This window comes from Poecile atricapillus, chromosome Z, assembly GCF_030490865.1.
Source record: "Poecile atricapillus isolate bPoeAtr1 chromosome Z, bPoeAtr1.hap1, whole genome shotgun sequence".
In the NCBI taxonomy this organism is placed as follows: domain Eukaryota; kingdom Metazoa; phylum Chordata; class Aves; order Passeriformes; family Paridae; genus Poecile; species Poecile atricapillus.
In genome coordinates, this window is record NC_081289.1 from 17,414,765 (window position 1) to 17,486,853 (window position 72,089).

At 43.3% G+C, this 72,089-nt stretch overlaps 1 protein-coding gene and 1 long non-coding RNA gene across 2 annotated transcripts; one reads left to right on the forward strand and one right to left on the reverse strand.

The window, feature by feature from the left end:
* Window positions 1-14,412: 14,412 nt before the first annotated feature.
* On the reverse strand, window positions 14,413-17,535 carry LOC131592615 (uncharacterized). The gene is made up of 3 exons (XR_009280684.1): window positions 17,303-17,535; window positions 16,108-16,243; window positions 14,413-14,897 (listed from the first exon to the last, which is right to left on the reverse strand). It is a non-coding gene; the product is annotated as an uncharacterized LOC131592615 (long non-coding RNA).
* Window positions 17,536-17,728: 193 nt separating this feature from the next.
* On the forward strand, window positions 17,729-52,443 carry LOC131592613 (aldo-keto reductase family 1 member D1-like). The gene is made up of 9 exons (XM_058864229.1): window positions 17,729-17,981; window positions 34,124-34,291; window positions 38,663-38,779; window positions 43,165-43,242; window positions 45,552-45,674; window positions 47,388-47,497; window positions 47,977-48,142; window positions 48,902-48,984; window positions 52,282-52,443. The coding sequence occupies exons 1-9, from the start codon at window positions 17,889-17,891 to the stop codon at window positions 52,322-52,324; spliced, it is 981 nt and encodes a 326-aa protein (XP_058720212.1). The 5' UTR covers window positions 17,729-17,888; the 3' UTR covers window positions 52,325-52,443.
* Window positions 52,444-72,089: the final 19,646 nt, after the last annotated feature.

A 72,089-nucleotide genomic window follows, 5' to 3' on the forward strand; every position in this document is an offset into this window, starting at 1 on the left:
GCACAGAGACTAAGAGATGAGCTTTGCCTATATCCAGAAATTAAATTGGGCAGTTTCTTTCACAAGGGAAAAATTACACAAGACACCTTTAATCTTGTTTCTGACTCTGCTCATCACATTCAAGGAAGCTGCAGCAGTCTTCCTAGTGAAAAAACTAGATGACTCTAGTTAAAGGGAAATCTGAATTTTAAAATACCACCACTAGATATAGTCTTAGCTTCAGCCAACCAAGCAGAGGTGCTCCTGTAGCCCTGATGGCTTCTTCCAGTCACCCTATGCAACACCAGAAGCCAGGGAAGGAGCAAGGACTGTTGAGGGACTCTACAGTCTCATGGTTTCTGGACTACATTAGCTGCACCCATTACTTATGTGCTACAATCACACCCTGTGCTTAGGTGTGACATACCTCAAGTGTTCACAGCTGGCTGAGGAGAGTGGGTCCATTCAGGCTTGATTGCCACCTGTCTTTGCCTTTTTGACTGCCTGGGGAAAGCCACCAAGGTAGATTTGTCCCAGTCCTGATCTCAGCAGAAATTTCCTCTGGTACCCTGATGAAGAAGTAGAGGTTCAATGGGTGTAAGGCAAAGCATCTGTCAAGGGAGCAATGCCTGTGTATGCTCTCTGTAACTGGTCCTTACCTTCCAGAAGAGAAAATCTTACATTCCCCACATCCTGCCTGTGACATGAGGTTAGATATAATATGTTTAGGAGGCTTGGTCTGGCCTGTAGCCCAGCTGTCTGACCACAGTAACCACACTCTTTCCTTATAAACAGGACACTGTTTCTTCTGGGTATCTGGGATTTGCCAGTTCAGCTTTATTCAGCTCACTAGAATGATTTTTGTTGTTGTTGTCATTGTTGTTCTTAATGAATTTTCAAAAATCAAAGCAATGGCTGTGGAACACTGTTCAAAACCACTGATTTTTCTGCAGCTTTGGTGAAACATGGAAAAATCAGCTTGAAGTGGGTTGTTTAGTTATCAGAAAAGGTTCTCAAGGAAACTTCTCTGAGAAATGCTGTCATCTTCTGAGACTGACACTCACTTGCAGCTTATGTCATAGCTTACACAACAAAATCATCACCATCACTTCAGGCACTTCAAGCTGGGACAGAAGGACCAGTTGAGACCAGAGGTAAGTTCTGCTCTAGCAGAGCGTCAGGAGAATATAGTTAATGACCCCAGGGAGGATTTTCTTTCTGGTCCCCACTTAAAGCAACAACCACTAACCTCCTGCCTAATAGTTTTCACTCCTCATTCAATAACCTCTCTGTTTACATTACTCATCATGTAAATTGCCTGGACACAGTTACAAATAATCCCTTAATAATCACCACAAGATCTCCTGCTGTCTTGCTGTTCTCAGGTATTCTATGGTTGACTCTGGTCCTCACTCATAATTGCTCACTCTGACCTGAGTGAGGCGGCAGGATCACTGCTGCTCCCGCTCTGGATGGATGGCAGATCACAAGCACCTACTAAGAAAACACAGTTTGTTTGTAATAAACCTTCTCAGATTCCTTCCAGTCTCACATAGTATCCAAGCCTTGCCACCTGTTAAATCCTATCGGTCAGGACACTCTTAGGTGCTTTTAATCTGCCCTGGTATGGTAAGAGTGAAGTTTTCTGTCTTTGGCCAGAAAAGCCTCTGAGTCACCTTCTGAGGCGTGAGTTGGCTTTCTTCTGTGTTCTCTCAGGAATTCAAACATTCTACATTAGAGCGTATATAAAGTATACAAAATGGAGTTTTGGGAGGTTTAGAGCAAAAAGTAATAATCTTTAAACCATGGGAAGGGAGGTTCAGAATATGTGTAAGGGCCTGTTTTCCAGCAGTAGGGATGATGAAGCAGAGCACCTGGGGGTGGTGTGGGACCTTGAACCCTGGACATCCTTGAGGACAGGTCATGAAAACAGTCATGAGAGACATTTGCCTACAGTTGATTCTCCTTCTGAAGATGTGGCTTCCCAGCCCCATCACCTATCTGTGGTACCAAAGTGTCACAGAGGGAACAGTCATGCTGTTTGCTTGAATTTAAAATGAGATATGCTCCTTTGGGTACTGTGACAGTAGCACTTAGGGAAGATGCAGAAACTCTCTCTCTTTCAGATCCCGGCTGGGGTTATTTTATGAGGACAACTTTCCTATCAAAAAGGGGGCAGAGCTAAACCATTTCTCTGCCAACTCCACCCTCCATAAGCATATGCCAACCTCTCTTTGGACTTTGTCCTTGAATTGGAAAGGTAACCAGAAAGCATCAGATAAGAAACTGGACACATCAAAATAGTCAAACAAAGCCTGAAGGACTTTGACAATAAACACACATGGAGTGAAGACACTTTCACACAGATTCCTTATTTCAGCGTGTAGGAGGATCTACAGCAGGAATTTCATTCAGGAGAACAAAATACAACTTTGAGATCTTTATAGCAATCTCTAACCACTCTCTCTGGTACTTTTTGTACCACACACAGACTACAAGCTTACAGAAGTGTCAACTTTTGGGCACCATACCAACATGGGACCAGTGAATGGTAATGTAAGACAAACAGAGATAAGGAAAGAGGAAAAACAGTGAACAAATGCAAATGCACTTTTGTTGACCAGAAAAATCCTGACTTGCTTCTTAGAGAAGCTGTGGAGGTATCTCAACCAAAGAGGCCCCCTGAAGCAGAGTTCAACATAGTTTTAGCCAAGAAATGTTAGCTAAATAAATTGAGAACGTCATCAACATGACAAAGCAAAAGATATCCAGAGAGGGACAACTAAAATGTTCAGTGTACTCATGCCACTGCCAAAGGCCACTTAAACAAACTAAACGTAAAAGAGTTCAGCTGTTTTAGCTTATCAGAGAATTCATAGAGCAGCATTGTGCCAGTACAGCAAGGCCTGCCCAGGGCCTGGGAATCTTCCCAGCTCCATCCCTTCAACAAAATACCTCCCCCGGCAGAAGCTGGGTTGGAGATGCAGTGATGCTGGTGGAAATGGGCTCAGCTGTCTTAGCCTGTGTCTCTTGGAGGTGATACAGCTTTGCTGAGTTAATGTGCCCACAGCACAGCAGCAAGATTGCTGCCACGTGAAAAACATCAACCCACAGCCACTTACACCAGGTTCCTTCAAGGGACTCAATGCACTCCTAAATCAGTCTGTAACCACAGTCTCTTCTCCATTCCCTCCTAAACTGAATATGGTTTGTGTCAGGTCCATCCTTCCTCTTCCTTCTCCTCTCTCAATCATGTCAATGAAAGCAGACACACTAGAAATACATGCAATTCATTGTTCAGTGTAATTGCTTGAATTCCATTCCTAGTGGCATACTTCAAGGCTGCTAGTTCTTCTTAAAGTTAAAATACAGACTTCCACACTGGTCAGTTCAGAATGGGTAGAGTTACTGCTTTTCTTCCAGCTAAGCAAATTAACTGAATTTGCACACTGCAAAGCCCAGGTAGGTTTGCAGCTGTAGCACTAACATATGGAAAATGGTGGCTCAGCTGGGAAGTCTTTCAGCTCTTGGTGTCAGTAACTCTTGGACTCATGAAAGGAATTCTTTTCTTCTTCAACCAGATCTTCTCCTACCACTTGGATACCAGGCTGCTGTCTCTGCCCAAGTATGCAAATCTAAGCAAGCCACCAAAACAAGCATTAAAAATCTCCTTGGGAATAAAAGTACTGTTTGTACAAACTCTCACATCCTTCTCCCACCTTCCAAGCAAAGGCTGCTCCCGCAGCTGGTAAAATGAAGCTCTCCTGGTGAGGTGGGAGCGGAAGCATGATGGTTTATCCTTATGCACTGTCTTCAGTGTTTTGGTGAGTTAGGAAAGGACAGGACACCAAGCACATTCCATGGCACTCTGCCAAGCAGGGGCCCAAAGGGTAAACAGAAAGTAATGTACAGGATGCAAGAGCTTCTTTTAAAAAAAGAGGGGCACCAGATGGTCACTGAAATGATCCACAGCAGGGGAACATGAATGAACATTTCAGGTTCTGTTCTAACACCTTATTAAACATACACGCATATGTGTCTTAGGAGCAGGCTGAATTCTGGGAGAGCCATGTCAGGCTGAGATTTTGCAAATAATCCATCTCCTCCACAGTCCCCGGTGAAGTCACCACCTCAGCGCCTGGCTGTCCTGCTCCTTCCAGCATTACAGTTGAGCATAATCACCCCAATCATTTTTTTCCCCTGATTAAACTGACTTCCAGTGCCATTACAGTAAATTACCACAAGCAGGTTTTGTTCATTTGCTTTTTAACTGTGGACTCATATAACACAGCGTGCAAACCCTAACGAAGGGCATTTGTACGCCAGCGAGGGTCGATACCGCAGTTTAACAGAGAGCAGCTTTGTAAAGGGAGAACAAGGCTACTGCAGTGTGCTCTAGGGCTTTTACTTCCTATGGCCAGCGCCGGATCTCTGTTCCCTGTTAATGAACAGCTGCTGTTCATTCAGCCATTGAGGTGGTCCGGTGGGACAGGCTGCTGTGGGACAATTCAGAGGGGATGCACTGCATGCAAAGTCTCCCCTCTTATCTGAACGCTCGGCGCGAACAATGCCCAGCCGTCCATGCATAACACAAAACTCAGGAAGTCATACAGCATCCCTTAGGTTTCGTGCTTCTTAGTTCGAAGGCAGAGTGGGCAAGAAAAGGGCTCTGCCTTTCAGAGAAATGAGCTCTCTTAGAGCCAAGAGGTGGCCATCACAAAAGCTGTGTACCTTCAGCTGGGGATTCCAGAAGAGCTTTGGGCTATTAGGAGGTCTCCTCATCTGGTAGGACACACAAGTCACTCTCCCATATAGCCTAATGTTCCTGTGATTTTCATTCAGTGTCAGCAGACTCCTAATTACTTAATAGAAATACATTTCTAAAATTTGAACAGTGAAATGAAATTTCAAATGCCAGAAATATTTGTGCTCCCATCATTGAGTTTCTCTACAGAGAAGCATGCATTTGTTCTTTAAGAGGTCACAGGCTAAAGTCTTGGGAGCTGTTATAAGGCATCACACACTGATATAATAGGAAGGAACCTGGGTTCAGTGAGGCACAGCAGAGATTGACTGGAATTTGCTTTCAAAAGCCAGGTCCAGGAAAAATCTTTTCCTCTTCACCTTTCTGGAAAGGAACCAAAGTTTATCAAGCTTTGTCTACCATGATTTTTGACAAGTTTAAACACTATATCATGCATTTTTTGGAGGAGGTATGAAAATGGTATATTAATTGCAGTCTGCTCTTCATTGTTTTTCTTAAGCTAAAATAACACAAAGGTCAAACGAAACAAAGCAAAACCAAAACAAAACATACAAAAAACCCCTCACTTCATGCTGAAATAAGAGTCCAGGCACATGCACTAGTTTCCAATAAACCTGTTTAAACACACAGCTTCAATTAAAAGGGTGTAGCTCTTTTTTTTTACACAAGCCTTGAGACACAGCCTTGCCTAGGAATGGTGATGGGGACAGGGGGTTGAAGGCCAGCCCAAGGAAAACCTAGCCATGTGACTACATAGCCTTTTGGGCTGTCCTTTTCCTCCCAGCTAGCTGTCCATCCTGTCTGGGAACCTGGCTGCCTCCCCAAGCACACGTGAAGAGTGAGCCATGCTCCCAGCTGGTGTGCTGCAGCTTCACTGGCCTCACAACAGCCTCAGTCAAACCCCCCTCATCTTTTTTCTCTCTTCCTTGTAAAAGCAAATAAAACCTCCCAAGCCTCTCCAAAGGTGTTTGCCAAACAGAAATGAGGCAGAAACTCCAAACAGAAACATTGCCACAAACTAGATTATTTACAGGATCAGGAGAGAGAAATGCAAATACAAACATGGTAATTGCTCTATCCCTTTAGTTTCTATTTTCTCACCTTTTTGTTTTGGCACAAGAAATAGCCAGCATGTGACAGTAAGGTCAGGGTATCTCTGGTTACAGCAGTGCCTAAGAAACTTTGTTCTAGTAAAATGACACCATGCACAAGCCACATTATATAAAAAGCTAAGGGGGCACAGGCATAGGATATGAAGCACTTCAGACACTAAACTTCAGTGATGTGACCACTGCTACAGGTCCTGACCAAAAAGAAGAATCTGAGCCATGCTGAACTTGGCACTGCCATGGCAAAACAATTAGGGATAGCTGGAGAGGCAGTCCCACTTTTGCAGCTGCTGAGTTCATGCAGCCTGGGTCCCTACACAGAAATGATCTCCCTGATGTATTGCAGGGTGCTCACACGCCTCACAGACCTCTAGTTTGGGCAGGTAATGTGAACAGAACTAGGTAGCACTGTCAACATCAGCCACAGGGTAGGGGGAGAGTGAGTAGGATGTCCTTACCCAAAGGTTTGTGAGGCAACCACTCCTCCTGCTCTGCACAGCACAGTGCACCACAGCAAACAGCTGCTTTGTTTTTTGCATGTGTCTGTACAAGATTTCACATCCTCAGAGTGTCCTTCTCTCCTCTTTTCTGTTTGGGTTGAATCCCCAAACTACTGATTTTCACCTGGTTCCAAAGAATCAGTGAAAAAAATCAGTGTAGCTTGGGAAAATGTAGCGGAGACTCCCCAGAAGGTTCATAAACTTTTCACTAAGCTGGCCAGAGCTTCAGTTTTCTACCACAGTGTCTGAAAACAATTTGTCTGCTTTCCCATTTCATCAGGAGGCTATTGCACAGCTCTTACACTGATATTGCAGTAAGGACCTTTTGAAGCTACTGATTGGAGTGTCTTTTCTGTTTATTTTCTAATAAAAAAGAATCATATGCACTAAGCTTTCTAAAAAGCAACTGTGCCGGCACTCAGCCACAGAGGAAAGTACTGCAAAACCCCCTGATGCTTTTACTTAACAATAAATTCAGACAGTTTTGTTTACAAATGGGACTGACCTTTCATTTAACTAACTTTTTAAAGAAAATCTGGGAAAATTTATTAGTTCAGAGTCAAATACATTCTCTGAGCAACAAACAGGCCTCTGATCCCTTTTATTTACATCCAGACATTTCAAAAGCTGTTCAGTAGACATTTTCCAGTTTTCATTTAGTGAAGGCTTATCATGGTTTATACACTGATCCTGTTCCCATCAAAATTAACCACATCCCCACCAATATTATTAAGAGGAAAAGTCAAAAGGAGTGCTCAAAACTATGTGTTCCTACCAAAAATCTCAGCTTTTTTCCTTCACAGCTTAGATTCTCTCTGGACCTGCAAATCAAGTTTCCATAGTATCGCCAGTATCAACATGCAAGACTTTACCAAAACCCCTCCAAAAATTGCCAATTTGCTTTCCCCCCCCCCCCCCCCCCCCTTTTTAAATACAAACTTTACAAACAGTTTCTACATCCTTAAACATTGCTCAGGAGGGGAGCAGCCCCAGCCAGCAAGCTCACAGAGGCAGGGGCTTCAGGTCTACATCCAGGTCCAGCTGAGCTGAGGCTTGAAGTCAGTTGCTCCCTCACCTCCCTCCCCAGCAGACAGGCTTTTATCTCCTGAAATCTCCCCTCCTCAGGTTTCTTCCCACCATCATGTACAAAACTCTCCTTTTGCTTTGATGAAAAATGAAAACCAGACTTTCCAATCTTCACTTTTCATGAGGAAATCTTCCATCACCATGTCCTGCCAATCCCAATTGCTGCCTTATTAACACACAAGTATTTCAAAGGTACAGGACTGGAAATTTAGGCAGGAATTTTGGTGCAAGGACACAACATGTAACACAATGAGGATCTAGATGAGGAGAAAATTTGGGCGATCAAGGTTTATACAAATGTGTTTCTATAGTAGAGATGATGATTTCTGCAGAACAGAGAATATTTCCAAAAATGAAATTGTCCTGAAAAGAACAAGAAATGGAAAAGGTACAAATAGGAGAAGGAGACAAAATGAACAGATTTGTAATAGAAAGGGACCTTTAAAATACAATGATAGGGAAGGCTATAGTGAATTTAAATACCAGCCTGCAATAAACTCCGTGTAACATGATCCCTGAACACAGCCCTTAGGGAGGCTTCAGCTACACTTTCCAGGCATATCTCTTCAACCTTGTCTCTGTCACATAAACGAACTGAAATGAACATATGTTTTTAAGTTTGTTTCTAAAATAACCAGACTGGAGCAGAAATACTGCACTGCCCACACTAATTCTCCCCCCACCTTCCTCAGGGGAGAGAGCAGAGAAAAACCATGCGTGTTAGTCACATCAGATGAAGTGCTACAGTGACGAAGATTTATACAAAACAGAGACAAAAAAAGCCTGTCAGGTCCCAGCTGCGGGTGAGCAATGAGCTGTGAGACCAGGAGGGTGACATTGTGCCAAGGCCCACTCACCTCCAGCCTTGATGGGCTCCCCAAAATACACACATCAGCCCTGCAAGTGTGCAGGGAATCACCAGACATGTTGAGGGGATGTGCCAGCCTTCTGCAACGCACAGAGCTGAGGATGTGCACCAAGAGCACCCTGGAAATGGATTGGGCAGGGGGGGAAGGTATTTCTGCCCCAGCCTCTTCTGCCCCTTCACAGACAGAGGTAGACCACATCCAAGGCACTCTAGGTAACTCTTTCACCTCTCAGAGGATGCTACAACAGGCCAAGATATGCCCTGAGAGGCTCATATCTAAAGATCAAGGTTCCTGGTGTTTTAATCACAGTAACAACTGGAAAGGAATTACTCCTGGTATGACAAAAGGCTGGTGGATGAAGGGATGGGGAGCAGCCCTGAGGAGCACTTCCGAGTACTGGAGGCTGAAAGGTTGGACATGACCCAGCAGCATGAGCTTGCAGCCCAGAAAGCCAAGTGCATCCTGAGCTCCATCAAAACATTTATATTTCTCACACGACTGCAAGTACAACGCTACCTAGGGAAGCAAGCTGTGACTGCATCTACATTCCTTCATCTCCTGTCTACCCTAGACACTGAGCCCTGCAGATCCTTTTCCTGTCATAGGCTGCTTGCTCCTTGAAATGTAGGCTGAATGACCTCCATGGGAAAAAAAGGACATTTTATGCCTTACAATAAGGGGAACTATATACCTGAAATGGAAGCTTGGTTTGTAATGAAATTCAAGAATTCAGACATATGGATTTTCTAATAATCAGTATTACGCTCACAAAAAGTCTCCTTTCTCCATTTGGAGACTTGAGGATTTTAAGAAAGGCTTATCTGAAAGACACATCATCAAACTGGTAGGAGAACCTAAACCCTCCTGTCTAAAATGTCACTTAATTAAGATTTAAAATACCTCTGTAAATGAAGCAAATAGGAAGAATGAATTTCTGCTTTGGAGCATTTTATTCATTGTCTGCCCACAACAGTATTGTGCATAAGTAGTTTAATTTCTGTCACAGTATTGGCTCAGCATCAGCAGAGAATATATAGCAATTTACTTCTTAAATGGTTAAAAATTTCAGGATCTAGCACTTCAAAGGCATTTTGACTACAATGGAAAAAATTTACTTTGTAAAATCTTAGAAAGCTCAAATTGGCAATGTCTCTTTAATTGGCTTTAAAACATTTAATAAAAGTTTTATGATACAATCCTACCCTACAGCCACCATTAATCCGATGTGGCTGTGAGAGATACCACGCAGTCTACGAAAGCTGGAAGAGAACATTTTGTTTTGTTTCCCACCTATTAGTGTTTACTAAACCAATTACAGGAGATTTAACAAATAATCTCAGAAAAAGAAGCTGCTGCTGCAAAAAAAAAAGAAGCTCCCCTTTCTTGTTATGACAGGCAGTCCCATGACTTATTCTGGGTTCTAGCCCCAGCTCTGCCCCAACAGTTCTCCAGTCTTATGCAAACAAGGAATTGTTCATGTCTTTCTATTTCTTAATCCCCAACTGGATCACCACCATTTGATTTGCAGAGATGCTACACAACGCCTTGGAGAGGAGGTTAACATCATGTTGCCTCATTGCACAAGATGACAAAAGGCATGGAAAAGTGGCAGGGGCAGAAGGATGAGACTTACATAAAATGTAGATATTTGGGCACAGGCTTGAGTAAACCTGACAATGACATTTCAAAGGCAAGGTGGCATGGAAGGTGGTATGGAAGTGTCAGGTTGGTAGAGCTTGGCAGAATATGATAAGCACGTCTCACAATGCATCAGGAGATTTCTTAATCTGCCAATGTACATGCGAATGTCAAAAATTCAGTGGCAATTTGGGAAAAGAAAAGCAGAAAACAGAAAAAAGATTTCCATCTGTAAAGCAGACAAAAGAAATGGCCACTGCAAATTGAGTGCCTACCTAGAGGAAAACCCCCCGCTGTGGTCTGCGTGCAGCACCTTGGTACAAAACATGGAATGAAGAGCTGAACATAGCTGTAAATCCCACCAGCCCTGATAGAACATCTACTCATAAAACACGGATGCTCAAGTGGGGCTTCACATTTTTTGGCAGCATCACTCAGCTCCCACCAGCACTGCCCGCCTCCTGGGCTGCCAGCTCCAGGACAAGGACTAACCCACACAAAGATGAGTTTATCGGGCCTTTTAAAGCATTCTGGCACGCTTTAAAAAGCATACAGGCAGGCTAAAATGCATCAATGTGATGTTTTAAAGCCTACTCTTCTAAATTTCCTGTTTCTTTTGACACAGAGCATTGCCCACCAGCAGGTAGCACCAGCAAAACCCACAATACCATTTGTTTTTAACGTGTCCATGGAAAATATCTGCAAGCAAAGAAAACAGCAGGAGGTCAGACTTTACCTGTGGGGTTCTCTTTACAAGCTAATAGTTTCCTCCTCATGACCTTAGTTCCTGCCCAAGTGAGATTTACTTCAAAGGGAGAGCTTCCCCAGGCTTGAATCTGGAAGTGCTGTGACCAAAGGGGACTGGCCACTTTGGGACCCTCATCTCCAAGCCTGTGCTGCCTTCATTCTTTTAAATAGTAAAAGATATGGAAGAGAAACTGCAAGAGCCTGCTCCCTGTTATTTTCTCTTGCAGCCATTTGACATGTGGTGTGCTGTATGAAAATGATGTGCATTTTTCACACTGTCCTGACTGCAAGAAGGTGCTGGTGCAGCCCTGCTGCAATTAGTCATTTGTGTCTGCTTGTTGCTGGAGGCAAGGAAAGAAACAACATGCCAGTGAGGCTCCTAAAGCAGGTAACATGGAAAACAGCTGTTTACCCAGTGCAAGGAAGTAAAATGATCATTCATCAGAGCTGAACTAAGAAAGCCTGTACAGCCCTGAGATGGACCCAAGGGAGCTGCGAGAGATTACGTGTCAAGTAAACATGGGAGTTGGCAAGAATAGTGGTCGTGCACTGAGGTGAACCCCTGACCAAGCTCTACATTAAAAAAAGAGGCAAGAGAAATCTCACATTTTTGGAACATGCTAAGATCTGGTGATGAGTCTAACTCTGTCCCAAGAACCTGTTTTGAAGTAAGGGACTCTCAATGACTCCCTCCCCATGAATCAGGAGTTAAAAAAATCCCAAACCGCAAACTCTCGAAACACCTTGGTTGCATCATACAGGCAGCATCCTCCCACAGAAGCTGTCTCTATTTTGGGTGAGGAACAGAGGTTACACAGCGGGAGCCACCACCACCACTGCTCCCTCGGGAGGCAGGAGGGACTGTGAACAGACAATCAGCTCTTCCCAAGCTTCTGCCACAGCTTACTCAGCCCTGGGTGCAACACACAGGGTATCTCCCATCAGCATCAGGTGGATGGCGTACTGGAAATCATCAAGACGGGGCTTAGATTTGCGGGATGCCAAAGGGAAGGGGTTTATACAGGGCAGGATCAAATAGCAGGCCAGACTAACTGAGGTGAGATATGAGGACACTTACTCAGGGCCAAAGGTTAATGCCTCCCCACATGACAGGGGTCGGTATCTGAGGAATCCAGAGGCCACCACATAGCTACTGACCTTTGGCTGGGGATCTGAGAGGCAGCGCTCACCAGCTCTCAGGTCACTCATGTGCCAGAGCAGACAGTCAGGAGAAAAAACTAAGGCACTGTTCTAGAAGAAAGTGATATATCAGTAGAGTGTCAGGGGTAGGAAATAAACTGGCTCAGTTTGCTGCAAGCCCTGCTAACACCAAACTTGAGCATGAAGACAGTGCCCAAAAGAGGGCAGGCTCATGAGACAATGCCTGTATAAGTGACACTGGTACAGGACTAGAGCATTACCTTTCCAAAGAATTAGGAGGATTATTTTTTCAAACTGAGCAACTCTTTCCCTTTCCCAGCAGTTTCTGATCTTCCAAAGGAGCTCCTCACCCTCCACAGGAATTTTTCACCCCGTAAGTAACACTCCCTGGATTCTAATGGAGCAACTCAAGCTCCTGAAGCGGACACCAAAGGGAAAAGGGCACATTTTAGGGGGTTGTACTGGTAATGCCAGACACTCTCCTGTTGTGCCAAGGGGAACACGGTGGTGGATAAACAGCCTGGCTAATTTGGCTCTTGTGTTGTGAGGTTTTGCTTCCCCTAGTCTCTGTGTGGCTGCTGCTTCTGGTACAGCATCCACCACAGCTTCCCTCAGTGACTACAACCCAAACCAGAGCGGGGTTAAACTGCTGAGCAGGCCCTGGCTATTTGCACAGCCACTTCCCCCCGAGGACCATCCCACAGCATGCAGCACAAGGGCTGTGGCAGTGGCATTCCAGGGGATGCCACAGCCCGGGGCTCTGCACCTGTCCCAAGGTGGCATGGAGACAGGGAAGGACTGGGATGGTCACTGGTCCCTGGGGAAGCCCCTGTGCCTTGGTGCAGCATGAGCACATCCCCACAGGCACAGGAGTGGTGGGAGCATAATCTGGAGCAGCTGCTGGCATTCTTCCTGTACCCCAGGAGTGATCAAAGGCTTGCAGTGGCTTCACTTTCCCAATGTTACTAGAAGCAATGGAACAGCATCAAGGATACATCGGAATTTCCCTTTTATCACAGCTGTAGCCACAGAGCATTTATAGGAAGCAGAAGGGATAAGTGACCCAGCCATCAAGTATTTTCCTAAATCTCTCCATAGGCACAAGTGGTAGGCACATTTTCTCCCTGTCTTCATGCTCTCCTTGGGGATCCAGAAGTGCTGGAAAAGTCAGGCCAGAGGAGGTCTTTGGAGAACAGATACTTCTTTGCAGGATTTGCAGAGAAGAGTTTTCCTAAAACTGTACATACATCATAATTCCCATCACTGCCAAGCAGTAAGTCTTGAAAGTTTGAAGGCAATCATTGGTCTTTCAAAGAAGAATTTACCAAGAACTAGTCCTTAGCAGAGATAAAAGTTATTGCAATAAAAAAAGAGCACGTCACTTAAGTGTTTCATTGTTTGCCAAGTAGTTTACATGCACCAGTGGGAGACAGGGAAAAAAAGGTGTTTGCATAAAAACTGCAAGGAATGCCCATTACATCACACTTCCCAACAAAGCCCAGGCTGTTATCCTGGCAGTGATCAGCCTCATTGTGCAACAAACATCACCAAAGGGAAAAGATCACAAATGCTTCCATATGAGGAATCCCTTGGTCACTAAATGAAGGAATCATGAAGGCAGTGTAAGGGACCATTCTTCTCATCAGGTGCCCTCGAGAAGTATATTGGGATATATGGGTGATTATTGTGATAATCTGTGAAAATAGAATAAAAGATGCTACAATTTTTTTTTTTTTTTTTAAACAGAGAAGTGTTCTTCAGTTCAGCTTATATCGTTTGTGGCAGAAGTAGCAAGAACTAAAAAAGCAATCACACTTCATGTATAGGCCCTCTACTAAGCACACACACCTTATTTCTTGGAGTTTAAAAATGAAGCTAGAAGTTTTCCTTTATATGTGTTGCTTTATTATCGGTAATGGCAAAATAGAAAATAAATATTAGTCTTGCACATGCTACCAAAATCTCTAAGCTAAATAGTTGAAAATACATATGTAAATATCCCACATGCAGGACAGACACATGCTATTTTATGTGAGTTATTAAAGGACTAGGCTGAAAATATGCAGACTTTAAGACCGTGTTTTAAGAAATTTTAACTAAAAACACATGCAGAGTATACATTCTAGCAGATAATTACACAGAGTGGAGCACGACTCATAGAGAAAATAGAAACTGTAGCAACATGCATTTTTTATCTAACAAATACAAGTATTATAAAAGTACTTTCAATTTTCCTTTTTAAAAAAAGCTCATTTTTAGGCACTACAGGTCACCCACCTCTAGAATCTTACCGATCTAATCTGCAATGTGTAAACACACCTAGATCAAGAAGATTCAGGTGAACACTATTTTTGACACGTTCTCTTGTCCAAAACAAGTTAAAAAAAAAAAGGGGGGGGGGGGGGGAAGCAACCCATGAATGTCCAAGAAAACGTGAAATCTAAATTATGACAAGGCCAGTCCTTCTAAATCAATGACTCTTTCTCCTTCCTTCCAAGAACTGGGGATTCTATATTTAAAGGCCTCACACGTTTTCTCCCGTTCCCAGGGTACTTGGCAATTTGAGATAAAATGAGTAAAAAGGTGACCTCTTTACTTTAAAAGATCCCTGGCCAGTTTTGCCCAGGTAAAGAGGCCGTTGAGTACTTTCTTTACCTGAGATTTCAGCAAGTTTTTAAGAGCAAGAATCCTCAAATGTCTGACCCAGTTTTCCTGAAAAAAAACTTAGATCTAATTTTACTTTTTATTTTTTTAATCTACTTTATTTGTGTGGAGATTCAGGGGGTGGGGAACAGAACACATATAAGATGCTGCTTTTGAAATCTCTGCTCTTTACTTAGGTCTGAGATGACTAATGCAATTCTAAAACCCTGCACCATCAAGACATGAATCACAAACCTACCTTACTTGCTTCTGAAGGTGTTTTGTGTGATTTAAGAGCTTCACTAGAGAAGGCAAACTTGTGTTGATAGGATGGCAGCACTCATTACTTGCTAGTCAGGCCAGGCTGAAATGTCACTGGTTTTGTTTCCTAGAGAAAGAACTGAGATCACATCTGCATTTTATAAAAGCTCCTGAATTGTTACTGATCGACAACTACCAGCAGCCAACGCTTTGCCTCTAGAAACTTGCATTGTTTTGCAGTCAGAGTTGTTAGATACCGTGTCCTCATAAAAAGTCTGGTTAAGTCATTTAAGCTCTGAAATTGAGAACCGCGCTTCTCTGAACAGCTAACAGAAATTATTGCTAACAAGAATTACATGTGACAGGCTTCAGGCTCCATTATTTGGCTTTCTTTGTTCTTTAAAGGATATTAATTATCAACTGAAAACCTGCTAGTATTTCTAGCTTCCATAAATAAGGTTCTTTTTGGTTAGTAACTTGGGTGTAAGGGGGGGGGGGGGGGGAAGTCAATTCCCTATCTATTTTCTGGGGTTTAATTTAAAATCTGGAAAGGCAGTGGAGCAGTAGGGTAGGGAGCTAGAGTTATGGGACTTTAAAACTCTCATGTGTAAGAGGTGTTCATATTATTTGCTGTCACTTAAGCTGCAAGAGTGGAGGGAAGGACTTATAAAATCCTCTTCCTCTCTCCAACTTCTGGGGCAAGCACATTGACTAGTTTTGTAAGGACCAGCCCAGCAGTGAAGCTGGAAGTGAGGTGACTTTTGCCTGTTAACGTGATGAGTGCCCGGAGCTTGTGCCCGTGGCAGGAGTGCCTGTTGTGGCTGGCTTGCCTTGTGGGTGATGGACCACTTTGCCTTCCTGTTCCTAGAAGCACAAGTCCTTCTCCTGCCCAAGCTACCTGTTCGTGAATTATGGCAAGTCCATCAATCCTTCTTTCACAGTTGTCATTGAAGGCTATCACATGTCAGGCTCGTGTACTCCTGCCAGAGAGGCTCCTTGCACTTGCTCTTCTCCCCAGGACAGGCAGCGCAGACACAGCTGTGCTTTGCTTAGCTCGGGATCACGCGCAGCTCCGGGCACGCGTTGCTGTCTTGCCAGAGCACATGAGTGAACTGGATGTGCTCTGAGCCCAAAGCAAATGAGCCAAACTGCACCCCAAAACTCCCCAAAAGATGCTGGATTGAGAGGAATTATGGAAAAGCAGGTTGTGGAGTGGACTTGGAGCACAGAAGTGAAGAGATAGGAATCAGCTGCTGGGCAGCAGAGCCTCTTCATGAAATGCTAGAATGGGACTGGAAATAAGGAAGTCCCTGAATGTCCTCTGCCACATCAGACTCTCCTCTACTCACCCCATTTCCATCTCTCCATGTGTTTGCTCCTCTACTGGAAATACAATAGAATAATAGCTATAGCTTAGACACGCAGCTGGCATTGACTTGTCCTCCTACAGAGTGTGCTTGGCACAGAGAGACGTCGGAGCTGCTCCTGTAGCAAGAAAGCGGTAATCAGTACATGGGAACAGGGGGCATGGAGATGGCCACTGGTTTTCCTTCCTCCTGCAGGTACCCACAGCTTGCAGCAACACGCAGACAGGGTCCAGCAGGATGAGCCTGCCCACAGTAACTACAGCCAGGTTGCAGTTTGCCTCAGCTTCCCCACCTTGAGATGGAACCCAGCCTCCTTACAGGCAGCTCTTTGCACTGTGTTGCCCAGATAAAGCACAGTCTCTCACTATACCTCAGTCACACTCAGTCCACTTTCCAAGGAGCGTTTTACATTCAACCACAGCACCCTGCCTTTGTCCTGCAGGACATCCCAAGTGTCTAGAAATTTTTGGGTTGGGATTAGTTGACTTGCACTTACTCCTGAACTTCTTGGAACATTCCTCAATGTGGAAGTGGCAGTTTTTCCATCTCAGGAGACCCTCGCAGATATCTAATGAGGAACACTAAAAGGGTCTCATGGTAGGCTATTCTCCGGGCAGGTTCTCAGCCCTAGGAGCAACCAGCCCTTTCCCCGAATGCAAACTAGTGCACACCTGTTGATTTCAAGAGCTGAAGAGATAAATTATCATGATGGATCCATTAACCCCTCTTGGAATTGCATAATCTGATGAACTATTACCATGCATGGAAAGCTAAGTAGGGTATTAGAGGAGATAAAATAATCTGCCAGGCAAAGACCATTGTTATGGTTAAGGAATAACGTTCTGTGAAGGCTTAATTTCAGGATGGTCTAGGAAGACCTAAAAGACCATACACTTACAGATCAAATGTGGAGAACATAGATGTCACAAAGCAGGTGGTTCAGGACAGGGTACATATGCAGAGTCGTGTAGAAGCATGGCCCTGAGTATTCTATGAGGACTAGAAAAGACGGTAAGAGATGTGTGATGAATTTCATAAAGGATATTGTCTCCTTCTGGGCTATCAGCATTAGGAAATACATACATTTTTTTCCACTGTGGAGCAGAACCAGACCACGAGGAACTTGAGCCCATTCACTGTAATTTGGGACTCATGCTGAGGCAGAGAAACTACTCACCCGTCTGGGATTTCCTTCCTTCCTTGCCTCTACAGTAGTGGGTTTCAACCCCCGGAAAGGAGAGGTGGAAACTGTTCTACACCTCTGTGGCAACATTTCCAAGACCTGCCACCCCAAACCCCGGGAAGCCGGTGCCCCGCTGCCGGCAGCTCCCGGTCGGGCAGCCCGAGGGTTCCCCGGCCAGTGGGCAGCAACGCCCCGAGCCGCTCAAGGTGCCGGTGGCCCACGGCCCTTGAGGCTTGCACGGAGCAGCCTTTGCCGGGCCCGCGGGGGTCGCGGCGGGGCCGTCCCAGCGCGGGGCGGTGCGCGGGGAGCCGGTGGCCGCGGGCCCGGGGCGGGGCCGGGGCGGTGCGCGGCGGGGCGCGGTGCAGGGCAGCCGCGGGCACACGTGGCTCAGCCCCCCAAAAAGGCGCTCCCCGGCGGCGGGAGAGAGCAGTTCGTCCCTCGGTCCCCTCAGAGCCACCGCCGGTCCGCTCCGTCCAGCCGTCGGTGCCGGTGCCAGGGGCTGAGGTTGGGCTGCGAAGCGGCGGCTCCCGCCCCCTGCGGAGTCAGCCCCGGGTCCGGGGCGGCCCTACCTGCGGGCACGATGAACCTCACCGCCGAGAGCCACCGCATTCCGCTAAGCGACGGCAACAGCATCCCGCTCTTGGGGCTGGGCACCTACGCCGACCCCCAGAAAGTAAGTCCGGGGGCGCCGCCGCAGTCCGGGGGCAGGTGCCGGCCGCCCTCGCTGCAGCCCCCCGAGCCGCGGCTACCCTCCTCCTTTCCTCCCGTCCCGGCCGCTTCTCTCTTTGCTCCTTTCCCCGTGCGAAGTTAAAGACCTGGCTCTACTATGAGCGATGCGGGCAGTGCGCGGCTCGTAGAGGAGGAAAAGGTGGGAAGAAATAATAAAAAAATAATCCCGCCCAGTTTGCGGTGTGCTGCAGCTGTCACTGTCGCCCACCGCCCCGCGCCGCTGGGCGCACGGGCAGGGGTGCGGGGGACTTGGAGTCGGGATGGTGCCGTGCAGTGCCCGGGTCGGGAAGGGATGGGACCCCCGGCAAGACGTCAGGGAGCCCTCGGTCCCCCGGAGCCAGGAGGGACGGTGCCGTCGGTTCCCCTCCCTTGCCCCCTGCGCCGAGATAGATAAATAAGATAAGGGATTTCGGACCGTCTTGCGGCTGCCCCCGATACTTTCCAAGTAATGTTCCTGACACAAGGACCCAAATTCCTGCATCCTGACTCCTGAGGCTCCCACAGCTGACTGCCAGCGGCCAAACCACTCTCAAATATTCTGCATCCTTGGGTTTAGCGCCGGGCAGGCATCCCGTCTGACCGTGCCGGTCGGCTGCACCCGTGGAGGCTGGGGAAGCACACCTGATGCTTCTTCCCTCTGCGGACCTGGGAGCGCAAAGGCAATTCAGAAGCCACTGCCTTTTAAAGCTCTCCTAAACTACCTGATCTTTCATCAGTTCTCTTTTTTGTTTGTTTGAAGAGTTGGAAAAGAGGCACCGTGGCCAGAACCCTTCTTGTGTAATAGCTGCGACGCAATGTGTGTATGTGCATGTGTGTATGACTCCACATATCACATGGTATTTAAAAGTACATTTTTAAAGAAAACTCTTGATTAAAGCCATTTACCAACCACAAATGCATCAATAACGGTGTCGAATTTTTAACAAACACAACTTCAGGTAATGCATGAGTGATGCAGAAAGGATGTAGAGACATCCTCAGGACTGCAGATCTCACTGGTTAACTGTGCTGGTATTCATGACTTCAGAGCCTGGGCATCATCCCCCACACATCACTAAACTTTCGGGAGATATTTTCAGCTAGTGCATTCTTTGAATAATGGTTAGTGAAACAAAATTGAGGTCTCTATCAGGAGTTTTGATATAGCAAAGCAGAATGTTGCATAATTCAGTGTCAAAATAGCTCTGAGTGAACTTGAGGCATCTTTTTCCAGACGTGTACAACATGCCCCCAACCCTCAAGTTGCAATTTTTTGCCCTAGTTAAGAAAAATGCAGCTGCCAGCACAAGAGCTCCTACCTTGCTACACTCCCAGCCTGCAGCCCGGACAAGCTGTGGCCCAACAGTGTGGCATCAGGCAGGGAGCCCAGAGTGGCAAGTAACCTGCCGGAGCTGAGAGGGGAGCTGGATGGGATTCCTCTTACGGAGGCAGCTTCTCGGCACTGTTGTTTCCCTGCTAAGAATTCATTCTGCAGGAATTCAGCTGTCCCAAAATCAACAGAGCAACAGATCTGCTTCTTCTCTCCTCGTCCTGCAGAAACCTGGTGCTTCCTTCCTTTGCCCTCCTGTGGTTCGAGGTGTACAGCGAGCCTTTGCATGGAGCTCAATGAGCCAAAACGAATCATTTTTAGGTAGGGCTGGTTTTCAGCCCCAGGTAGGGCTTTTTGCTTTTCGCATACACGTCCTTTGTTTTCTGCTAACAGAAGGTGGGGAGGACAGGATAATGCAGGCAGGGCAGGCATTGCTACGGCAACTCCAATTTAGAGCAATTGAAGGCGCTGTGTAACTGTACCCTCAGCGGGGACGGGTGCACATATCCAACCACCCTTTCTCCTTCCCTCTGCCTTTGTAGTTTGATTTTCTGAGCTTTCTCTTTCTACACGATAAACACGTTAGAAAGTTATGGGTGGGAGGAGGAGCTGAGAAGAGGTAGAGAAAATAGCAGTGATAAGGCACTTGCCACAGTCTTATTTTCGCAGAAGACCAGGTGAAACAATGTGTTTATCTGCGGAGCCGGGCTGGAGCTTTACGCTAGGATTAGAACTGCTATTTGAGTCTAGGAACTTGTCACAGAGAGCAGCTGGAGAAACGCAGCGGCAGCAGCGTGCCGTGGGATTTGTAGCAGAGTTGTGCTGCTGGTCGGTGATGGGGCAGGACGTTTAAATAGGTCACGGCTTAAAATTTGCCCGTTTCCAAAAGGCTGCTTTGCTGATAAGGGGGGTGGGGGCTTCTGTCAACTCCTTGCTGTGGCAGCGGAATGCTACTTGGCTGGGACATGCTGCTTTGCCGAGCGCTGACTTGCGCCTGGTGCAACTTCCAGCGAGATGCCTGGCGAGGTGTCTGTCCCGTTCCTCCTGCCTCAACAGCTGAAAGGTTTTGTGGCAACCCACGACCAGGCAACCCAGGAGTTTCAAGGTTTATCTTAAGCAGTGAGGCTATAAACTAGCGCTGACACGTTTCTCTTAAAATGCTTAGCTGTAGCCTTTTGTGGCTGAATTGCTTAAGAAGCAGCATCTGAGCCACCCATTCTCCAGTGGTGGGGGCAGGCAGCTGGTGGTAGCAGCAGCTCAAGCCAGCCCCAGCACCCTATTTCTGCTCATGAGTCAGATCCCTGCAACTTCCAGTTATTTTGTGCTTTGATATAAAATACAGAGCCATTCATTTGTCAGATTATTCATCTTGCTCTTGATGACAGGTTTTTGATTTTATACTAGTTTGTTGATTTTTTTTTTCCCCCCAAAGGTTATTCACCCTGGCACCTCCGTGTCAGAGCAGCTTGTCCAAAACAAATCTGTTTTCTCAGCGTCAGGCTGTAGCCCAGTAGCTCATAATGAGCCCGGAGTGTTCTTCCTGAAGTGCAGGAATGTGCTCGCTGGTTAAGCCAACCAGGCAGATTTAGTTAGCCATGGAACAGGGAAATCTGCTTCTCCGGCAGCAGCCGGTTAGAAGAAAACAAAGGCAGGAGGCCAGCTTTCACGTTTCAGGCTTTGTCTGCATAAACTGAACAGCAGTGCCTTCTGAAATGTGTCAGCAGCTTGCCTTGCTCATCTTAAATAACTTAATTGTTCTCCCAAAGACAACTTTGGGTGATAAGTCATGCTTCTCTGGTTGTGAAATACTCAACAAAAAATACATCTATTGACAGAAAGGTTCCTGTACAAGTTTACTGACTGAAAGTAGTACATCACTCAACAGGAGCGGAGCTGGACCACTGTGGAAAAGCTCTGTTTGATAATCAGACCCATTTTAATCGAATGCTCTTTCCCCCTAGATGTAAGAGCTTTTCTTCTGACTGGGTAGAGGCTGGGATGACAATTCAGCTAATTCTTTGAGGCTAAAAAGTGCAACGTTGGGGGTTTCTTTTTGCTTTACTCTCCTACCACAGCAAGAAAGTACAAAGAATCCATTGGCTATCAATTCATCTGCTAACAGGAAGAAAGGAGTCTTCTCTGGGTCACAGAATAGAATTAGTCATAAACTTGGGTTATTTATCAAGAGAAGCACAAAAAATATTTTTTGCAGGTTTAATTGGTGTTTCCTGTCCTTATTTTAAAATAAAGGAATGCAATAATTGCATAACTATTAAGCTTAATTTTCTTTTACAGGCATATTTCAGTGTGTTGAAGTCGATTTTGCATTCTCCTTCATGTAAGGAAGGAAATGTATGATTTGTATTAATTCTTGCCTACATAAAAAATTTGGCTGTTTATCCTACCAAGGATGGACTCAAGTGAAAAAGTGGAAATCTCAGTCACTGACTCCTTCCTCTGTTCTCTCCCCTCTTCCCCAAATGTTCCTTCTCCTCATGGGTTTGGGTGGGAACTGTGAATCAGGCCTACCAATGCACTCCAGACAACTTTAAAATTTGAGGCCAATTCTACCTCTGTTTGGCTCTGTGGATCCTTCTGGCAAAGCCCTGCGAGTGCAGGAGCGGCTCTGCCAAGGCTCCAGCAGATGCATCATGTCCAGCTCCCCCTCCCTGAGGGCCCCCAAGCCGTTGACCCAATTCTCCAGGGTATTAAATAGATGGGGGGGAGGAGGGAGAGGGCAGCCCCATAGGGGAGGGTGGTAGAGGAGGACAGGCCCCTGGATGAGCCCCTGGAATTGCCCTGTGCTACATCAGAACCAGACCAGTCCATGGCAGGCTCCCACCACCTCCCAGCACTGATTCTTAGTTCCCAGCACAAACCATCGAGTGGTACTGGTACCCATCTGGAAGCAGATGAAGTGTGGGGATGAGCAGTCTTAAGAGGGGAAAGGTGCTAAAAACACTCCTAAATCCTGGAAATCCTATGCCTCGTTAAAACTGAACTTATGCCTGCTTCACTTTATAACTCATCCCTGTCAACACAGCTAAGATCATCAGTCCAGTGTCTCCACATAAATACTCCCTGTTTCCCTGGAAGGTCAAGGGGCCTTGGCCACAGCTCCTCTCCTGCCTTCCTGTTTTGACTGAGGGAGGACAGGGCTTGGAGAGAAGGTTGTAGCAGCCACATTGTACACAGGCGCTGCTTCTGAAACATAAGACTGGGCAAAGCACTCAAGAATAGCACTGGGTGAGGGCTGTTGGCAAGTTGCGACTTAGCTAAAAATGAGGTTCTGAGGTAGCCAAATCCATTCATAAACTGGAAGCAGTTTTGTGGAATAGTTTCAGGCAAAACAAATGGCAAAGCATTTCATTTTGGGCACTGGCAGTACAAGCTGAGGAATCAAAGAATTATTAAAGCACTTGGAGGTAGCAGTTGCCTTTCCCTGAATAGCCCACTGGTAAGGGAATCCACATGGGTGGTGAGAAACCAGATTAAGTCCTCCTCAGCCTCTGGGGATTAAATTCATATCAGATAGCTCAGGGAAATAACATGATTGTGGGGTAGGTGATAGCTAGAGAGAGGCAAGAGGAAACATGCACAGGCTGGAGCAGGAGGAGCACCCTCCCCATGGGAAAGTGCACTGCCCACCAGCCCCAGAGTGTTGGATGCTGAAGAGCTTGGTATGGCATCCAGCCAGGAGGAAGAGAGACCCATTTCCCCAAATCTTTAACTACCACAAAGTAACCCTTGTGAGTGCCCAGACAGTCTGTGTTTTGTTTAAGAAGAAATTGCTGGTTTGAATCAGGGGGAGGAAAAGTTCATCCAGGGCTCTCAGATCCAGTCTGAGTGACCAAGTTAAAGAAATCTGGTTTGGATAAGTAAAAACACTATTCTGGCACCCTGAATTACTTTTTACACCCAAGCTAGAAGCTGAACAGAGTAATTTTTCATTGTACAGATCTAACAGGCTCTAATGCTCTCATAGGATTATTTATGTCGAAAAGTTCCTCACATGAAGATGTGCATGCACAAACTTTTTCAATCACTCTTAACTGTGCTGGCACCCCTGCTGCAAGCTGCCTGCCTTTGGAGCTGCCATAGGCTGCTGTTAAGTCAAAAGATGTAATAAGTGATTTGTCCCTATGATGGGATCTGGACCTCTGAGCTGCAGTGAGGGACAAATTACACACAGCTTAATACCCTCCCGTTTTCCTCCTGGAAAGCCAGCACTGGCTTCTGAAACAGGGTTGTCTGCAGACAGCAATGATTTCAGGTAACTTGTAAAGAAAGTCACCTGGGCTGACCCAAAGTTACAAAATGAGTCATGTATTGAGCGTTCCTGGGAGAAGTGACACCTGAGATCTCTGCAGACACTGTTGAGCTTCCACTTGTTGATTTCTTGCCTATAAATTTATCCTACTCTGACTCAGACAACTGTCTTCCTCCTGAGGTAAACTTGGCTTCTGGATTTTTTCTTGAAAGAGATGAGAAATGCAGTGACAAGAGCAGGACCTGTTCTAACGTCCAAGTATTCTTACAGCCTTATCTTATTTCCCATGACATGCTATTAAAATAAATATGTAAAGAAAATACCTCAGTCCTTTTAATGTAAATGATTACACATGAATATGTGTTTAAACTCAGCAAATATTGACTATGAAGTTAGCTCTCTAATGAAGTGATCTTTATGAACCTACATGAAATTACCACAGATGTAGGCCAGAGATTTTTTTTTTTCCAAAGGTAAAACACTGGGAACATGATTTGAACAGAGCTGGGGAAGTCAGCTGGGATATTTGGTTACAAAGCCTTATTTATGCCTCGAACATAAGAAGTAAATAAAATTCCTGAAAGAAAATTAATTTATTTTAAAGCTACTGGGTTATATCACCTAACATTTCCTAGCATTTCCAAAAGACATTGTGTCCCTTCACGGTCCCTTTTGGTAACCACCACTGGCTTTCTCAAGCTCTTTGGTTTTTAAGCAGCAGTATTACCTCATGTAGTTCTTGTCTTCACGGAGCCCTTTGGAGCAGCGGAGCCACGGCTGGCCGACATGTGGCAGCATCAGATCTCTCAGGGTTGGGATTTCTGAGATGTTTCAGAGGGTAGCCTCATGCTCCCTCTGTCTCTGAGGATATCCTAAAACCATACGTCCAAGTGGAGATTGAGTCAGGGGTGAAGGGAAGGAGATACATTCCTGCAGCCCAGAAAGACAACTGTGCCTGATCTGCTAGATGTCCTGGAGGGCTCCTTGCCTGCCTGTTAGTAAACTCTTAGCTTAGCCTTCACACTGAACAATATTTACCCTGAAACCCAATATCTGCCACCGGATCGCTCGTGGAGTCGTGACTCAGTTAGTTTCATGCTTGAGGGACTAAACCATACTGAGGCAATTTTGCTTGCACAGACTGCAGATGGCATACCTTTAGTGGCTGGTATCCTGGTGTTGAGTGATGCTCTCATTGATTAATTGCTCAGATTTTATTCCTTAGCTAAGTCAGTTACTGGCAAGACCCAGTTGCCAAGAGCAGATAAAGGAAGGATTTCTTGATATTTGGTGCCCAGATGCCTTGAAGATGTACAGCAGCGGGCATCAGCTTTTAGCAGGCAACAGACCAGCTTGGCTCTTGGGCAAGAGCTTGTCTGAGGAGTCAAGAAATTGAAGTGATTGGGCTCTAGTATTGCCTTAATTCATCCCTGCTGTTGGCTACAGAGGTGGTCAGCATTCCAAGGGAATAAGTGGTTTCACATATGAAAAAGTGCTTTCTCAGGTCAAACTCCTTATAACAAAGAGGTGAGGGTACACACTAGAAGGTTAAACTAAATCAAAAGGGTCTCAGAACAAGTTCTGATTTCATCAATGACTTTTGCTAAAAGCTTACTGGTGTGTGACATTTTAAAACTCCCTTTCTTATATGCTTAAGTGGCATGCTTACTACCTCAGATTTGTCTTGCATTCTCCTTTTTTCCTCAACCATACAACTTTTCTGTTCTGCCACTGGAGCAGTCTTTCTCCATTTATTTGTCTTCAACACTTCCTTCTTCATGTTTAGCCTTGACCTCTCCTCTTCTGCCTGCAACCGCCTCTTGATGCCTTAGTTCCTGCTGGCTCCCTGTAGTCTTGTGTTATACAATGGAACATTTTTGGCTTGCATAAATCCAAGATTGCATCTTTATCTCATTAAGAAAGGAACCCTAAGTCATATAATTAGAAAAATCAGGTAATTAGAAGAGGTAGATGGTTTTTTTTCCTGAAATGTGGCAGACTCAGAAACTCCTAGCTTTTGTGTAAGAATGGTATTTTAACCAGATTTGAACTTGATAAAATGCTTACCACATTGTCAACCTGGAGGAAAGATTCTTGCATGCAACTTTCTTGAAGACACAAACTCTGTTCCTAACACTTTGATTTGCACAAAACCCATGGTTCTAAGAAATCATTGAATTTGCAAAATGCTCTTTTACTGCCATGTATCTTCTCTGATGAAATCTCTGTGGTTCTTCATTTCCATGAAACTGGAAGCTTAATAGAAAACATAGTGATAGTATTACTAATCTCTGCTCTGTGCTAATGGCTCCTGTTTCCACTTGTGAATACAATTAGTGACTAATCATGTGTAGCAGATTAAAAAATGTGTTTACTGAAGTGGCCAACATGTAAAATTCATAATGAAGAAGAACCCAGCCTTGTAGATGAGTGTGAATGAAAGACTAACTTTATAGCTACAAGGTTCATTAACCAGGGGAGGACTTCTAAGCAAAATGGACACAAAATTGCTGGTCCTGGAAAATGGTGAATTTTTTAGTTTGCTATAAGGAGCAGATTGTGCTCAGAACAACTTCTTCCTCTCATCCCAGCCACTCCAGCATGCCTAAAACAAAACCCCTTTTTCTTTAAATGATAGTACCTCTAACTTTTGATGACATCTCAGCTGCTACATGAAAACATTTTCAGACTGCTCCAGGACCAAGAGAGCTATCCCCACGCAGAGCCGAGGACTTGCACTAATGAATCTATTAACAACCAGATAATTGCCTGGCCTTGTGCAGTGATGCCTAATCCAAGCAGAGGGGCTGGCTCTTGCACCATGCCATTTGGCTTCCAAGCATGGTACCAACACGTGCAGACTTGGACACAGCAAGAGCGCTCCATAGGAAAATGGTCCCAGAGCAAGGGCGCCGTTAGGAGGTGACAACTTTGTCTGGGAGTCAGGACAACTTTTGGATGGTGGATATCAGGTGCCAACACGACCCACCAAACTACGTGTCTGTCTGTGACACAGTGTAGAATTGTGTTTAATCAGTCCAGATCCAAAACTAATAGAGAGTTAATCCAGATAAGCTTTTAGGACAGTAGCACTACTCTAAACCAGTCACAGGGATTCTTATTTGAAAAGTAACCAAACAGAGAACAGACCTTTTCCATTCCATAGCTGCATGCTGCAGTGACAAGCACTAGCTGTTTCAATATACCCCTCTTCCAAAAACTACAAAGTTAGCTGTTACCAGTGCAATAATACTAATCCAAATATTGACACCCAAAAAATAGTACTTTTATTCTTCTCTTTTCCTATGGCTTTCTAAATGTGCTGGGGGTTTTTAAGCCTGCTCAAAAGCCACAGGGAAAACCATTCTATCTAAATAAAAGTTAAGAAGATTGTTTTACAGAAGATGAGACAGGGAATCACTGGCATTGTTGAAGAGGGGAAAAACTGAACCCCTATGAGTGAGTAATTGGGATTACCACAACTGAAAGATACGCTTTTTGGCAAGAACATTTAGAGCCCAATTTTCCAGGCAAAGCTCCATTTATAAAATGTCCCTGACCGACTCCATACAATAAATATGGCTGTGCACTCCTATGTGTCCCTGATTCCCCACAGTTCTCCAAAAAACAGTGTAAGCATGTTCTTGCAGCTCATGTGGGAAGCAAACATCTGGATTGTCTCTTTGGTTGACCTAGGAGGCCAGATTTGTCAAAACTTGAAAGCACAGTGCAGAAAATGCCTCTCTAGGCTTCAAAGCCAACTCTTGTTGGTTCAGCTAACTAGGTGGTGGAATTCCCCAAGTTTTACATGTGCCTTTGCAAACACTTCTTCGTACTGGCGCCAGAAACCTCTCCCCTTTAACTGTAGGGAATGAAGCAGAAGAGCTACTGGCAACCTTTTCTTCTCTTTTATTGCACAAGCTGGTGCTTTATCTTCCGCTTGTACCTCACACATCCCTGTGATTGCATTGCTTGTCTGAAGGGTATTTTGATAGCACCCACCCTCCCGGATAGATCCTTCTTTCCAGGGCCAGCCAGCTGGCTGTTGTGTCCTCCAGCTCTTCAGGAAACTTTCCCAGTCCACCCCACTAGCGCTCTGAGCACAGAGACCCAGGTGTGCACACCATGTGCTTGGTTTGCTTTAATCTTCTAGCTGCCAGCAGAAAGGTATGGCAGCTCTTTAGCTTCACCTTGCATTAACTGATTTTGTATCAAGTGAAAAGTTGCAGCATTCCTAAAACTGAGGATTCTGCAAACAAGTGTTAAAAATAACTCCAGCACCCTCTGCCAGCTACAATAATAAGGCTTTCCTGAAGACAGCTTTGGCTAAATCCTAGAATAACAATGTCACAGGAATTCTAGAAATGCTAAATCTGCAGTTATGCAATCTAATTTCTGTTGTATTGACAAACCCCATGCTTCAGGTCACTGATAGAGCATCAAGTTAGAGGAGAAAGGCACCCCTTTTCCACCTTCATTCATGGTGTGACACAAGACCACAAGTGACACCATTCCTCGCATCTTCTCTGTGCATATTTGATGTCCTCCACCTTCCAAGTCAACACAGTGCATGACAAAGTGAAGTTCTGGGCCAGCAGAGCAGCCTGGTGCTCTTAGCTGTGTTCTCTGCCCCCATTCCCAGCTCTACCTGCTTTTGCAGAGAACCCTTTGCTGGGTTTTGCTTCCTGGATGGTGGCTGCCAATGCTTCCGGGGGATGAAAGCCAGATTTTCCTGTGTGCGAGAGAGAGGGATGTGCTGGCGGTTGCATTTTCCAAGAAAGAGGTGTACAGTACAGCTTCTCTTTTACAAGATTAAACAATTCTAAGAATGTACCCTTGTGTGGCTCAATATCCTCTGGCTTTGTAAACTCAACCTGTGCTTTCCTGCAGGGCCTTCAGTACACATGCTTTCTATGCTGTGTTCTTAACATCTTAAGCCAATCCTTTTTGCCAGTTTGTCCAGAAAACAGGCAAATGGAAATAAGCATTTGGGCTTCTAGAAACTTGCATAAGAATCTGTGTGTCAGTGCCGAGCTCTGATGAAGGAGGCTCTGAGCCCAGGAATGTACCTACTTTCTCCTTCCTGTATTTAGCTGACTAAGATTCCTAAACAGCGGCACCACATCCTAAATTATAGGTTTGGACTGGAGCACTTGGCCCATGGCTTGGATGTCTTGTGTAATTCTGCTGCAGCTAAACTCAGATTTTTCCAGAAGATTGCCCTGTGTCTCCTAACACATCAGGAAGGCTTTTTCTCCCAGGGTCCTTATTCCCAGCTGAGAGACTGCAAAGCATTGCACTAAACAGGTGAGATGCTCAGGACTAAGGTAAAGGGCTTCTTCCCTCAAGTGCTGCTTCCTCTGCACTCATGTGCTGCTGACACTGGTGCAACTCTGTGAAGTTGCTCCTATAAAACAGGGCAGAGCAGAATCTGGGAGCCTGAGTCAAACTGTTTTCATTTACCATACACACTAATAAAGAGCAAATGACGATACTGATGTCAAGACATAAGAACAGTGACTGCAGTAGCAGTTCACATTGTTTTGCAAGATTATAATCTACTGCCAGTGTGTCCTGTTAGCTTTGTCTTTGGAAATAACCCTCTTAACCAGCTGGGAAGCCAATGGAAATTGCTGACCAGAAAAAGATGCTATAGAAAAAGCAAAAGAATTGGAGGGTAGCTGAACTGTGACATTAAATAACAGTAATAAGTCAGACAACCACTAACACTGCTGAGCAAATACTGTTCTACTTGAGTGGGAAGAGAAAAATTCATGGGTATGCCTGCACAAAAATATTCTCCTGTGGCTTGGTCATGTGCACTCACAAACAAAACTGAAGCTGAACCATTTGCTATGGTAGGGAGAATAGTTTTTGACAAAATGGGATGTGACGGAAGGTGTCTGGAATAAACATTAAAAATTAGGAGAGTTTATGGTCTCAGAGGAAAAAGAGCGCAGACCCTTTCAGATAGACAGAATTGATGAAGAACATTGCTTTTTCAGACTCACAGAAAGTGGTAAATGGCCAGTTGGCTACTTCATCTGTGGAGAAGGAGCCAAATTGTTGCTTCCTTTCTTTCAGAGAAGGTGCATATCTGAGTCTGCTCCCCCAGCCCTTCTGTTGGATTTATTTATCATGGAGCCTGAAGGAAACAGATACCAGTTAAATCTGTCATGCATGATGGTAAATCAGACGGTTTACAAGCTATTGATTGATAGAGGGAATAATTGTGCTCTTGTTTCCTTAAACTTTATGATCTTAAAAATAACACAGATCTATTGAAGAAATTTATTAGCGATTGAGCAAGTCCTCCTAGTCAACCAAGCAGTTATTCTTTTATCATAAAACGTGATAAATTTGATATGGTTCTTTGGCATAAATTAGGGACTGTCTGCAAAAGCACTGAAGAAAAATATCTGACTTACTGTGCACAAGTGGTTATAAAACTCCAGTTCTAGAACGAGTCCTTGATCAAAGTAGCATAGTTGCAAGGCATGCTGATTAGAAGCTGAAACATTAATTATGGTGAAGGATCAAGAACACCTCTTATCTATGCTTAAATAAAAAGTAGTAAAGAAGCAGAGATTTGTCTTAAGGCCAAAGCTAGAGAGTCCTGAATTACTACTAACAAAGCATAAAGGTTTATGACAGAGAAACATTTTATTACCTCATCTACTATTTGTACTACTCTAAAAGTGAGCCCTGCTCATTCAGGAATGGTGCAAGAATAAAGGCCTATCTGGAGTGAGTTGGCAGCATAGGCAACTGCATTTTAGGTAATGTACTAAGGGAGTATAACCCACAGGAAGGAGGGGGAAGTGGTCTGGGGTTCTGAGTACAGTAAGGTGGCTACCCATGGCCAAACAGCCTGGGAGGTGTGGTTCCATCAGCTGCTGTGATAAGTGGTGCTGACCCTTATACTGCATAGATGCATCACAAATTTCTATCTGCACTTAAATAAAAGTTGGTTTTCAGTTGGTAACCTTTGATCTGGTCACTACTGAAGACCAGTGAAAGACAGAAGAGATTTAAACACCTCAGACTGAGCAGCAAAGTAGAGGGGAAAGATCCAGGTTTGTGCCTTCTCTGATGGAAAGATGGATGAGCAGCGGTGGTCTGAGTCACCCAACTTTGGTATGGTCTGTCAGGAAATAATGGAATAAGATACAACACCTAAAGCAACACTTCTAAAAAGTGGCAATATCACAACATAACTAGCCTGTGCAACTCATCAGCACAGTTTACCACAGCCCATTACTGCAGGATTTGGAAGGATTAAATATGTGAAATGCCAGAAATGATAGTTTCTCCATTAGAATGAAAATAAACATATGGTATAAAGTTTCCAGACTCACAGATGTCTCAGACCTCCAGCTGGGATGGTTCAATAGAGGTAATATTTTCCAAAAACTGTTCCCTAGATTGCTTTGCATTTTTATATGAAGCACCTTAGACCAGAATCTGTCAGAACTAATATACCACATCAGATGAAATGGACTAGTGCAATAAAAACATATTTATATATATGTAATGTACACCCATCTCCGGTCATCGGTAATCAAGACCTGATCCAAAAAAAGCCACCCTGAGCCCCTAAAGAATAAGGTTATTCCTTGAGATGGAGGAGTCTTTCACAAGATTATTTGGACAGATGTAAGTCCCACGTAAAAAAATTAGGAAATTCACAGAAGTTGAGCTCTAACACGTCAACGGATTCAGGCAAAAGCAGATGCAGTAGCTGCAAGTGTTTCACTCTATTCTACCCTCCTTCCATGACTGAAACTCTGTTGTTCCTTTACATGTGAGACTCTACATTTTCTCACCTTTTCCTTCTGCTTTTCTTACTGACCAAATGGGCCCTGGTGACTAAAGATGCAACTCAATAACCAACGTTTCCTTGCCTGGTAGAGTTTCTGCATCAGGAAATAATAGGAAGCTGTGTTCGTGCAATCTCTTAAGAGTGTGAAGAGGGAAAATTCTAGTACTGGGTTCATATCCCATTTTCAGTCTCTTCAACACACGGAAAAAGTAAAAAAAAAAAGACATTTTAATTTTTTTCAAAATCTATATTATGATAATGCATCACTGTCCTCTAAATGTTCTGCTTTCATACATTTGAATGGCAAAAGTCAAACAGGCTGAAGAAATCCAGAAGACACACTGTTTGCAAAATCACATTTCAGAGAGAAAAAACACTGATAGCACTTTTGGAAATATACTTGACTTTCAGATAACTAATAATCACTTAGGCTTGAGCTTACAGCTGAGCCCTGTTGCTCTGTGCTAGTCAGCCTGAGCTTTGCAACTGTGGCTCCAGCCTCATGTGGCTCACTGCTGGGGCAGAGGTCTGAGGTTAATGTCATCAGTCACCACAGGCTTGTAATACTCATGTCAGAGCTTTCATGCCTCTCTCAAATCCTCTCCTGCAGGTTCAGGCAGGGACAAAGCAGAGAACATGTTGGAGGTTGTCATTGCTCCATGCCTGGCACTTCTGTAATGTTGCCCAGCATGCCCCAAGTAAAAAAGTAGCCATTAAAGTGTGCCTGAAAAGCTGGTAGCTGCCATGGTCTTCATTACATCGACTGACAACCAGGAAAGGGCCCAGCCAGGGGCTGAGCATGCTTTTGGGAGGCTTCCACAATGAAAGCAGCAGAGCACTGAAACAAGTGTTTCATTGTCTCCCTCAATTAAGCACACAGTATTGCATCATCACTGCTGTAAACACTCTAGAGTGCCAAATTGTGCCGTTTTGCTTCTCGGCCCTCATTCAGGTCTGTAATAAATCAGGGCACGTGTAAGCAGCTTTGCATTTTAAGTAACCTTTAGGCACTGCGTGCTGGAGCAGAAAGTTCCTCCCAAGGCCAAACAGAAGCTGGTCCATTTTGTGCCTCTCAGAGTGAGGCAAGATGGGACACTGAGTGAGCAGGCTGGAATATGGTCCCATTATCCCAGAATGATCTGTCACCAGCCTACAGTTCTGGGATTGAAAGACAGGGATGAAGGCATCCCCAGGTGTCTTCAGCAGTCCTTCAAAGACTTTTCTTTCATGAACATGGAAGGGAAGACAATGTCCTTAATCATTGAAGCATGCTATAGCAGCTATGAGTTTCACATCCTTTAGTTCAGTGGATGGTGGAAGAGAAGCTGTTCCTTTCATGATAAACTCATGGACAGCCAGGCCAGTGGCAGCAGTAAAAGGACAGTTGGGAGAGAGAGGAAGGAGAGTTATTACTATGGTGAAAAATGGTCCTTCCCAACAACACTTACTGCAAGTCCTGCTTCTCTTCTTCTCTTGGCATTGTCAAAACCAACAAATTTGACATCCTCTCTTCATACTGTCTCATTTCCAGATGCCTCTGGCATCTGTTTTCTTCACAGGAGCAGCAGTGTGGTCTTGGCCCTGCACTTGCAGATAGCAAAATCCAACTCTTGCCATTTGTTTTTGACAGACAGCAGCACGGCAGAGCAGTTTTGCCTTACTTCAGTTTTTCTTAAAGTGAATCATATGTCCCTGTTGCAGCAGAGCAATGCCCGTGAAAAGGATGGGAGAACAGCATAGCTCCACACCCTTGGCCACCACCACTTAGAGCTGCTCTCTCATTATAAAAAGTGTAGGAGCCATAAGTTGTTTTCAGTACAATTTTAGTGACCAGACAAATAATTTCAGTAACCAGTTTTATGCTTTTTTGCTTAGTTTGGCCTACATGTAATTTTGCTTGCCACATTGGCTAATGGAAAATATGGAAAATATGACTGCTCTGAAAAAACAAGCTTACTCTGAATTTTGGCAATGATGAGCAAACATAAATGAAACACACAGTAGAAAAATGTCACTTATTAGGAGGTTTCTTGGGCTCACCTTAAACTGAAGCAGTAAAATACATATAAATATACTCTAAAGCAACTACTGTTTCTTAACCACACAGTAAAGCATCTGTTCAGAACTGGGAATACCAGTAGATAGTCCTGACCTTCAGATTGTGATACCAACAGCTGTAAGTTGATTTGAGGAGAGAAAGTCAAATCCAAATTCCTGCACTGCTGAAAGGTCCAGGTTATTCAAACAGCCTCTGATCAGCAGGTGGTTGACCAGCTCTGCTCAACCAAAAAACCATCTTCCCCTTGAGTAAGCGATTTTATCAAACAGCTGTTGTAAGAAAGCCCTGGCACACTAGATAAGAAATTCTGAAATTATTTTCATATCAAATGCATTCAATTCTACTTTCTGAGGACACTAGTATTCTCTCTTTCACAGAGGCAGTGAGACAGTTTTTTGCTTTGCTGCCTTTTCCCAGTCCAATCCCACGTGCTCAACAGTTTTGAGAAAAAGTGCACAACACTTTTTTATTTAGAAGTTGGAACGTGGCTGCCTGGGGAGGCAAGGGATGATCACTCAGGATGAATTACACCACAAATCTTGTGCATATCTCAGGGGTGTTCTAGCACTGAAGCAGAGGTAAGCAGTAGGCTGACACTATGTTCATTCTTTTCCTTCTCCCATCAGACTCCCAAAGGTTCCTGTCTGGAGGCGGTGAAGATTGCCATCGATGCTGGGTACCGCCACATCGACGGTGCCTTTGTGTACTTCAACGAGCATGAAGTGGGACAAGCCATCCGGGAGAAGATTGCTGAAGGGAAGATCAAGAGAGAAGACATATTTTACTGTGGCAAGGTGAGACCCTGAACTACAATTATTTACACTAAATCCAGGACTTCTGTGAATGGTCTTTCTTAAGAATTCCAGCGGTCAACATCTGGAATGCTTCCTTCCAGACCCTACATCCTTTATTATTCTTTCCTCGCATTGCCAGACTGCTGCAGATCTTTATGAACACTAGCTTGGCAGTGAGGCACAGGAATCATTGCTTTAAATCTCTGATAGCAGTAAGAACCACGCAACATTCCTTCTGCTTAGTGTTAGTAGGCACCTTCAAGTTAAGCCAATGGCTACATTCAGCCTAAAGTGCTGCCTAACCTGTTACTGTGCCACACGTTGTGCTGCCACGCACAGAGCCCCATCTGGACAACGATCCTGCAACTGAGCTATTTGGGGTTAGAGCAATTCTCTGTGCAGGTTTGCCACAAGGTTGCACAGTGAAAGGGGTGGGAGCAAGCACGTGCATGCCAGTGTCTGTGTATGGGAGACCAGCAAGCTGTGCCTATATTGGTATTACTGCCAGAAAATTACTCATCAAGCTACACCCTTAGTTACTGTATCACCTGCCATTAAAACATTCTAGGATGTGAATCAACTCACTTGGAGAGAAGATGTTCTGTTCTACAGCAATGAGGCTGGAGTAATGCATGAGCTATTATATATATATATATATATATATATATATTTTATACATTCAGGTCTTAAGTCTTATGACTTGGGTCTCTCCTAAAATAATGAAATCCCTTGTCCAATGAAGTGTCTGACAAAAGCTGTCACAACTACAATGAATTACCCCAGGTATAAGACAGCTCATTGCACATCGCAGAATAAAGACTGATGGTGCCTGTCCAGTTTCTAAGGGAGTTTATGGCCTCAAATAGTCCTTCCTGAAGTGCTTCTTTGAACATATCAGCCTAATATTTTCCCATTCTCCTTTCCCAAATAAGACGTAATCCACAATTACTCAACAGACTTGCAAATAAACACCACTGTTCCTAGAGTGAAAAACCCCATGGGATGAGAGGCCTGGCTTACTGTGAGGAATTTAGTTCAGTTCCATGATCTGGGAAAACTAAGATGCAGATTGGATAGTTTGCAGACCAAGTGGATTTTCAGCAGCTGTAGACCAATTTCCAAGTACAGCAATTTTCAATCTGTAAAATATGCACCTCTTTTCCAAGTCTCCTGCTTGGTTCTACTGATAACAACCTTGACATTCTGAGAAAAGCCTCACGTTCTCAAATTCTCAGTCTTTATCAGGGGAATTTCTCAGTCTGTCATATGCCAAATATGTTGGATCAGTGAAAATATTTGGTTTCAACAGTTTTATAGTTTCATTACTGCAAATTATCAGTAATATTACAAATCAAAACCACCAAGTTTTGCCAAAAGGTTAGAACCAGATGTCCTAACAATTTTGAGTATTTTAACTTTCTCAACTGCTTTCCCTGCAGTTTATTTGCCCATATGAACTTTTAGGCTCTGTGAAAGTACATCTCCTGGTAAAATATTCAAACTTCCTTTATTCATTAAGCCTTTCTGTATTCAGTTGTCTAATCTGATCACCAGATGATTTTCCTAGTCGATAATCACTACTTAAACACTGAGTCATTTGGAAAACTGCAGGTCCTGCAAGCCACAGGGCTGCAACACACAGTACCACAATAGCCAATGCCTGTGCTCCCAGCCTGCCATGTGTCTGCGAGATGACACACAAGTGGATTTATCTTACAGTTGTGTCCCGTTTGTGCTTGACAAAACATCAGCTGCTCAGGATGATAGTCCATTATAACATTTCTACACTCTTTGAAAGATTTCAAAGGCAGAAACTGAAAACACTCTGCAACTAATTTAATCCATCACAAGCTAGGATTTTTACAGGTTTCACTCAAAGCTCTCACAGCAGCTCTGAACTTCACAGAAGGCATGGGAATGGATCTCCCTTGCCTTATGTATCTTTAGTTTAGTTTAGTACCTCACAAACTTAGGTATCTCACAAACTTAAGTCAAATCTCAACCCAGTAGATACTTCAGGCATTGATCAGTAACTGATTGATATGAACTGCTGCATCTTCTAGGAAACATGGTAGATACACAGAACATTCTTGGAAGCACCAGGCACTACAGTAGTTAGTTATGTTTTCTGCCTTACTGACATCAGAAGTACTGGAAATTCCCAAGAGCCTTCAGACTCAAGCCCCTTGTGCAGCTCTTTCCTTAGGCAGAGATGCTGCAGATGGCAGGCTGATCCATCAGCAGGGACTGGCGAGAGCAGCCCTGCTGAGTGGCAGCGTTACTGGAACAGTGACCTGGTGTGATCGCGCTGCATCTGCCAGTTGAAATCATCAGCACTTGCACTTGGCTCCTGCTGCTGGCTGCCTGATCAGGCAGAGTAGCTCAGCATCCAGAAATTTTAGAGGTTTTATATCAACTGCCAACATCTCACTTGGCTTGTACAGCAAGACCTTTTTGGTCTCCTCTTTCATCCCAGGATATTTCTTTCATTAAACTAGAAGTAACATTTCCAGGAAATGTGGTGTCCTAAAATGCCAAAGCCAGCTGGCAGCTTTGACTGCTCAAACATGGGTTCTACTTAGGTAGATAATACAATAACTTGTACAAATAATGAAAACAGTTATGAAACTCTCAAGTTTCCATGGCATCTATGTATTGACATAGTATAAATGTTTGCTGTTTTTAAAGGCTGGTTCTTCAGAACCTCTGCAGTTTTTAGAGGGAAGTATGTTCACTGGCAAATGCTGAGCTCAAGAGAACAGGGCTAGAAAGGGCACTCAGAAAAACTACTTCTAGCCAATATATATATCAGGTTACCAAATTTCTAAAACTAAGAAACAAACTGGACATGAAGGGTCTACAAAGTAATTTCCTTACTTAAATACAAGTTACTCTCATTTTGCACATAAAATGCTTCAAAAACATATAGCCCAAAGGTTTGCAGTAATTCCAGTGGAACAACTTAAAACTCCTTGAGAGCAGGACCTTGGTCCCCTTACTGTAGTACACCTTAGCCTCTTACCACTGTCTGCTGATCATAATCTCTTCACATCTTGCAGCATACAGTTAAGAAAAGCCTAGTATGAATTTCCAGATGTTTTGGTTTGTCACCTTAGGGCAGGGTCAGATATCCTGCTCTCAGTACAGCCTAACACGTCCTTACTTCTGTGGGCAGAATTGAGCAGATTGTTTTCCCGGGGAATAACTAAAACATGGTTTAGAAACAAAACAAGCATCTAAAATAGCTTAAAGCTTACACAGGCTATGCCCCTTAACACCTATAATCAACATCTTCTCCTATAAATCACAATTCAAGTTTTGAGTCTTTAGAACGAATTCATTCTACACCTTCATATGCAGTGGCTGTGAGCTGTGGTTGCAGAACAGACTAGACAATGACCATACCAGCAAACTGCATGCTTTTCCAACCAACAAAAGTGATAAAAACCTCAATGTGACTCCACACACTCGGTTTTGCAGGTTGAAAAAAAAAAAAAAAAAAAAAAAGAAAAGAAAAGAGCCCAACTTATTGTGTGCATTCAAATGGCACTTTAAACCTTCTATTGTGTGTTAATTCTGCAGCAGTTAAAATCGACAAAACTCAATCAGTTTACAAAGAGCTCTAGGTTACTAATTACCATGCTGTGGTTTTATTCTTGCAAGAGACTTGCATCAGCAGAGTTCAGCTAGAGATAGTCCTGAACACTCACCAGCTAAGCACACTCCATAGCAACCTCGGGGCATAGCCCTGAAAGGAAGCAGTTTGCATTAAAGAGGTCCAGAAGAATGTGCTTTAACTACTCACACCTGCATTACAGCAAAAACATCTTCCCGTGAGGACTGAGGAATGAGAGAAAACTTCCCTAGGTCAAGCAGTCTCTCAGGCTCCAAGGCCACAGGAGAAAACCAGAAGGCTCTCCTAGTGCTGGGTGCTTGGCTGTTCAATAGCTAACTCACATGATCCAAGATTCTGCCTTCAGGCATAAAACTGACCACAGACTCCTTGTGGGAACAAAGTTTTTCAGTGAAAGCATATGCTTGGAAAACAAAAGGAATCTGCCTAAGTTCATTGAGCAAGAGTTTGCAATATACTCAGCTCAGAAGAACTGTGTTGTAATAAAAAAATTCGTAATGCCTTTACTGGGTCAACACTTCTTCAGTCCTGGGCAAGAATTCCTGACTTAACCTCTGTACCTGGCTCTGACAGAAGGCAAGGCAAGGCCCTCATCTCTGCCTTGCAGGGATGGAGACCACGATGTCTTTCCAGTCTGCATAATGGGCTCTGTCAGAGGGACAAGAGGGAGGGAGTGCATGTTGGGGGGCTTCACTGTTCCTCCTGGCACCCAAAAATGCCTGTGCTTGCCTCCCCAGCTGTGGAATACCTGCCACCCCCCAGAGCTGGTGCGTCCCACTCTGGAGAAAACCCTGAAGATCCTGCAGCTGGACTATGTTGACCTCTACATTATTGAGCTGCCAATGGCTTTCAAGGTAAAAAGAAAAATTGCTTGGAAAAAGTGCACGAACTTAGCTTCAACCAAGGTCTACATCTAGCATATTTCTTGCAGCTTCCAGCCTATGTTGTCAATAGCATTTTTGGCAGATAACATATTTTGATTTAAACTGCATACACGTATTTCTGTGCACTACCCACCCAAAGAGAGGCTTATAGGTGGTGTGAGAACAGGCCAGGGCAGATGTTGTGTGGAGCCTTTCTGCTGGAAGGACAGGTCTCCCAACTGTGGTTGAGCAGCTCCTACTCTGAAAAATTACCATAGCTGAGCAGTACATGTGTCTGAATCCCCTCTGAGCCATGATGAGAGAGTGACTTGGAGGAAAGAGGATATACAAAGCAGCAACAGGCCAGGGGCAAAGTTTGGAGGGGGAGAGGGAAAGGTAAAAACATCACCAAGTTGGTTTCCTTACCCTGTCCCAAATTAAAGCTGCTGGGCAAATCATGGTTATGATCTTAATCTCCATAACTGTAGCACTCAGCTTCACTAGATCCCAGCTGGTACCAAACATGGGCTGTCCATCTCTCATTCTTAAATGTTCAAGTCTTATATGAGGGCATACTGCAGGCTCCGGGCAACTTGTAGGCAAAACTTCTGAATGCAAGGAGCTCACGCCACAGTTCCATGTCTCCCTCTTGCAAATCCACACACTTTCTGTTTCCACAGCTTTTTGTACCTTGCTTTACAATTTTCCTCTACAAGTACATGATATAAAGGCAAATGAAATGAGGAGAATGACATCCAAAACATTTAAGTGGTTTTGAACTAATTAAATCCTTCTCCTAAGAGAGAATAGAGTCAGTGAATTAGTTGGTTAACTGTTTCTGAGCAAGGTTTGAGCTCTAAACTGGCCTCTTTTTGCAAGAAAGGTAGATAGATCTCTGATTATTAAAATAGTATTTTGCTGCAGACTCCAAATTACCAGAACTATCAGATAGGAAGCAATTTACCAATGAGGCTATCACATTACACTTGCAGCCCTTTTTTCCCCCTGAGGAGGCCATATCCTATTAAGACCTGTATAGGAGTAACTAGACTCTGATATTAAAATTTTATTTATACAGTCACACGTATGGAATCCTTTTGGGTACATTTTTGAAAATTTCCCACCACTAGCAATTTCCTGTTTCCCTTTTCTTGTGTTTGTATTCTTTAGTAGTTCATTCTCCCACATAGTGAAGGTCATTGTCTCACAATATAAAGATATAGACAGCTGGCTTTAAAGTAATGTACATCTGACTCCCTGAGGCTTATATCAACAATCTTGAGTAGTTAAAGGAGTAGCAGACCTAGAGATTCATTCATGTTTCTCATGAGAGGAGAGAAAAAAATAAGTCACTTTCTTCCTGAAAAATATACACTTTTCTGTGTCAAAAACAAAATGAAAAAACCCCATCCTTTTGCAGTGGTGACAGATTTCCTTTCTTTGCTCCCTCTCTCACAAATACACCCATCCTGCCTGTGATGCTTGCCTTTGATGAGGAGCATGAAGGCGTAACTCTAAGAAACTCCTACTCCCCCCAGTCTTCAAACATTGGTGCTTTCCTCCCCAAAAGTCTAGCAAAAGCAGTCTCTGGTTGGAAGCAGTGATGTACTTAAGATAGAACTTACAGTAGCACCCTGAAAACAGTAAGAGACATGTCCTGCAGAGCACAGCCAGCAATATGTCACGGGGCTTTCAGGCAGAGTAAGAGGACTATGGTTTCAGAGAGCACCACTCAGCAAAGTCCCACTGCTTTTCAACAGCCCAAGAATGGCCACCACGTGGGGTGAAAATATTCTCTGAGCTACCAACTTTAGCCTACACCTCCCTGTATTATTCCCCATGTAGATTTCCCATTCAGGACTTTTGTCCTTCCTTGCCTTTAGCCGTCAGCAGTGTTGCTCAGCTCCTCCACCCTAGCAAGGCAGTAAACAGCAGAAACAGGCCACCACATGTCTTCCCTCTGCCTGGGTATTTTAGGGGTAAAAAACCAGCAGGTTTTTTAGGGGACTCTTCTCAGATAACTGATTCATCAGTAAGCATCAACTTGTGCACTAAATGATCTGCAAATCCATCCAAACTGACTGATTCTGTCATCTGACAGGAAAGCAGATATTTTAGTGTTACACTGAAGAAGTCTCATGTGTCTCATAATTTTAAAAGAATAACTCAAACAGATCGTTGGCATCACTATTTGACTTCCTGTTGCCCTTCTATTTACAGGACAGGCATCCACAGCTTGTTAAAATTGCTCTCTTAAGAAAGCCTGCTTGTCAAAGACCTTTTTATGAAAGCAAGGGGATGTGCAGACTTGTCTTTCTGCATGTGTTGGTGAGAAAATTATTATGATGGGAGCAGGACTTTTCCTCTCAGTGGTTAACAGCTGCTGGGTTTTAAACTGGCAAGTAAGCTGTCTGGTATCTTTTGGAGTGCCTCCAGACTTCAGACATGACATGATAAGATGGGACCCTGCATAATGGCAGTGACTGTACGGTGTTGTCACACTAATTTCAGTGCTCATGCAGCAGCATGGTAAAAAGCCACCTTTTATCCAGTGTAAAACATTAAAATGAAACTGCAAGAGGACATCAGCATTTCTAGGATGACTGGTATGGTGTAGCTCATGAGAACCCAGAGCTAAAATACATGACCAACTCCTGAAAGACCTTATCAAAGACCCTGTAACCTCCACCCTGCCATCATCAAAACACTGCCTTTCTCTCAGCACTTCATCCATCTGCAGGCCATTCTACCATTCAGAAATTTCCTTTCATAAAAAGATAGCTTGGTAGAGAAAGTTTTGCCTGGAGGCTATTGAGCAGAGACTATGGCACTCCAACATCTTTCAGAATTCTCTGCAGGCAGGAGGAAGAGTTGATCACTGTAGAAACCCACAGTAGTTCACACCACATCTCAGTCAAGAGAAGTTTATCTCCAAGCACCATTCATCCTGACTTGGTTCATTTTTAAAACACAAGTGATAGAGGAAAATGGGAGGATGGTAAATTAGCAGATATAACTGCTGCCTATTGACTACTATTAAAAAAAAAAAGTTGAATAGGAGTTAGTGAATTAGAAGTGGGACTGAGTAAAAAGGTCCTGAATTCAGACTTATTTACTAAAATTAAACAGGTCCAACTGTTTAATATGTTGAACTTGCAGTCCTTGGAAAGTGTGCTAGGGTATCATGGGATGAATGGTTTGTTCCAAAATACCATGGGGTGGTTTTGCAAATAAAGCTTTTCCACCTCACATTATGATGGCAAACACTGCCTTCTAATAGAAAAAATATGTACCCAACAGCCACCTACCTCCTTCTAGTCAAGATATTCTTTTTTTCCAGCAAGACAGGGCAACAAAAGCAACAAGTTGTCTTTGTGGAATTCTCTGAGGAAAATCAGCACATTTGGAGGAGAGAGGCTTATGTCTGTAACTGGGACCTTGGCCCTATGAAATCTGAGGCCGTGTTTTCCTTAGGCTCACTTTTCCCATTAAATGCCTTGGATTTGAACTCGACTGAATTGGGAGGTGATAGTTACTGATCATATTAGTCACAGCTGCATGTTCCCAAGGAGTTACCACGTCAACATCTTGTACCCAGGCCTTTGAAATGTAGCAGTTTGAAGTCAGATCAAATGCCAAACATCACTGAAGGGTTTTTGTTCAAAAAAAAGAAAAACCAAACCCCAGCAAAACACAAAAGTGAAATTGTGATCAGACACAAGGGAGGGAGGTGTTAATGCATTGCTTGCAAGAGCAGTGAAACAACTAGCAAATAAGAGAAAGCTGTGCCTGCGAGATATCAGCTCATAAATCATCTCTGAAGCCTGCAGAGTATAGAGATTGGAAGAAAGAGGTGCTGGTGCCGAAAGAAAGGTGGATAATGCACTTAAGAGGTCACCTATGCCCATACCCCTTTACTGCTAGTAGTTCTTGGACCCTCCAGGTGTTGGGGAAGAGTACCAGCTCAGTCCAGTTCCCAAGTGCATAGGACACAAGCAGAAGGCAAGGCAAGGGCCAAAAAGAAGAGAGAAGAAGTAGAAGAGAATACAGGCTGGTACTCTAACCCAGCCCTCTGGAAGGAGATAAGTCTTTTGGATGCCATAGCATAAAGGTCAAAAGTTTACTGAAAAACAAGGCAATCCAGGAACTCCTGAGTGTACTCTCATGTGACAGTTCAGGAGTGTATCCAAGGATGTTCTAGCATATGAGGATGTGGTCAGCCCAGCATGAATGACCTGCTGAACTTAGGGTGTTTCAGAAAACTATTCAATTTTTTGTTATTGTTTACTAGTAGAAACAGAGTACGTGAAAAAATTTTTGCTCTAACCAGTGAAATTTTTTTCTTTAAAGCACAGCAGTATGATTTTTCTTTTCAGCCTGGAGACACACTCTACCCAAAAGATGAAAATGGAAAATTTATCTACCATGAGACAGACTTGTGCGCCACTTGGGAGGTAAGCAAACACAACATCCATCCATATATGCTTTAAATCCACAGATATTCATCTTCATTTTTATTTGTGGTTTTCATAAACATAACTGAAGCAAATTGCCAGGGCAAATGGATTGAATTCTATTATCTCCATGGATAAATTTTACTTCTATCCTTAAGCATGTTTCTTTTTACTATAATTTAATTATTTTTTATAACAAGACATTGTTGAAACATCATGCATCCACATTCCCTCTTTAAGTGCACTCTACATTCACTACTTGAAACTTTTATCATTAGGTTTTTACCAGTCCTTCCCCTTTATCAGATCTTTACAGAAAGAGAAAGTTGGAGCCCTCAGAAGAGACTAGGTCATCTTGCAAAAAAGTAAAATCTTTTCACTTGCAGGAAAAAACAGATTTTGCCCTAAAACTCACCATAAAAAACCCCAAACAAACAACAAAGAAATCCCTATAAAAAAAAAAAAGGACCAACACCTCCCCACTCAAAAAAAAACCCCACAAAAAAACCTAAAAAACAGAGCCCAAGACCTTGCCATCACTTGCCACTAGAACAAGTTCACTCACTTCTAAATTTACTTATCAGATGGGAACACAAGATTTTTCTGGTAAGAAAACTTGGGGGGAAGTAGCATTTGCCTGAAAGATGGCACCCTACACTTGTTTGTGACATGCTCTAGTCCTTCAGGCAGATGTCTCATTAAGCCTAATGTCACTTGGTTTTCAGGACGTTGGGAGAGGCAGAAAGTGAAACTAGCAATCTCCTCACATTTCTGCCTCTCAAAGCCATGGACACCTCTTTAGTTCAAGGCCAGAGCTGGTCAGCTCTCTTTCTGCACTGTGCCTAATGAAATAGCATCACTAATTACATCCAGTTCACACCAAGAGAGATAAGAGGTGCTACTACTGTTCCACTTCAGCTTGCACTGTCCAGATCTGGATAGTCATGTCCCAGTTTAGCTCTACTCGAGGTACAGCAGATAAAGATGAAGAATGGTGAAATTCTAAGTGAAATTTTGAAGGGGGAGAGAGCCCAGAGAGGGCTTGAACTTTCCCTTGGCAGCTGAGCCATCCAGGCTGGGTCTCAGGGAAGGGGGACTTCCACATTAGCTATTTATGTTACATTTGAATTTGGCTAATGCAGTTAATTCCCCTCTTTTCACAGAATGGATGCTCAGATGTTGAAAGCAATAGCTCTCCAAACACTGCTATATTTTTATCTTTGAGCTGGTGTTTAATGTAAAGGTATTCTATAGCAGGCCACTCTCTTCAGCTAATAAACCAAGAGAAAAATAGGTGGTGGGGAGTGCCTGCAAATTGCAGCATTAATCTAAATTAAAATGGCTCAACTCAATCCAGACAATTTCCCTCTCTCAGTGTGGTGCTAGCCATCACAAATTAATCCAGATGACTGTATTTGCTGACTTGTCACTGAGTGATAGAAGGCATATGAGGCCAACTAGAGGTCATCAAACACACAGTGCCTCTTACCTCCCTGCTTTCAGCTCCTGTGAGACAGAAAGAATAACAAAACCTAGAAGGGCATCCAGCTCCATGCTGGGGTCTGCTCTGCCTCAAACAGTCACTGAATTATTTGTGTGCAGAGTTTCGGGCAGCAAAGGGGAAGACCATAAGAAAGGACCCCTTTTCCCCTTTACAACCCAGCAGATGAAGCTAACAAAGACCAGGGAATATATTCATATCCAGTATTCATAAGAGTTTCTCAGCTACTAGGATTTGTCTAAAGTGAAAAAATATCGAGAATGCCTCTCTCCCATCTACCTTTTTTTTTTTCCCCTCTTGCTTGATACTGCACTGAAGTTTTCTGTGCAGGTTGCATGATGTGCCTTGCCAGATATTTAGGGGATTTCACTGGATAAAGACTTCATATGAAAAGCTGTCTTACAATCAAAAGGAGTGAATTGACTTATCAGGAAAGCAATCTGTTTTGTTCACTTTTCCTTCTCCAGCTTTGGAGCACTGCTAAAGCAGCATAAAGTAAGCAAAGCTCTTTAAAAGCAGTTGCTTGGCACTTAAGCATCTATATCTTGAGTTATATCTTTCTGCTCTCCAGACAAATTCTACCCTCACAGGAGGCAAAAAAACATTAGGGTTTGGTCTGGAAAGCAGGTCGACACAGGAATAGAGTTTGGTTTGTCTGGACAACACCAGCCCTCATGCTAGTAGAGCTCTTAGTTCTGCTGCAGCAAAAGGTCTCAATAATGGTCTATCTTCCACCTCTCTCTAAAATGCACGCTCCAAGAAATCAAGCCAACATGTGGGACTCCTCTTGTCTTTGCTTTCTTTGCAGGCTCTGGAGGCATGTAAAGATGCAGGCTTGGCAAAGTCTATTGGAGTATCCAATTTCAACCGCAGGCAACTGGAGATGATCATGAACAAGCCAGGACTTAAGTACAAACCTGTCAGCAACCAGGTATGACTGCAAGCCAAGGGCAGCGCCTGCCACGCTGCCACTGCCCTTTGGGGAATGCAAACACACAGCCTAAGCCACCATGTACAGAAAGGTGATGTGTACCTTGCCACAGATGTCGCCCTCCATACTTCCATTTCTAGCTTAAAAATATTACTCTTCCTATCTAGGCTAAAGATCAATATTTGAAGGCTCTGGAGCAATCGCTTTCCTCAGTTTCTGCTCCAGGACTGTAAAACTGGTGCCTTTGGGTCAAAGCTCCATAACAAGACTGGATGCTGAGCCAAAGCAGATCTTAGACCTCGGCCACGTACCTTACTTCAAGTCCAAACATTCCCAAGAAAGCCATTCAGAGCTAACCTGTCCTCAATGAAGCCATATAACTGACACCAGCCCAACCCTACAGATCCTGAGTCACTCCAGGCTTCTCAAGTGTAAAAGCCATTAGAAGCAACTCTGAATTTGCTGTACTCTTGTACTTTTCGTATAAGACATTTGTAAGAGATAGAGAAAGCACTCAATTAAAGGAGACCCTGTTACGTGACTGGCCCGAGCTAACAATCCCGTAAGGATGACAGGCACATCCGAGTTAAATTACAGCAGTAGGGCTCTGAGAAGGTGACAAGTGGCAGTGACCCATCTGAGCGCCCAGTACCTTTGGCTCTGGCATTTGGCAGGTCACTGCATTTCCTAGAAATCTCTGGGAAGCTCTTCTGACTCATCTGGCACAAACAAATATCCACATTAGCAGTAACAGAGAAGAGGCCAGGGACCAACTGGGACCAACTTCCCACTCCCAGCGCCTGGCCTGGAGGGCTGAAACGACCATGAGGCAGGGCAAGGGGGCTGGCCACAGCTTTCATTTCTGTTTTTGGCCTGGAGGGAAAGGCTGCCTGAGAGAACAGGAAATTCCAGCACCCTTCCCTGGTATTAATGTGCCCAGTGGGTGCAAAATGCAATTGCTGCTTCTGGCGTGCCCCTACAACTGCACTGAGCATTGCTGATGCTTCCTGGGGTCAAGGAAAACCAGGCAAAAGATTAAGTCCATCTTAGGGCAGCTAGCCAGGAAGCATAGACGTGCCAGATAGCTTCAGACTTGCCAGATAGCAACCACTGCAAACAGTGGTTGCTCTGTCACCTTTTAGACATCCATTTCCCAGAGTCTGAGATCACAGCCAGAAAATCCATGCCTGTGAGGGAGCGGTGTTTGCAACGTGGGAGGGCAGAGCTCACAACAAGGCCATAATCTCACCTTTTGTATACCCCCCCTCACCTTTCTAACTGGGACAGCTTATGCCAACACTTTCCTAAAAACAACATCAGATTAGTCATCCTGAATGCAAGAGGCAGAGAAATGGAGAGCTGACCCACATGAGATGGGTCCTTCTCAGTCTACTTGTCTAGTGAGCTTGCCTCACCTCCATAATCTCCATTTATTGCCACCTTCCCACTGCAGGCCAATAAAAGTTTCCTGCAGCCAAATTATATTTGCTGATTGACATCTGCTGTCCACAAAAAAAAAAAAAATTAAAAAAAAATTAATTTCAGTCACCCAGCAATGTACAATTTGAATAGCAACCACAGATGAAGTTCCCTATTCCCTAATTTACGTCTATCCCTTTCCTGAAAGCATCACCTGGTCTGTGGCTCTCTCAAATATGAGGATATCTTCTGTTTCTGGTCCTGTTGATTAATCATTCTGTGTTACTCATGTAGGTAGAATGTCATCCCTACTTCACCCAGCCCAAACTCCTAGAATTTTGCAGACAACATGACATCGTTATTGTTGGGTACAGCCCATTGGGAACCTCAAGGGATGAATCATGGTAAGTCCCCATTTTACTTTCTGATAGAAAGACAATATCCAGGGAAATATAGTTGTCCACTGCTGTGTCTCCATGCAAAATACTTCTGCCCCCATTTTTTAAAGCAGCTTTAAACTTCAGTGTCTAAATATTACTGTTGTGAGTAAACTTTCAACACTCCTGCTGCATGCTGTCATCAAAGAATGCCAGGTGCCTGCATAGGAGGTTGCCTTAGGTCTCCTCTAACAGAAGGCAAGTGTTTGGAATGTGGAATGTGTGAGGCTTAGGTGAGGAAGGAGAAACTAAGTCAACGTTAGGACATCGCATAGGAAGTTGCCTTTGACAACCCGCCAACCTAAAAGCCAAAGCTTTTCTCCTGTCTTTCACCCTACTTGTCAAAAGGTGCAGTGTTCTGTCCACAAACAAGTAGATACCTCTGTGTTTTGACATTAAAGATGAGGAGGTTTTTTGTTTTCTTTTTCTTCACACTTTTTTTCCAGGGTAAATGTGTCCTCCCCTCCTTTACTGAAGGATCCTGTGCTGAATGCCATTGGCAAGAAGTACAACAAGACTGCGGCACAGATTGCTTTGCGTTTCAACGTCCAGCGAGGGGTGGTGGTGATCCCAAAAAGTTTCAATCCACAACGCATCAGAGAGAATTTCCAGGTAAATTCATACCTCAATAGTACATGGACAAATCCACTTACATGGGCTTAGCCATGTAAGTACAGGTAATTCCCATGTTTTTTCTGCAGAGATCTGTAAGACTTGACCAATGGCAAACTTTGCCATATTTGATGCTTTTTGTCCCCACCACTAAATGGTAACAAGATCTGACAATAACAGAGCAATGCATAGAGGAAATGTTGGCTTTTAACCCTCTGGAGCAGCTAGAGCTCCAGCTGGTGCTGTGTCCCAGAGCACCGGCTGCTGCAGTGAGCAGCACAAGCAAGATGAGGTAACTCAGAAGGTCAGCAGCCCAAGGCTGCAGGAGATCAGGATCGTTCTGCCCTGTATGGAACAGCTGTGCTAGGGAAGGGTTGCTACACACGAGAGTAACAGAAAGGTTCACAAACACACCACCAGAAAGCATTTGGTTTGACTGCAACCCAAAAATAAGATTATTTTGTTCCTGGATCCCTTGCAGCACTCAGTACTCACGCTGCTCCCTACTTACCCTGGAAATACATTACTTTTAAAGCTGGTGGCTCAGCATTGCCAGTCTACATTCCCCTTCTTGCAAAAATGGTGTAGACAAATGTGACTGGGCTTATTCATGTCCTCAAGACTACTGCAAATGCAAGTAAGCATGGGTTTGTGGGAGAGGTACAGGGAGAAGGAGGGACTGTGCTTTTTGAATCTGGAACATATGAAGGTTGATTATGACAAGAAATGCTAACGTAATCCTAACATCTCTTCCATTAGATCTTTGACTTCTCCCTCACTGAGAAAGAGATGAAAGAAATTGAAGCCTTGAACAAAAATGTTCGTTATGTGGAACTGTTAATGTAAGTACAGGAGAAATCCTAGATATTCATAGAGCATTCCTGTTCTTTTAGAGAATTAAAAAAAAAAAAAAATCACTTCCTTTTAATATTAACTTTTGCATAAACAACCCTATTCTAAGGTAAGGCTTAAACATGAGAGACTTTTAATGCAACCTGAATATGCTCACTCACTGCAAAAATAAGCATACAGTATTTGCCTGCAGCTCAGGTTCTCAAAGCCCACCCTTCTACAGTCACTGTAGAAAGTGACTGTATCCTGCTACTCTACTCCGTTTCCTTAAACTCTTTCTGCTATATGGGAACGGTGGTCTCAGACACTGATAAGGCATAGCATCACCCCTGCCTAAATGTGTGGATATTGGAGCTGAAATTCAAATAAAATTGAGTTGTACCTTCTTCTAAGAAAAAAAGAAGAACAGGAAGCTTGTTTGACTGCTAGACCACTTCCTAATTACCTCTTCTGAGAAGTAACAAGGCTTGATCTCTTGCTGCTTGTCACCTACAGCTTACCACTCAATATAGTTTTGCTTCACCTGAAAGCTCAGACCTACCCGACATCCCCTTTTCCTGAGGATGAGGCTGTTTGTTTTTCCTTCAGCTCAAAAGCATCTACAGTTTATGGCCAAACTTTGTTTTCCCCCTTTCAGAGCACTCAATAAGTAGCCAAATGCTAGAGCTTAATTTCCATGCATTTCTCTTTTTACCTTGGATTATCTGTGTCCTGGTAAACTGTAGCGTGAAATGAAAAGCATTGATAACAGCATCAATAGCACTCTAAAATGTTGACCATTACTCAAAAGATACAGGGAGATGTTGCAAAGAAACAAACAAACCACTTACTGTGCTGCATAAATATGATCAAAAATATGCACTAAGTTAAAAGCATCATAATGGAGCTCATTTTTCATATTTAAGCTCAGCCAGGTGCTCTGAAGCTTTAGTTTCTTAAAATAGCTTTCCATCAATTAGCAGTACTTAGTTCCAGAAGGCTTCTTGCAAATAACCTAGGAGATTCTTAAGTGTGTTTTGGTATCTGACACAGTTTGGTTTTATGTAGCAAAATAGATTTATAGCATCATTTAAACTTTAAAGATTATATATATGATATGTAACCTTGGTATAAATGCAAGAGCCTTTCCCAGAAGCAAAGTTAAAGGCTGCAAATGCCCACAGGGCAAAAACTTTCCAAGCCACCGATCTAAAAAAATATTAAGTTAAATGCTTTGCATTATTAGACTGAATTTGGTCACAGGAGGCCACCAAGGATAAGGAAACAGGATGCACAGGATGGGCATTGGCAGTTCTAGTTTTCACAAGAGTTCCCTGTTTGGGGAAAAATGTTTAAGTACAATCTGATCTCACTTATGAAAAATGACTTATCAGAAAAGTGATGTTGCCATGTGAGGAGCAGATATATAGATTTATATATATATAGATATATATGCCTACTTTGCGTTACCACACTGAAGTGTCTGGAATTGACACTGCATCAGACAAATTACCAGCCTAAACATATTTCTTATTTCATCCAGCAATCTGTATCTGAAAAAGTCAAACCATGATACAGAAAATCTTTTGGTTAGTCAGCTTCATGCAAAACCTTTGACTGCTGTGATGCACATGCCAGCAGGAATGGAAAAATCCAGATTTTCTCTGCTTCTTCCCCTTATCAGCTACCAAAAGGGTACTATGTGCAAACCTGTTGTTCTGACGGTATGAGTAAGCCTATACAAACAGGAGAATGCAATCAGTGGAATGAATTAGCAAGTTAAGCATCTGAGAAGAAAATGGAGGTTTTATAAAAACATGAGTACTTCAGGAAATCTTAACCTGAAATTGTTTCTTCTCCTCTTGGAGAAATCTAGAAGCATCATGCAGGGCAAGCTTTATATTAATGTATCTGCTTCATTTATCTTATGCTCCCATTCTCTGCTATGGATGTTTTTCCTTACCAGTTATGCCAAGCTGCACTTACTCCTCCAAGTGAATCATTTTCACTCAAAGGACTCAGACTTTTGAATATGTGAGATCTGATTAGCAAGCATGCTCGATAGATGAAAAGTAGAGATAATGACACTGGCAACTCAGACATTATCAAATTATACTGAAGGCAAACAAGCCAAAGTGTTGCGGCTTGTTTTGTTTTTTGGGTTTTTTTTCAACCAACTCAATCTGTTAATGTGTAAACACTTGATCATGGCTGAATACTGGAATGAAATGTTTTGACACAACCAATTCAAAATGTTTGATGCCTTCCAGTTAGTTACCTTCAATATTGTGAAATGTGTCCTTCCCAGACTGGAACGATTCACAGCTGGATAAATGCCAGTATTTGTTGTGCTGTGCTGTAAGACAAGGCAGCCAGCTGCCACGGTGCACCTGAGAATGCTCTTCAGAAATTTTTCATTTAGCTCATGGAAAGTGTTTGTCAAGCCAGGGCTTGTGATTTAGCATCATCTTCTTAAACAAACAAGAAAAACCACAACAGAAAACAGCTACCTCTCTCCGAAGTCTGCCAATAATGGGCAAACACAGTGTTATTTTTCTCACCCGAAGCTGACCCTGGGAATTTTCTTCTTGCCTTTTATAATGATCCTGGATTGTGCATCTTCCCTGAGCATGCAGTTTCTAAAACAAAGCCTGAAATGTCTCTATCTTTGTTAGGATGCACCCATGACCATCCCTTTCTCCCTTGAACTGGGTCATCACAAAGCTTATTTGTAAATTCTCTGCCACCGTAGATGCTGGCAGAGTATCTTTATGTAGGCTGAGCTAGCCAGACCTAGTTTAGGTATGGCAGCTGCTTGGAGAAAGCACCACACCAGACCGAGATCTGTTCATGCCAACTCTAAGGGCATAAGTAGAACAGTCTGGTGTCTCCACCTCTTCACACATAACCTTTATTTCTAGGGGTCTCTCTAGACATCTGAAAAAAGTCTTCCCTTTCCACAGTGCACACATGGTGAAGCCATCCCCCTTTCCTAAAACACTTCTACTCACCTGAGTTAAATAATGAGAATAGTCATCCAGAGTCCTGTTGATTTTCCCCTTCTTAAGATATGCAATCTGTAGGCCTGAAAAATGGTCCTTCACTGTCCTTTCCTTAAATACACAGGCTTGCTTCCAGCTCTGGAGGGACAGTTATTCAGAGCAGAACAGCTCTTGAAAAAGAAGAGCCTTCCATGAAGGCCACATATATATTGCAAGGAAGAGGTTTGCTGGGCACAGGATGACTGCAGTGATTTGATATCTTGCTTCACCCAAGGAGCTCACTTGTCCAATCTGAACTTTCCACAGGTGGCGTGACCATCCAGAGTATCCCTTCAATGATGAATACTGAAAAAAAGGTGGGTTTGGACAGCCAGCCAGTGCTCTTAGGCTTTGCTGAGAGAGACTCAACATTTGGTGCTTTGTCTTCATGTAAGGCTGTTCAACTCAGCATTAAAAACATGACATTTATTTCTTCTTGTCTTGTCAGTCTCTTCTTGTTATTGATTACCAAATCTATTAAATTCATTGAATTTCTGGTTTTGGCTTAGCAGGCTTCAATGCTGAACACTGAAGGTTCAAAACTGACCACTGATAAAACTGGAGATTTCTAAAATCTCTAAAAACAAGCTCACTAGTTCAAGCCAAATCAGTTTCACTTAATGGAATATTCTTCACTTAATCTGAAACAAAACATTCCACTTCAGTAGGTGTGAGGCAGAATCAGAATCACAGAATAGAAAAAGTTTGAAGAGACCACAGAGGGGTCACGTGGTCCAAACCAGTACCATTTTCTTTTGCAGCCCAAGTAAGAGAAATTCAAGAGTGGTGAACTAATTGAATCTGATATGTATGCACATATTTTTGCTGATATGGACTAGGTATGTGCACTGCTTCATGCAGTGAAGCCCATTTAACTCTGACCAGCATGCTCTGCAGCTGCGTAAGCTTTATTCCATAGGTACATCCCAGCTGGCTCCACATGGAACTAGTTCAAGCCCTAGAGCATTACAAGCATATTCATATTCCTACACACACACCCCCCTCATCTGAGGACCTCAGTAAAACGCAGTGTATGACACTTGTATTACATTGTACTTGTTATTCAAGAGTGGTATTAACTAGCATTGCATACACGACCTGCAGCTACAACCAGGGAGGTCCTCATCTCATGAGATTAAAAATCCCTTAAACTTCTTTCATGTTCCACTAACTGGTATTAACCTAAGAAAATTTCTGTCCACTCAAAAATTCTTATAAACATGAAGGCAGAAGCATGTACACCAGGGTAAGGAAGACTGACTCCTTCAGCATCGACTTCTTCTTCAGACCACTTGTTTGCAGTCTGTAGGTGAATCTGCCCATAGCCACAACTGCAGAAGACTACTTTGCCTCCCTCCTGCACCCAAGCACCCCAGTTTCCTGCCACTGGAGAGGTATCAGAGAAGAAACTAAACCATACACTCAGAGAGCACTTCATGTACTAGAACATGTGTACATTGGAAAATGTGTCATACATAAGCTTCAGTCTATAGCATCTGCTTTTATTTATTACCATTACTATTTATTATCCCTGGAGTGACTGGAACAGGAAAATGCCAGAGTATACAGTTCACGGAAACTCGCCTGTATGGTCATGGTGTGCTCCTCAGAGCTGAGACAAATGGGAACAGGGATGACCACTTCACAGGAGCAGCAGGGAAGACTCGCAATAGGGCCAAGTGCAAATGCATCCCTGGATGAGCCCAGTGGGCACCACTGGGACAGTCAGACTCCTTCGGTGGGGGTGGTGTTTACGTAGCATTTATAAATCCATTCATAAAGCTATGCCAACAAAGGAGAATTCTGCTTCCTGGAGGTTACCCAAGGGCAATTCCCGTTTTATTCTATATCATTTATACCCACTTAGACCAGAGGGGGGATACAAAAAAACAAAAGTGGGGCAGATGTTTCTTTCTCCTCAGATATATTAGAAACCTCCTGGTGTTGATCTAAGGACATTCCCAAGGTCAGATGGAACTCTGTGCCCAGGGGTGTTCAGAAACACTATCACAAGTCCTGCTTTGCCCCTTTGCAAACAGCTGAGGTCCTGGTCAAAAAACTGAATAAAATCCAAGTCTAAATTCAAGCGCCAGAGAGGAGGAGTTACCACCATACCCAACATGTTATTCCAGTTGCTTCATAAGTACAAGCCCTAAATAGAGCTCACAAGGCTCAGCTGCTTAACAGTAGCACTGTACAAATTTTTGCACTGTAACTTGACCAGGTGCAATGATCCAGTCACAGCCAACGTTCAGGTCAGGTTTGGCAAAGCTCTTGTTGCTTACAACTCCAAATGTCAACTAGTGCTTAGCTTAAATGCTCACACCAGCCCCTTTTGCAGCTCAGTGCTCTTTCCAGGCATCCCCCTCCCTGAGGTAGGCAGCACCGGAGATTCTAATAAAACAGGTGACCTTGTACATGTGAGTAAGGAAGACAATATGCTAAAACCTCTCTAACAGGGAATACCATATAATCAAATCTTTGACCTATATGGATCAAATAAGGCAGGACAGATTGTGAGAGTTTCTCCTGCCCAAGTCATACCATCAAATTCCTCCCCCCTCTAATTTTAATAGAATCCTCCTCCTCCTCCTTTGCATTGCCTCATTTGTATCTGATGAAAAAAGATTCAGCCTCTTCCCAGGGGCAAATGCTCCCATACTAGTTTCCATCGGTTATGAAACTGCTACTGACATATAGCCTACTTTTTTCCCCCACTCTATTTGGTTTCAGACCTTTGCTCCCCATTGTTCTCCAACTTGCCCTACAGAGAAAAGGCTCAGATGGCCTGCAGGTGGGAACTTGGGAAACCCATTCAACCAGCAGCTGCACAAGGAGAGAGAAAAGCCCAAACTGCAGCCCCAAGTATGATTTGCTTCCATCTAGCACATTTCAGAGTCTTACTGGCCTCACTGCCTGGTGTGAAACACGTCACATACAGCCCTGCTCTAACTGCAAGGGTCAGGCATGGACAGAGGGGGCTCCAACCCCTCCTGCTCTGACAGCACTCACACCCGACAAGAGTAGACCCAACCATGTACTGGAAAATTTACTCACTTTTATGGTAAATAACCTGAATTGTCTGTGACTCTTTGTATGCTGCAAAGTGAAGTGAAATCCAGACCAAAGATGTTTGCTTCAGCTATGCACAAGTTACTTTACAGCAAAGAGATCAAACAATGCAACAGTTCAGATTCTTTTAGCAGACTAAGAGCTGGTCTGGTCAGCAGAAACCCAGGTGATGTGCTAACATCCCCAGCAGCACAGCAGTTGCCACAGCAGCTCTTGAGAGTCTGGGCTTACCTGGCATTCCCTGTTGTTACACAAGCTCAGGGCAGAGCACAGGGCTTTGGGCATGTGCACACTCACATTTAGCTGGTGAAGCAACAGGAAAGCACTGGCACGGTTATCGTGCAATGTGCCGACATCACCCCACCCCGCACTGCACAGGGAGATGAATCTGTTCCCCCATGAGGCAGAGCTTCCTCTTCCCCAAGACTAGGCATCTGGAATAGGAATCTATTTCAGAAAGGATATGCATCCAATTTTTCCTAATGTTGTGCAAGGGAAATAAGGAAAATAGTAAGAGACAAAGTAGGATGGACACTATGTACATTTTTAGTCCTACATTAAAGAATGCCCTTTGTATTTATATCAAATTTTTGTACCACAAATCTGCCAAGAGACTTTACAAGAGTGTGGAGGAAAGGGCAACTAGCCAAGTCATCAGCCAGAATTAGGATGCAGTTTTGGGTAGGCAGAAACAGACACAGGGAAAGTAAGAAAGTACCTCCTGTAGTTTTCAGTCATTGCCTGCCAGTAAGGCCTGGGTGCAAAAACGAGATCTCTTCTTCTGGTCAAAGTGTAATGATAATGAGGACAAAGAGTGAGTTTTGCAAACAGTCAGAGAGGATTGGTGACCACAAAAGGCAATGCCTTTAGCTGCATGCTGCAGGGTCTTCATTTAATGATGCTTCTTCATTTAATTATTTTCTGGAATCCAACAAAGCCCAAAAGCTGTTCACCTCCAGACTGGCAGAAAATTTAACCATTACCACATTCCTGAGAGGTACAAAGGTATTCAACAGTAGAGAGGCTGATACATTCCTTAACTAATTAAGATAATCTTGTAACTAGAATCAGAGTTGATTCTTCAATTTAGTGTGTAAATTGTTTAGGTGTGGAAGCAAAGCCAGTGTTATAGCGACTCTTGAAGGAAAAGAAATCACGTGCCTGGGATGTGCAAGTTAGTTCTCCAATCTCCACAGCAAGCAGTGAGGACAAACTCAGATCCCTTGTGTAGAGTAAGACAAATTTGAAGATTTAAGATGAGATACCACCTTTCTACTGTGAGTAAAGCCACAGTCTCCTTGCTGCTATCTGCCAAACCAAAACACTTTGAAAGAAATCAGTTTGGTACTTGCAAGATGATTTCCTTATTTTTTGAGGGGAGAGGAAGGGAGTGATCTGCTGCTCCAAAACATTTTTACCATCTCTCAACAAGAAAATTCACATGTCTAGAGGTAAGCACTGGGGTGGAAAAGAAAGTCCATAAGAGAGTGACATATTAGAATGAGATTCAGCAGGCTTATTTCACTTGTGACCTAAACTGCAAACACATTTGCCTTTGGGGGCAGAGTAATCAGCACGTAGTTGGGTACTAGTGCAGTTTTTACATTAATTGATTCTCAGCAGTGCCATATTTCAGCTCTTCCCAACATCCTACTACCCTGGAGCAAAAGCTCCAGCTTATAATAAAGGGCTTTGAGAGTGCAAAAGCCAAAAACACTTTACTTTTCAATGCCAGACAGACTCCTTGGGGAACCCTAACTCAACATGCATGAGCAATACTCACAACAGGGCAACACATTGCAAATAAAATGCAAAGCAGAACCAAATGGAAAAAGAGGACAGAAAGAAGGAGTTGGAAAGGAAGACAACATGCGTATATAAACACTTACACATGGACACCAGGGGCACTACTGGAGGAAGCTGCTCAGTTTTTGCTCTGTAGACTGCAGAGCTACCTGCATGGAGGTCTCAGATCAGTCCAAGGTCACTGAAAACAGCAAAGGCAAAATTCTGCACCAGGACAAATGTACACTCAATTAAAAGACAAATGAGAGCTCATGATGACCTAGAACATGTCTCAGAGAAACCTCACACATAACCAAAGTCCATACTGGAGCAGGGTGCTGAGGACATTGGGTAGGATCCCACTGACATCTCAGCTCATAAAAATCAGGAGTGCCTCTGCTGACACATGGTACAGACACACGAACAGGAGGCCCCATGCCATCACTGCAAGGAAACTCATCCCAAGTTTTCTCTTCCCCCAATTAACATGGCCAGTGTTGTCCTCCCAAGCCAGGACAGACCCCTGGGAAAGCTAGTCAAGGATATTTCATCTTTGTGACCCCTTCAGAAAATGACTTTGCTCCTCATGCCATTGCCTCAGCTTCCACCTACAGGGTGACACTCTGCCCTGTGTGTGAAATAGGGAGGTTTCCCAGAAAAGTGATCCCACCATCTCACATGTTCAGCAGTGATGGACCCAGACAGTCCAGAATAGCCCAATACAGCTGTTTGGCAGCATACTTTGCAGTCAATCCCTGCTTCTCCACTGTGGTGGGACTGTAGTCCTGGTTTGTTTTCGGGTGTTTTTCTATAGGATTATGAGGAGATTGCCTTTACATGTTATTAGCTATTTTGGTCTGTACTTGAGGCACTTCAAAGAGGAATCTCCATCATTCAAAAAGGTTCTTCTAAGTCATGGATCAGAAATCCACACCTTCATTCAACATGCTATCTCTCTGGTCCCCTGTGAAGTACAGTCCTCCCAGAACAGAGTAGGAGAAACAACAAAGTAGAAAAGTTAAGCATTGATTTAGGATTTCTACTAATTTTTTTCTAGTCGTGGCATTTAGAGCACACCAGGAGTCATGAATTTCCTTGGCAATCTACACCTCTCGGCCCAAGACCACCAAGTTGCTTGGCTCACAGCCCTGTGTTTCCAGACTTGGTCTTTGGGTGTGCAAGAGTTTGAGGCCATAAAAGTGTGCATTCAGAGTGCACGGTAGGAGGAAGGGGGGAATTGTAGTTCCCTTTCCTCAGCACTCAGAGCATTGAGAAGTGATGCAGGAAGTCAGGTTCAAATCTTTATGGGGGTTTTAACCTACATGCCTCACCTTATCCAGTTACCAAGCCCTACAGTCTCATGGAAGGCATCTGGCTCCATCCACTACACGGAACTTTTCAACTTTGCATGAGCCACTCATCAGGGTAAAAAGGTGGAAATAGCTGAGGAACATAGTGTACTTTGTTGGGAAGGAGGGCACTTGCAGTCCAGGCCTCACTGTGGTAAATGGTGGTGGGAAATCAGAGAACAGGGATCAAACCTTTTCCCTCTTTGTACTATGGCTCATCCCAGTGCTGAGAGTTGCTCTCTTTGTTGTTTCTTTTGGACACAACATCAGTTATGTTATCAGAGAAGATCCTCTGAGTTGGAAAGGATCATATGAGTATCAATTCCATCATAATATGAGTAAATGTGAATTTCACTGCGTGTCTGGCATTTATTACTACAGGGACAGCAAGCCCTGCAGCATCCCTCAAGCAAACACACGCCCTAGCAGGCTGCACAGAAATACAACAGAAACAACTGAATTAACACATTGATTTGTACCTCTTTCTCACCCAATAGTTCCAGCACTCAACAGACATCAGTGAATGACTTTCTGTGACTTTCTTTGTCTCCTCCAAATCTTATTCCTTGACCCCCTTTGCAGCTAAACACATCCATTCTCGTTCTCGCCTCTCTCCCAAGTTTCTTTTCGCCACATGTATGAACAATTAAATCAAACTTGACTGCTGAGTGAGGGCTCCCTTCACACACTCTCACTCCCTGCAAAGATTACTCGGATGCTTGCCTGTATTTTTCTGGATTCCTTCCGTTCATTGAGGAAAGAGGCCTCGACATGGCCCACCTCCAGGGAAAGGTCACTCACCTAAGATATCTCCAAGCCCTGGGAAAACCCAGCACTTAAAAACAGTACTGAATGTGAAGTACATCTTTCCAGTAGCATTTATGATGAAAACTTGGATACACTGTGCTAACCATGAAAAATTACAAACCAAAACTAATTAGGAGAGAGGAAGCACTAGGAAAACACATGCAAAATTACTGCCTTTTAGTAATTTTGACCCTGTGAATGTTTATGAACTTTGTGTGGAATAAAGGTTTGATGTGCCCCACAGGATTCATTCTCTGGCAGAATCAAGACTAGAAAAATGGTGGTGAGGAAGCCAGGTGATGGATTATGGAGAATGACCTGTCTGTGTGGTATGGAGAGAAGTCAATATTCTCCTATCGCAAAAATTATAATAAGGGAGCTGCACTAGTCTCTACATTTAGAGCCTATATCATGGTACAAGAATGAGAAAATGTTCATATATTTGAGGAAATATTAAAAAAAATTGAGGAAATCAAACAGCATAATATTAATCTTTGGATGAATTTTTAACTCTGCAGGGCCACTTTCTGGAAATCATGCCTACACTTACTAGAGGGTCAAACAAGGGTACTGGGGTTTGAAGGTAGTGGCTCCTGTAATGGCCAGTGCAAAACACCTCCATGTCAGATACTGCCTAGTCACAAGGACAGAGAAATGTGATGAGAAGAAAAGAACTTTCCCATCTTGGCCTGTATGCTGCACACAGGATTATGTGACTGAGGACTTTAAAGGGATTTTTGTAGTGCTAGGGTCATGTTCTGCTTGGGGATTAATACTTTCAAGATGTATTTCATAAAAGCACCTTAAAAAAAAACAAAACCAAAAAAGTTAAGTGTTCCAAAAGGAAGACCAGAAAACAGAGATATTTGGAGATTTTCAGCCAAGAGGTTGAGTGTATTTATGATTGCAGACTCCTACAGATTTGCACACACACAGGCTGGGAATCCTGCCCTCTACAGAGGCTTTGTCACATGTTTCCACAAGCAGGTGCTGGGATGAGGCACATCAGGTTCCATAGGCACCCAGACCACCCCAAGAAATACAATACTGGCACTAAGGAATCACTAGTTGAGAGCAACCCAACAACCCAAACCCAGCACTAGCACCATAGAAAACCTCCCAGAGAAGATCACTGCAGTCAAAATAAATTTTAAAATTCAAACAAAATACTGACGCCCTTTGCATTATCTTGATATCAGCACCAGGTTGATACTAGGCAGGGTTTAACCAGTTAGTCTGCAGTAGATTGTTTCACACCCACTTTGCAGTGTAGCTTGATGCTTTCTGTTCACAGAAAGGTCTTTCACAAACAAACCTGAAGCAACAAGAAGCACTTTTCCACCTACATTTATCCAGTCTATCTTCAATTCCTCAGAAGTCACCACAGCCATCTCACAGACACATCCTCTGATAAGGGTAGAGACAGATTCCTGTCTCCCCAGCAGGAGCTCAGCAGCCCAAGCTATCAAAACAGATTTATTACGCTTGACACTCCTTCTTCTCCTTTCCACTTGCCCTGCATGGAAAAATGTCCTACCTGAGAGAAAAAAAAAGGTACAGTAAACCCAGCAACCTCCATCTCAGCAGCCTGAACTTTAACAAGAAAAGGAAATAGGCCACCCCAGTCATGCCACCTGAGGAATCCAGCAGCTGTAGTGAGCTTATGTGCTGCTAATTTCAAAAGCCACAGGTGTAGGTAACCTCAGATACCCCACCCTGAGATGAGGAAGAGGTAGAAAATAAAAGAGAAAAGCCCCTGAGCAAATCTCTGTGCTCTATCTTTGGTGTAGGCCAGGGCTTGTACTGGGAGGTAAACCACTGAAAGTGGGAAGATAACAGTCTGTATATGGCTTTTAACTTACTTTTCCTTTCCACCACATGTGAAATTTAGCTCTACTCTTTCTGGGTCATCAGCCTGCAGATCTGCCTTAGTCATCTGGCTAGGGCGTTCGTAGAAGAACAAATAAATGAATCACAGTCTTTGCAGGAATTGCTGTAAAGTAACTCCCTCTCCCTTGCCTTTCCTGTATTTCCCAAGTCGAGGAAGCTGAAGCTCATAGCAGGGAGCCAGCCTGGGTCAGCAACTGGCTCACCAGGCAGCTTTGCAGGAAAGTAACCCGTGCACAGCTCTGCTGCTCCTGCCTTTGGGAGCAACTCGTGATCATGGGCTGTGACATCCCCCCACCTGGGCAGGAGACTGGGTATGCCCACACAGAACCAGGAGACAGTGGGAAAATTCATCCTGTAAGGGCTGCACAGTACAGAAACACCTCACATACATCCCCTGCCTCTGGGGCTGGGATGTTTGTATTTGCACTTTCCTTTGACCTTGAAAATTAAAGCAGGCAGGTGAGAAAAAGCAAAAAGAGACGCTTGAGATAAATGACATTTAACAAGTCCAAATTCCTCCTACTTGTGCATTCAGGGGGCTTAAATCCATGCTCTGCACCGGGGCATTCACATATAATTTTGTGAGTTATCTTCCCAAATGTAGGAGAGCAGAAGGAGATCTGTTAAAATCTTGATTTGCAGGGTGAGGGCCTTGGATGTTGTAGTGCCTACCACTGCAGGGCTGACATTTGATCCAACAGATTTTGTGACTCTAGGATTGCATCTGGGGCTGTGGTGGGCAGCAGGACCTGAGAGCCCTCAAGGGGCATGGCTGTCAAAAGAAAGCTCAGCCTACTTTCAGAATGAGTTAAACATTCATGTTTTGGTTGTAGGAAGGCTCCTATTTCCAATTTACCTTGCTTCTTGAGAAAAACATAAAGGTTGTCCCTCTAAAAATCCACAGGCTAAGTATTTGGCCTTTAGCAAGAAGAATTAAAAAAAATTCCACTGCCTTTTAACCAAATCACTTCGCCAGCCAATAAGCAGAGCAGAGCATTAAGCAAGACTGTAGAACATCTCGGTTTCCACCCTTTTTTGACCTTAAAATATCTGCTCTCCTTGACATTTTTGGAGGAGGTGTCCTAGCACAAGGTTTCAGTAGCTCTGTTAAACCTGTGCTTTCACAGCTTTCTCAGTTTATATGGTTTAGACAAATCACAACAGCCTCTGCCAGAGAAGTCTTGCACCCTTCTGAGCAACTGAGTTCAGTCCTTCAGTTTATCAGGAAAGTTAAACTTTGCTTGTCTTTAGTGCCTCCTGTTTATAGCAGGAAAACCAAAGAGCACTCCCAGGATCCTACAAGCATGGCTCTCACCTGTTTGTAACTACCATTACGCACTAAGATGGGACTTTCCACCCATCTGAGAAACACTCCACTTTGCTGTAATTTCCAGAAGATTGCTTTCCTGCTGGGATCAGTCCTCCACATGGGTCTTGACAGAAGGAGCTACACAAAACAGATTTATGTGCAAAGCAAAATCCTTCTTTTTTTGCCCACTGGTTTCTTTTTCTATGCCATAAGTGATCATAATTAAAAAGTGTATTTTGCTAGTTACTGAGTGTGATGTTCAGTGTGAACTTTCTGTGAATAAATTTCTCTAAACAAGTTCTGAGACAAGTAATTTCTCAAGATTTGCCCACAGTTAAGTGTTTTCTGGATTTCTAGTAATTCGCAGAATAAAATTACTTGGCCTTTCATGTTTTAATAAAATTTTCCTCTTTCAAACAAGGTTTAAAAGTTGCTGCTATGTTGTTACAGCTTCACAGAATTTTCTCCTCCAGTGGAAAACTACTCCTCTGGAAATATTTTGGCTTTGGTAATAAATCATCATAAAGTTATGAAATTTTATTTATGTATGTGTCTATGCTTAAATTTGTCACTGATTAACATGTTATTTGCCCACATTTCTCTTCTCTGAGCTTGTGTTGTCCTTGAGTATAAGGAAGCATTATGCTAGCACAATGTAGAGAGCAATGCATTTACCCAGTGCCTTGATACTGCTATCATTCAGAAGAGCCACAGAATTTTAATTAATATTCACTATAATTCTAGCAAGATTTAAAAAAAAAAACCATAACTGAAAGTCCATGAGTCCTTATATAAAACAAACATGCCTAATAGCCTAAAGTAAGCAGTCATCTGTCTTTTCAAGTGATCAAACAGAACGAAAGACAGCTAGCCATAACACATCCAGTCTTATTTACTTGCTCTTCTTCCTGTTCCCAGCAATAGGCACAAATGGATCTCAAACTTTACCACAGTGATTCATTTTGCTGGTGGCAGAAGAGCAAAATACTCTAATGTTCCTCTCAGGGCTGCAGCCAATGTCGCTGCCCTGCCTGCACTGACCTCCACCACCATGTGCATGTCTAAATCCTCTTGGAGTCACTTCCGTGGCATTGGCAGTCACGAGTCTCCCTGTGCATTGACTTTATGCCCAGCAAAGTCCTGGCTCAAGCATCAACAGAGAGTTCCCACCTTCATGAGAACTGATAATCAATGCAAGGTTTTGAAGACTCTGTGTGTGGATAGTGGGATAGGTTTGAGATGGAACAGATGTGCTCCCAGAAATGGAGAAGGCAGCACATAGGTTAATTTGGGATGCTTATAAAGACGAGGTGTGAAGGCATGATCCTGCTAATCTCTTTGAAAGCCATAGTTTCAGGAGATGCCCAGGGTCCTTATAACTTCTGAGGATTTCCTCTGCCTGTGTATATGATCTTAGGTGCTCTTTCAGCTGTTATTTTTTCCCCTCTGATTAGAGGCTTGTAGTGCTAACAGTCAGGGAATACTGCTTCAGAGGAAATGGTGGAAAATTGCTTCAGAAGTGAGTCTGAATTTTACCACTGTAGTTAACTCATGACAGAAGAGGACAAAACAGCTAACAAATATTTTAGGAATCATAGAAGAAATACAGAGAATAATCTGGACAGGACCAGAGAAGAGCATCCTACCCCAGGATGAAGCAGCCATACCATTTTGATGGTTATTCATAAAGACTTTCCTGAATGGGATCCTCACTCCCCAGCAATCTGTAGCAGGGCTGAGCTGTCCTTATTGGTACAAAACATTGTACCTACGTGTAAAACAAATCTTTTACTGCCCATCAGAGTCTCTGCCTCTTGCTCTGACCAACAGGGATGTGACCCTCCCAGTCAGGATGCACTCACTCTCTCTTCTTCCCATTAAATAACACACCAAAGCGGACAGGTCTTTTACCACAGACCTCCAGGTTTTCTTGGGACCATTGGGAAGCTTTCTGAGCTGTTGGAGTGCAAACTTCTGAACTGGACATTTACAGCTTACTAGCACAGGGGAATGGGTCTCAAGGACATGCCCATTCTCCTTGCAACACCGTGTTTTGGCACTGAGCAGCTTGAGTTAGGCATCATTTCCATTTCATGTCATCTGAGCACTTGAGAAAGTTATAATTCTAAAGCATACAAATTGCCACATCAGATCAGGTTATTTAGCAAAAATAATAAGAGAAAAATTTCGGAAAATCTATTTTTATCAACATCACCAGCAAGTAATGGGCTGAAATGGTGAGGGACTCCTACTGAAAGGTGAGTGATGAATATGAGAGGGGAAAATAATGTTTTGGATTAGCAAAACAAAACAAAATAATTCTTTCCAGCTAAAGGAAAAAATTTTCATAGGATGAATTGTCAGTCTTCTCCAAAGAAATGAAAGGATATTCCTTAAGGGAAAATTGTTTCAAAATAAAAAGTGTTGTACTTAGGAAATCTAAACCATTGTAACTTTCCCCAGCTTTAGCTTCAGGCAGTCTGGATTTGTAGAACATATGCTTCATCATCTACTCAGGCTGTCTGTCCTTTCTCTTCACTTTTAGCTTGGTTCAGGCCATCTGCATATGGTTTCCAAGTATCTCCCTTCTTTTTCATATAGCTGGCACTCTGGACATGGTTTGTGGAAGATGTCCTAGAGAAAAAGGCCCCAAAGACATAGGAGAAAATAAAGCTAAAACCTCTTCTCCAGCTCTGGACCTTCACAGTGCATCCTACATCTGCTGCCAACAGCACATGGACCCTGGATAAACCTCATACAGACTGAAAGTAAAAAGTTGTATTAGGTCATTTGCCTTATTATTCACAAACTGCCCATCATGTTATTAAAATTCTATGTCTGGGAGATATCCTCTATTTTCTGATCAAGACCTGAAGTCCAGCAACAACATCAACATTGAGTTACATGGCATAGTTACTTTTATAGAAGCAAAGAGGCTTTGATAGTGCAGGCCACTAAGTTTGGTGGTTCCTCAATACTGCAAGATTTATCCATCTACAAGCCTTGAATCCATTTACCCCCAGAGCAATCATCTGGGTCAAAATAGCAGCCCCACTTTATGATACACCTTCCCATTTGTTTTTTTAATTGTCACTATTTACTAGAATGATGTGGATGGGCAGTGAGTTTTCAGTGCTGACTCGTAGATGGCATAGCAACAAAACACACACTCCTCTGTCCCTGGGGTGCCTGGAGGACACAACACACACTATTGCTGGGTTGCTTCATCCCTGGTATTCTAACAGTGATTTTCACTGAAGCAAGCTGTGCTCTGTGCAAATATTGAAATTTTCCATGTCAGAGAGCTGCTTCCTTGTGGTTATTGTTGTTATTTAACAACATTAATATCCAAGGAACGCTCTAACATCTATTCCATGAGGAAAACCACACTTTGTAGCAGAACATCAGGTCTGGCAGAGCAGCAGTTTTCATGGCAAGACCATTTCTTTTTGCTAATCCCAGGAAAACCTGCCCAGTGTGGTCAGTTTATAAGTCTTTTACAAAACTGCACTTCACAAATGTGCTGTTGAAATGCCTTTAGAGTTCTTGGCAGCTAGGTTCCCCTATGGTTTCTTTGTGTCATTCAGGAATTTGAACAACCAGTCCTCAAGACTGCAGCCAGTGCCATCTTCATTATCTTTGCTTCTGGCCTTCCCTCGCTAAGTTTTTAGATAAATCACTTTTGTCCCCTTGACAATTTCTTTTATCTTCCTACTTTTGTGCATATGTGATCACGTACAGGCAAGCTATCTCACAGCAGCAGTCTGAACTGATTTAAAATTATTAGAGGACCTTGGCAGTAGATGTTAGAGGAGTATGAAGTGTTTATACTGTGTCTGTTTGCTTATAGTGCACATTTGCCAGAGCCATAATTCAATTTATGCATACAGATCAACTTTTTAATACCTTCCAGGAATAATTGTTGTCATCATTTTATGTTTCATTTTGTGTATTCAAATAAAACATGTTGCAATTGGATTGAAAAGGTCGAAACCTGTTTTGCAAAGTCTCATTTAAAGTTTATGGGGTTTAGCACTTTCAGAATAAAAGTAATTTTAAAAGCTGTGATGTAGTAAGCTCACAAAGACTTTTTTCCAAGGACATATATATTCCTCTGTGTTCTTAGAGAATTTGCCTAATGGAGTGTGACTTCATTTAATAGCTTTCAAAATACATATATATATACATGTATACAAGGAAACATAAAAGTGCACAGCTCCCTATGTTCCAAATTCTTTTTTGTGGTCTTATCTGGGACTATTTGAAATCTTTAGTTACTGTTTCTAGACTTCCATTTAGCAGCACGTTGTGGTGCACTTGCAAGAAAGTGCTGGAGCTGCATGCTAAGATGCACACATTGGCAACCATGTGACAGCAATACACTGCAGTTTCATGCCATCCCTCCAGCTTCAAGAAGTACAGTCTCTTGCTTTTCTGGATTTCCAAATACTAAATAACCATCCTTTAATAAATCAATGCCAAAAATTTCTGTAATAACTACTTTCTTGATGCACAAGGAGTGCAGAACCAATAGACTCGTTGTCTGTGGTATAATTTGTCAACACTGCTATGAACCATAGAAACATTAGCAGCTGCTTTCCCTAGATGCATTTGCTTACTTTAAGTTTTCAATTGTCAGCTGAAAATTGACCTTTCAGTTGGTCATGAAAAGAATATTCTTTTACACAAACACCTGTCTGAGATGATGCCACCTTCCAGCCCCTCTATATGCTGACAGAAAGGAGTCATCTTCACACAGCAGCCATCCCCCAATTACTGCAGGAACAGCTACGATTAAAGATTTTGCTTTGGAGTGGGAAGTAGCTTGTGGTTTTGTGCAGCTGATATTTTTTTTGTGGTCAGGACCACGTCCTCTTCTAAGAAGCCAGACAATTTTAGTCCTTGGCACTGGCAGGAAGTGACTGGAGGAACAGTGGCTGTGGCCACCCTCCAGTGCCCCACTGCTTCAGCACGCCTCTAAAAATGAATCCTCACATACTTGTTTTTCAGAGAACAGCAATGGGCTTGTTTCACAACAGCTTTTTCTGTATCTTACTTTTGTTTCTTTCTCTCATTCCCTTCGAGAAAGAAAAGACAAGAATCAAGCCTTTGTTCAAAGTGGTTTAACCCTCTCTGCCCCAGAGACATGGCTCATCACAGCCTTCTGGACACACCACCTGTCAGGGACAGGGCAGGCTTCGAGACCCCTGGTCATGAACAGCATGGAATCCCACCAATACTCAGCAACTCACGCCTTTGCTGTTTAGCAGTTTCAAAGCCATACTTTCCCAAAGCTGAATCTTAAAATTGAGGTGCCTCTGTTCTTATTGTGTCTGAAAATTATGAAGCAAAGTAACATCACTGGAGCTCTGCTTAGTGTGCCTTACTGCTTAGAGCACTGTAACAGTGTGGGCTGCTGCTGTCAGCAATAACACAGTCACACAGAGCTACATGAAAGAATGGCACTGCCTCAGTTATACCTTCAGCTTTTTCACCTGAGGTACTTAATCCCTGAGTTTTGTCCAAACTGGTTCTGCCCAGGTATTTTATCAGGAAGATAAGACCAAGCAAATACTGATATGTATCTAATTGCTTAATTGGTGACTTGAACGTTCTCAAACAGCAACAGAAGAATAATGGAGAGTACAGGTGGCCTCATCCTTTTGGGCACCTCAACCAGTCTCAGCACGCCACTGGTACTGCAACACAAGTCTGCCTGGGTTTGTGGCAGGGTAGCACTGAGATCATTACTGGTACAACTTAGAAAGGAAAGAACCCACTAAATCTAACAAATTCACACTTGAGAAAATACACTGATGAACCAGAAAGAAAGAAATCGGGACAAGATCTATGAACATGAAAATCAGAAATTTTGTGGTAGACTCTTTTCAAGAGAAATTGTCTCACAGATAAATTAGACAACAGTTTTTCCATTGCATACAACTCTGTTATTTTTTAAAAATGATTGAAACATTTCATAGAAAATGCATTTAATTTGGAACCATAAAAATAAACTTAAAGTACACTTTGTAAAGTACTATACTTTTATTCTGTGGGTTTTTTGGACCTCCATTATTTTACTACAAATGGGATGGAACCCACAATAGAATCATTAGGGTTGGAAACAACCTCTCAGACCACTGAGTCCAACTGTTAAAGCAGCAGAGCTAAGTCCACCACTAAACCGTGTCCCTAAGTGACACATCTACACAACTCTTATATGCCTCCACTTCCTCAGGCAGCCTGTTGCAGTGCTTGACAATCCTTTAGGTGAAGAAAGTTTTCCTAATATCCAATTTAAACCTCCCCTAGTACAACTTGTGGTCCTTTCCTCTTATGCTATTGCTTATTACCTAGGAGAAGAGTCTGATCCCCACCTTGATAGAGTGGGTGACAACAGCTAACTCCAAGGGTTCAAGCATCCCACCCACATGTTCTAGTCTGCTTCTGGCTGCATCTGGAGAGTTCTTCGACACACTGAGAAAACACTGTAAAAGTTCCACTAGCAGTTGTTACACTTCTGTGAGGGCTTAAATTGTATTATTTGTTATTCAAGAACAAATCCTATGAGTCTGGAAGAAAACCTGAAACTAGGGATGACCTGAAAGTCTAACAGCCTGTCAAAGGATTGCTGTGGGTTCCAGTTTGGAGCTGAGCTGCAGTATCAAGACACACTGTAGAAAAAGAGTAAATTCAAAATGTGTAAAATTAAGAATGCAGCTGTTGACAGACAGACACAAAAACAAGTTGTTTAAAAATAAAACAACTCAAGAAAACATACTAACAACTTCAGTGACTTAACAGAAGCAGATGCAAAATGTTACAAGGAGATAATTAGAGTGAACTGCCTGAATGCATAGTGCTGTTGTGCAAGAGAGATCACTTTAGAAATGTACAGGAGGAAATGTTTGCTTGTGAGGAAATATTTGCTTGTTCCAAGCCATAAGAATACAGAACACTGAGTTTTCTGTTCAGAGGGCGTGGGGATGTTTAATGGAGCTGAAGTCCTGCTTGTGAGAGGGCACCCTGTGTTCTGGCAAGCATCACCTTCTGATAACAATTCCTTTCCTCCTGCATGGGAAGACAGAACTGGGAAAGATTAACTAATTACTCAAACCAAACGGGTTGTGCTAAATTCTGCTAAATTTCAAGCTTGCTTTACTTGGTGGTGGCTATGATAGAAATGATGCTGATACTGATTCGGTGGCACATATTCGATATCTAAAGCCTGCTGGGCAAGAACAGCAGGGAACAGAATGTATATGAATTGTGTGCCTGTTCACCCTGGACTCTGACTTTGAAAGGAAGCTGTTTATGTGGGAGAGCTGAATCTCCAGAATTTTTCTTTTTTTTTTTTTTTTTTTTTTTTTTGCATAAGACTCTCTGGCAGTTTGCCTCATTTCAGAGCAGGGATATTTTGCAATTATTGTTGTCTGTTTTGTCTTATCCTTTTTTTCCTACAAAACACACTATGGCAGGACAAGCCCTTGGTGTACTCCCTTCTGCTGCTTCCATGACGCCAGCCCTGGGGAGGTAGTGGGGGACTTGTACAGAGGGAAGCACTGAGGAAGGTGTTTTCTGTATGCCCTCCTTGGTTATTTCATTAATACAGCCCCCAGGCCTGAAGGGTTGGTTCCCTGCACCCAGCTCCACATCTCATGGCTGGGCAGCCTTGTTTCCACTGGGACAGCCCTGCTTGCACCACAGAGTTTCCCCCAGAAAACTGTTGCTACTAGCAGACTGCTATGGGTCTGGATGGCAGCAAACAGAGTTCCTGCCCCACTGAGGGAGAGAGCAATGGTTTGGCTCCAGCTCTGATCAAGGAAATGAGATGATGTAGCTGTATTGTGGGAGCTGGTCCACAGTTAAGATGCAAATTTCTTCCCTCACCATTCTCTGGGAAAGATGGAGAGCAAGGAGGCCCTGGGTGGAGAATATGCTTTTGATGATCCTGAGCTATAAGCAGAAACCTTGTTTTCCAAACCATGTCACAGTCCCCTTTTATGTGTTAGGATATTCATCCACCCCTTCTAGGCTTTAAAGGAAATATGCTCTGACTTACACCTGTATCTCGAGATTTATCCTAAGTACTCTCAGATTCTTTCAAACAGAAATGTAACATCCTAACACTGCATCAGTAAATGCACTTTTCACTAATAAAACTGCAAATCAAAATTGATCAGGCTTCATTTGGAGAAAAGTTTGTGTTAATATGCAGTAACATTCACATCACATGTATTTACCTAATACATGTTTACTCAAAACTTTTCAGAAAGAAAAGTACCGATCATTGCACACAAAGACTCAGAATAAATCTGATAAAATTAATATTTTTAATGGTCAGAAAATATGGAAAATAAAACCATGGTGAGTAGAAGGGAGGGAGGACAAGAGGTAAGAAAGTGCCCAATTCTAGAGACTGGGGAGGAGCTAAAATAAAAGGAAGAGCTTTTTGTGTGGAAGATAGACTAGGTGCACTACAGGTTAGGCTTTTTGAAACACAAAGATAACCTCTTGTTTTCTTTTAAAGGACATTGCAACTAGAAAGACCAGCAGGTACTAAAGTGTGTCTGGTATGGCTGACAGGCATGAACCACTAAGTTTTCAAAACCCTTCAAGAAACAGCGAGGATCTGATGGACCACTGTCACTCTGCTAAGCAGCTGAAACAACTTGCGAGTGAAGTGGCCAGAGCCATCATTTCAATGGCACATGGAATTCAGATCAGGAGTATCACTTCAGAAGGCCTTGCCCAAACAGGGAAAACCGAAGCAAACACAGCCATTAGTTCACTAAATGCAGAGTAAACTATTCCTTCACTAGGGGGGCACTCACTAATTTGTTTGTCAGAAGCATTAGGAAATAATATCCAGATGAGGGTGACCTAAGCCATAGGACTTGTTCTCACTCAACTTTGCAAAATAAGAGCAATTAAAGAGGCAAAGAACATACATCCTCCTAAAAAGGGATTATTTTAAAATACTATTTAAAAAAAAAAAAAAAAAAAAATTACAAGACCTGATCAGCTAGAGAAAGGACGCTGTGTTCTTTCTGTGTTTTGAGCACACACCACCCTCCCCCCTACTATTATTAGGACTCATTTTGTAGCAGGAGCAGAAAACCAGATGGTGATCCCCAGTCTCAATAAATGGGGGTCTCTCTGTGTGCTGTCTTCTGCTTGCCCAGCCCTTGTGTTGCCAATTCATAGCTCAATGCAGGGGAAGAAAACCAACTTTATTGGCAGAAGAAATTGCTGCTATTTAAGGACAGATGTTTGTCTCTGCCATTTATTAAGGTCTGCATGTTGTTAAATGCTTGGTAAGAAGAATGGGGAAAAAATTAAAAATTGAATGGTCAATTTCTGCAGCTAAAAGGGGTGTCCTGTCAGGGCTGAAGAATTTCACATGCTTACGTACTTAGTGTTCATAGAATGCTATTATAAAACTAAAGTAGTTCCAGAATTTAGTAAAATAAAATTGTGTAGAATTAACTCATAGTAATTTAGCAAATTGCAGTGTTTTTGCAATATGTTCAAATTTGAAAAAAAACCCAACACTTATTTTAGTGTGTGTTGAAATATCCTGTGTAAAGACAAAACATTTGTAACCTGTACAAAAAATAAACAGGGTACAGAGAATATTCACACCAAGAACAGACAGGCTTACTGGAACTAGTGGGATGAGAAAGAAAATTTCAAGTATGTACCAAAGGAAATGAAGCATGATTAGATCCTTGGTATATTAAAAGCATTTGAGATTTATTTAGACCCTGCACTCTTTTCTGTGCAATGGTCAGTTGAATCTCAGTCTCTGGTCTATGGAATGTTCAAGGATTTCTGAACAATGAACCAACCTGAACAACAGC

Coding starts and splice junctions, on each gene's coding strand:
- LOC131592613 (XM_058864229.1), top strand. CDS start 17,889: ATGAACCTCACCGCCGAGAGCCACCGCATTCCGCTAAGCGACGGCAAC. Junction 45,675..47,387: donor ACAAACCTGTCAGCAACCAG/GTATGACTGCAA, acceptor TTACTCATGTAG/GTAGAATGTCATCCCTACTT. Junction 47,498..47,976: donor ACCTCAAGGGATGAATCATG/GTAAGTCCCCAT, acceptor CTTTTTTTCCAG/GGTAAATGTGTCCTCCCCTC.